Source organism: Camellia sinensis, chromosome 2, assembly GCF_055761805.1.
Source record: "Camellia sinensis isolate YWXY chromosome 2, ASM5576180v1, whole genome shotgun sequence".
NCBI lineage: Eukaryota > Viridiplantae > Streptophyta > Magnoliopsida > Ericales > Theaceae > Camellia > Camellia sinensis.
In genome coordinates, this window is record NC_138962.1 from 69,726,426 (window position 1) to 69,798,514 (window position 72,089).

At 38.0% G+C, this 72,089-nt stretch overlaps 1 protein-coding gene across 1 annotated transcript; it reads right to left on the bottom strand.

The window, feature by feature from the left end:
- Window positions 1–21,627: 21,627 nt before the first annotated feature.
- On the bottom strand, window positions 21,628–41,440 carry LOC114303344 (pleiotropic drug resistance protein 3). Its single transcript, XM_082914791.1, is given in 26 exon segments — window positions 21,628–21,908; window positions 21,910–21,932; window positions 23,435–23,689; window positions 23,807–23,978; window positions 24,281–24,444; window positions 24,447–24,522; window positions 24,630–24,763; window positions 24,891–24,974; window positions 25,691–25,981; window positions 26,078–26,410; window positions 26,518–26,591; window positions 26,729–26,860; window positions 26,943–27,096; window positions 28,082–28,185; window positions 28,269–28,429; window positions 28,783–29,096; window positions 29,249–29,530; window positions 33,503–33,804; window positions 34,083–34,173; window positions 34,275–34,328; window positions 35,445–35,521; window positions 35,624–35,783; window positions 36,695–36,779; window positions 37,704–37,789; window positions 38,561–38,684; window positions 40,957–41,440. Coding segments are annotated over 26 exon segments (4,362 nt in total). The 5' UTR covers window positions 41,337–41,440; the 3' UTR covers window positions 21,628–21,658.
- Between the last annotated feature and the right edge of the window lie 30,649 nt (window positions 41,441–72,089).

Consider the following 72,089-nt stretch of genomic DNA (forward strand, 5'->3'; position numbering starts at 1 on the left):
CTATATGCCATATCTATATAAATTAGTGATGAGTGCCTTGCCTAGTGTTGAATTCAAGTGTGGATTAAGCTTGATTTCCTCAATTCTCTAGCAATTCCTTTCCAATTCTTCTTCCCCTCTCTCTAAAGTGCTGCACTCACTTCTTTCCATCTCTCAAACCTCAGCCAAAAGAGTATATAATGAGCTCATGGGTTATATTGAGTCTTATATAAGATGTAATTAGCTTAGCCTAATAAAAGTTGATTAAGGTTAATTAACTAGGCCTAATTTTATTTAATCCAATCAGTTTATTCTAATTATTTTGATCCAAATCAAATTTCAATTGAAGTCACCATAAAATTCTAAATATTCCAATTGGCCTATTGGGTTAGTCAATTTCAGCTTCTGAAATCATCTAGGCTTTCAATTTCTGACTATAAGTTATCAATTTAAATAGATATTCCACATATGAATAGATAATTATAGAATTAAGCATGTAATCACACAATAAAGCACATAATCATGCAATTAAACTCATTTAAATCACATAATATACTAGTTTGGAGGTCAAGGTCGTCACACTCATGGCAAGCATGCTAGACATGACAATCACCCACACTTATGCATATATGCTAAAGAACTAAAAACTCACCTAGTACTCCAAGTTAAGATAAAACAAAAGAGTTAGAAAAATATGCATGATTTCTAACCATGCAAGATGGCTAATGCAACGCATGCAATAATATACTAAAACAAGCTGTTATTTGCAACAATTTCATAGCATGCGTTTAAACACGTATTCAACGAAGTATTGAAATGACGATGCAGTTAGAATGATGAACCGAGCCTCAATGCATGCAAGACAAATGAATGGATACAAACATGCGATATGCTAATTGAAACGTGATGTCCCTAATCTAACCATCAAAAGCGGATAAATAAAAGGGAGAAAGACGCGGGGTTGGAAAACATACACATTATTACATCATTGATGCCCTCACGCAGGAGGATCCAAATGAATAAACTAGCTAACTAGCAACTAATTAGAGTTAAAGCTAATTAATCAAACTATTACAAACCGAAATGAATAACTAGCTAAACTATTTAACTAATTATTACATCACTTGAATTAACTAACTGGTTAACTAACTAATTAAATAATTACAGCATAATTAGTTAACTAACTAATTAAAGAATTACAGCGCAATTGCAATTAATAATTAAACGAAGCAATTAACTACTTCGCCTCAGGAAATGAGAGGTGTTCATGTGCATGCACGGCTTTCACCCGAAACACTGTTGTTTTGCATTCGAATGCCGCTGTTTGCATAGTTGAACATTTCCAGAACAACTTTGCTCCACTTTACCAAGACTCTGTTGAGTTTTACATCAATGGCCAGCCGACCAAAGATGAAGGTTGTCGGCCACCAACCGACCATGGAGGTGGTCTGCCGGCCACTGATGCCTAGGTTCATCTTGCTGCAACAAAGGTCAAACAGAGAATATTCAAGGTATTTTCAAGGATTGTGTACATAATTCATCCCCCCTTTTCATGAGCAAATCCAAGAAGTGGTGAACCTAAGCCACAAACCACCAATTCAAGCAATTTCATTGCATGATGGCTTGTGAACCCAAGAGTGCAAGTTCAATAAATGCAAAAAAAAAAGACACAAACCTCCTCCATTTCATGAATGATCAAGGGAAGTGGTTAACGTTGGAGACCTGGATTATTTCATCACTAGCAAGTATGAAATGGTCCAAGTTCCATGTGTACAATTAACGTCCGATTGAACACACCAAGACACAATCAAATTCTTATGTTTGCACAATTTTAGTTTCAAGTTTTAGTTACTCCTTTTAATTACCCTTCCATTCTTTAACCAAGTAAGTCCATTGGTGAGTTGAGTCCTCTAAAAGAGAAGGGAGTGTCAAACAACGGGTAGTTTAGTCAAGAGAGGTGTCATGCCGTTGATAATGAGCCCCCAAAAGAGGATTAAACCATTTAGCATAGACCTCAATCTCAAGCTTAAACAATCCCAAGGTTGAAACAACCCTCAAAGCAAACAAAGAGTGAAGAAATGAGGGAGGTTGCAGAGATTATGTTTGCTGAAATTAAGTGAGAAAAACACTAGAACAATGCAATCAACTCAAAAAAGTAATGTCTAAAGGCATAAAACACCAAGCTTGTGAGTACATTTATACTAGAAGCATGCAAAACAAGACTAAAATGACTTAACCAACCCAAAAAATAGTTAAAAAAAAAGTCTAAATCAGAGATTAAAACATGCTGGATTTAAGCTACAAAAGGCTAGAAAAATAAGCTAACACATAGAGCTATCTAGGTTAACAAACAAGACACAAGAGGGGAGGCTAAACCCTTCAAATTTGGACTTCAAAACATGATTTTGGCCACTGAAAATTAGTATTTAAAAGCTTGGAAAAAGATAGTAAAACGGTGGGAAACACAAGGGTAAAGGCCTCCAAAACAAGGTACAAAGAAGGGTTATCAACCCCTCAACCTTTAATGGCCTTAAACCTAAGCTTTAGCACAAAAAACACAGAGTTTTGATAGCCCAAAAACGGTGAAAAAATAGTAGGAATAAAAGCAAAGCAAGCAAACAAATAGGTGGAGCCTTATACCTCTTGAAGAGAAGAAGCAAACAACACCCTCTAGAGCTCAAACCAAGCTCAAAAGTACCTCAACTCAAAGATGAAAAGAATTGGTTAAGGGTGTATAGGCAAAGGTTAAGGAATTTGAGGCTAAAGTGTAGAGATTTGTTAGAGAGAGAGAGGGAGAATTGTAGAGAGAGAAGCAAATTTTTGAGTTCAAAATTTTCTAACTTTTAAAACAATATGAGTGGTCTTCTATATGTAGAGAACCAAGTAATTCCCTCAAAAAGATCCTACCCTACATGTGGGTGAAGATGCATGCATCTGTGCAAACAGCTGGCACAGTTGACATAAAATATCTGCAAAACACACTGGTGGCCGGCCGACTATCACTGGTTGTCGGCAAGCCACATCAGTTGCCAACACTAGTTTGGCAAGAAAAAAGTGATGGCCATAAAATCTCTATTAGTGGCCAGCAGGTCACCAGAGGTTGCAGACTGAAAAAGATAGCTTTGGTCCAAAACTAGGTTTGAAAGTCTATCAAGGTTTGCAAGGCTCAAAGTTGTGACATTCCACTGAGGACTTCCAGCACTTGACGAGCAAACAGACTCATCATCGGGTGTGCATGTGAGGACATCCAAGTTGTAAGGGCCGTAAAAAATAGGGTGTCTACAGTTGCCCCTCTTTGACAGAACTCGGAGTCTTGAAATAACGTGAGTGAATGTTAAAGCCTAGAGACGACCCATTTTGACAAGGCCGTAAGACTTGGATAAACAATCCGGACATAAATAAATGGTTGCGCCTGTAGGCTGTATACGTATCTCTTTGCAAGGAATCAAACAAGCGTAGTTCTGGGACAAGATGCAAATGATACACAATGTAATGCAATAATACAATGATATACAATGTAACAAAAAAATCAAACCACAAGCAGTGCAAAACCACACAAATACCATAAAGAGATGGAGATGCAAAATCAAACTACGTTTTATATAGAAAAGAAATGGGCACAGCCAAACGACGCCTAACACAGGCTAAGTGCCTACATCCTCAATATTAGCCTCAACGTAGCATGGATGCTTACACATAACAGAACCATGTTTCAACATGAAAGGGGTGCGAGCACATGCAAAACTGTGTTTTTCATAGAACGAGAAAGAGCACAAGTAATTGGGTGATATGATATAAGTGAGGAATGATCTGATAATGATCCTAAATGCTGAATGCAACAAGACAAAGTACAATGCAATGGATGAAGTAAATAAGGCGCAAGCCGAACCACATCTAGCCTAGAAAAGGCATGGACACAAAACAGACCACGTCTAACACAAAAAAGGTGTTAACACACTCAATACTGGCCTCAGCGCATCATAGGTATTGACATATGACAGAACCATGTTTCAACGAGGGAAAGGTATGACCACATGCCAAACTAAGCTTAACATGGAAAGGATACAGGTGATAAAATGGATAATGATGTACTAGATGTGATAGATAATGTAGTAGATAAATATAGGTGACATACTCCAACCTTGCTGGAATTGTGAGAGGAGGATGAACAAATCCCAAACATGCTGAAATTGTGTAAGCAATGATATACTGGATGCGATAGATAATGTAGTAGATAAATATGGGTGACATACTCCAACTTCTCTGGAATCGTAAGAAGAGGACGAACAAATCCCAAACACGCTGAAATTATGTAAGGCAGGGGACACTCAAATCACACTGAAATCGTGAGAAGAGGTCCTGAGAAAACTGCCCAGGGTCGCGTTCCACACGTCCTAAGATAAATTCCAAACACGCTAAAATAATGTGAGGAAAGAAAACACCCTAACCACGCTGAAATCGTGAGAAGAGGTCCTCAAAAAACCGCCTAGGGCCGCGTTCCACACGTTCTGAGATAAATTTTAAACACGCTGAAATAGTGTAAGGAAAGGAATACTCAAACCACGTTGAAATCGTGAGAAGAGGTCTTAAGAAAACCACTCAGGGCCGCGTTTCACGTGTCCTAAGATAAATTCTAAACACGTTGAAATCGTGTGAGGAAAAGAACACTCCAACCACGCTGAAATCGTGAGAAGAGGTACTAATAAAACCACTCAAGGGCGCATTCCACGCGTCCTGAGATAAATTCTAAACATGTTGAAATCGTGAGAAGATGTCTTGAGACGATGGGATGGATGCAAAGAGTATGATAAGATTGTGCGATAGATGCACTAGAAATACAGTAAACAAACAAAGCAGCACTTTAGAAAGTACCTCATGAGGTGAGTGGCAATGAACTGCTTTACTCTGATGAGGATCTCCCTCTTGTGTTCTTCGAACTCTTACCTTCAACTCACAGTACGAAGGTCTTCAAATGCTGACAATGGGTAACCTCTGCATGTAAAAGCCACGGATGCCACTTTTCTTTCTGATCATATTCACAACTTTCCCTATTCTCCAACGGGGTGACAGACTAGGTTGGTTCAGTATCTAGAATTGAGGCACACACACGCTATCTCAATCTATGGGGATGCCATACAGATTTCAAGCCGGGGATACACCCCTGGGTATTTAAACCAAACTTTAGTCTTGGAAATTCTAAACATTTGTGTTCTAAGCATCGCCATTCGAACTCTAGTTTCCACCGTCGCAGTTGGTCTCCTAGGAACTTATTGCAAACACAGCCAAGATGCCTCTGATAGGGAATGGTGTCCGGGGATAGCACTTTGATCACCATTCTGGTTTGAAGCAGGCTTGAGCTTGAGGTAAATGTACACTCATAATCCAGAGAAAAGACAAGGCTTGAGAAGGTGTATCCGGAATGCAATCTCGGAATTTTTTGAAGTCGAAATACACTAAGATGCTCTGAATTTTCCCTCTTTTATTTTGATTTGCAGTCCGGTACCTATGTAGCTTCAGATAGGTCCTTGTTCGATTGCTCTCTCCTTTGATCAAGTGTGGACCCTGCAGTTTATAAAAGAAGGAATTCTATTTTGTACATTATATTGGGAATGGCACAGCATTCTGAGCACATCACGATTTATTTTTTGCGATTGAAACCAAGAATGAGTTCTTAACCGGATATTGAGCCTTAAACAACTCAACAAAGGAAAAGCAAAGTAAAATAACCTAAACACATCTATTTACACTTGAAACAACTCAAAACAAGAATCGAGACAAACAAAAACAACAAACACAACACTCGGATGTTTACCACTGGTAGGAAACCTCTCAATTCATGGGGAGCCCACTGCTTCTCCAGGTATTGTTTTCCACCCTTTCTCATTTATGATTCTCACATCACTTTGGCACTCAATATTTTTTCTCTGAAATGCCCTTTCTTCACTTTTTCTCTCATCTCACATCTCTCTATTCTTTAATCTCTTTGATTTTTATCCCTTCCCAGGTGTGGTTGCTGGATAAGCTGAAAGTTGTGGACCCTATGAGGGGTGGTCGAATATCCTGCTCCATTTCTAGTTCGTGCTTTGCACTTGGTTCGATACTTCACTGCTTGGAGGATGAGAGAGCCTTCGGTCCTTACTACTAGCTTCAGTTGTGCCCTTTTCTGGCGAGTGCATTGACAATGGGGAAAAGACAGAAAACCAGACTCAACTGTGCCCCTAATTCATCATTTTGACCATTTTTATTTTTTAGCTTTCTGTTAAAACAATTTTGACCAACATGAGAGTTAGATTAACATGCTTGTTCGACTTTTTGTTTTGAAATCATGTAAGTCAGGTTGTGAGCACTGAAAATTTTCCTTTTTGGGTCAAAGAAATGGTCCAGTTTTGAAAAAATGAAATAATTTTCAAGAGAATTAGTCAACTTCACTAAAAATCCTCAAAACTGTTGTAAATGGCCACTACCCGACCAACGAGGAATTAACTCTTGAGGTGCACAACCTCAGATCTGAACTTGATTTGCCTTATAGCTGAATCTTCTAATAGAATAGGACAACCAAATTTGAACAAAGATGAACATGAAGATGAGCCAATTTGCACATGGAGAGGATAACTGAGTTTGAATAAAGATAAGCCAATCAACATGGATAAGACCAGCAGGTTGAAAAATGGTTGGGGCCAAACTTCAGGATAAAGTTGTCTATGTATCCCAAAGATGGGAATCAGGCCGCACGTAGTTCCAGGTTTGAAGTTCACGCAGGTGTTGACACTCTCCTTTTGTGCTCTAACTTTTGCCAAGGTAGCCTTTTCAGGTTTTCAATCTTGCGAGCTCTATTTTTCCTCTTCATTTTTTCTTTTTTCTTTTCTCTTTCTTCTTCTTCTTTTGCTTTGTTTTCATTCATTCATTTTTTTATTTCTTTTTATTTTTTTCTTGCTCTAACTTTTATATGGGTTGCCCTTCCGGGTTTTTGGCCCAACAAGCCTCTCAAGGATAGAAAAGTTAACTTGTCCATGTTGATTGGCCGTAGGATCTCTAAGCCATCTGAATCCACATGAATGGCTGCTGTTATTTACTAAATAGTCTTAATGATGTAAGAGCCTATCCAATTGGGTTTGAATTTGCCCCTAGTGCCGCAGATAGGAACTTGACTGTCCTTCAGTAATAAATTTTCTTCTCTCAGATTCTGGGATTTAGCTTTCTTGTGGATCTCCACTGGCTTGGGAAATGACCCAATTTTGACTTTTTGAGCATTTTTTACCTTTTTGCCCCTAGTTCAAGGGCTGCTTCTGATCCCGCTATGCAAGCTTTCTTTGATCACATCTGACCTTATTGCCCCTAATTCAAGGGCTGTTTCGAATCCGGTCATGCAAGCCTCACATTGTGGTTGATTGTTGAATATTCTGAATCAAGGTTCAAGGTTTGTAAGCAAAGGGGTCGAGTCTTGAGGCTGAGAGTAATCCTATGCTATACAATCTTAAGATCAATTCAAGGCATGTCTTCGTAGAACCACGTAAAACATTTTTAAAATTCTTTTAACAAAGCGACTAGTTGCTCATGCTTTTCTGAAAACAATGTAGAACCAATCTGAATCAAGTCAGGATCCTTCTCAGTACTCACATTAACAGACATGATCTCATTTATTAAGGGCTTAGCACACCTCTTCCTCTCAATCGATCAAATTTTTGCAAATCCCAAGGAATTCCTTCCTCTCTTTTTTCACCACAGTTTCGGAAATAGTTTTGAAAAAAACTTTGGTCAATGTAATGATTTAAAGGCACAGTAGAAGTAAGTGGAAAAGTACTATCATTTTATTCAAATCTTCTGGCGCAACTGGCTAAATAGACTTAATGAGTGAAAAAGACAAACAAAACAAGACAGTGATGTGATGTCCGAGTTAACACGCCCGAAATCACTTGACTCTAACATAACAAGACTGACTCAATACCCAAGTCCGAAAGTAAAATAAACAGCATTTTCAAAGTGTTAAAAAGTACGCACCATCCACCACATCTGGAGTAAAATGAGTGCCATCAGCAGGTGGTTCATCTCTGATCACATAGTCACATTATCTCCCCTAGTTCATCAATCTAGTGCCAATAGACTTTGTAGGACCCAGTGGAGTGATGACCTTATTGTCAATCAGATCTTGAACTTCATGGCGAAGACGAAAACAACCGTTAGTGTCATAGCCAGTTTGTTGATGGAAGACATAGTACTTGGTAGCTTTATACCTGGATGGAAGGGGATCAAAGAGAGGTCAAGGGTCAAAGGGTTTGAGATGGCCTTGCCCTATGAGGATTTGAAGAGCTTTGGACAAGGCCCTGTAAAGGGGATTAAAGGTGCAGTTACTAGTCCTGACAGGATTGACAGAGGGGTTGGCAAGTGTTGACTGGGTTTGATGACCTCTAATGGGTGTAGGATTGGAGCTGAAAGGGATGTTTCTAGTCCGGCAATCCTTTTCATGGTTTATTCCTGGATTCAAAATGCTCCCAACCTGAGCGACAAAAATGTCATCCATAGTTTTTGCAACAACTACAAGCACTTGCTGCTTGTTCAGCCCTTTGCCCTTCAAAGCCTCAATAGCCCACTAAAGATGTTCATAGGGATCAATGCTTACCCCAGCCTTTTTCTTGCCCCTTGTATCTACTTTGCCAAGGGATTGGATCGTTATATCGAAGTAGAGCCCATTTGTTGTTGACATGCCATCACCCAGACTTGAGATAGATTCAAGTTGGCCATTTTCAATTGTAGCTTGCCCCAAGATTAGGGAGCCTTTGGGCGTGAAAATTCTGGCATGTGATGTGGTCGATGATGGAGCCAAAATCCCAAAGGCTAAATCTGCCATAGTTCTCTGAAGATCTTCAATCATGCTCATTAACTCAGAAGTAATGGGTTCATGGGTTTGAGATGATTGGGGTTCAAGTGCATCCATCATACACAAGTTCGTGCTTTCTGGAATGAACACCTCAGGCTTGGGTAAATAGATTGGGGTGATGCATATGCTGGGGTTATAGGTGGATGGTAATGTATGGATTAGGTTGAGTTGTGAAGATGATGGGTTAGTGGTGGCCTGAGGTCCTTTTGGTGGAACTATGATCTCTTCGTCAATAAGATCTTGAATCTTATAACGAAGGCGGATGCAACGGTTTGTATCATGACTGTGCTGCTGATGAGAGGCACAGTATTTAGCGGGGTCATATCTTAGTGGAAGAGGATTTGGGAGGGGTCGAGGTTCTAGGAGCTCTAGATACCCATTTTCTATCAGCATTTTCAAGGCTTGAGAGAGACTCATGTAAAGATGAACCCCTAAAAGAGGATTAAACCATTAAGCATGGACCTCAATCTTAAGCTTAAACAATCCCAAGGTTGAAACAACCCTCAAAGAAAACAAAGAGTGAAGAAATGAGGGAGGTTGTAGAGATTACGCTTGCTGAAATTAAGTGAGAAAAACACTAGAACAATGCAATCAACTCAAACAAGTGGTGTTTAAAGGCTTAAAACACTAAGCTTATGAGGACACTTACACTAGAAGCATGCAAAATAAGACTCAAATGACTTAACCAACCCAAAACAAAGTTAAAACAGTCCAAATCAAAGATTAAAACAAACTGGATTTAAGCTACAAAAGGCTAGAAAAATGAGCTAACACATAGAGCAATCTAGGCTAGCAAACAAGACACAAGGAGGAGAGGCTAACCCCTCTAAATTTGGACTTCAAAACATAATTTTGGACACTGAAAAAGCTCTGAAAATTAGTTTTTAAAAGCTTGGAAAAAGATAGTAAAATAGTGGGAAACACAAGGGTAAAGGCCTCCAAAACAAGGTATAAAGAAAGGTTATCAACCCCTTAACTTTTAATGGCCTTAAACCCAAGCTTTAGCTCAAAAAACATAGAGTTTTGACAGCCCAAAAATAGTGAAAAAACAGTAGGAATAAAAGCAAAGCAAGCAAACAAATAGGTGGAGCCTTATACTTCTTGAAGAGAAGAAGCAATTTCAAGCAACAACACAAGCAAACAATACCCTCTAGAGTTCAAACCAAGCTCAAAAGTACCTCAGCTCAAAGATGAGAAGAATTGGTTAAGGGTGTATAGGCAAAGGTTAAGGAATTTGATGCTAAAGTGTAGAGATTTGCTAGAGAGAGAGAGAGAGAGAATTGTAGAGGGAGAAAAAATTTTGAGTTCAAAATTTTCTAACCTTTAAAACAATATGAGTGGTCTTCTATATATAGAGAACCAAGCAATTCCCTCAAAAACATCCAGCCCTACACGTGGGTGAAGATGCATGCATTTGTGTAAACAGCTAGCATAAAATATCTGCAAAACACACTAGTGGCCGACCGACCATCAATGGTGGTTGGCACCAGGTCGACAAGCAAAAAGTGATGGCCAGCAAGTCTCTATCAATGGCCGGCAGGTCACTAGAGGTTGCAGACTGAAAAAGATAGCTTTGGTCCAAAACTTGGTTTGAAAGGCTATCAGGGTTTGTGAGGCTCAAAGTTGTGGCATTCTGCTAAGGACTTCGAGCACTTGACGAGCAAACAGACTTATCATCGAGTGTGCATGCGAGGACGTCCAAGTCATAAGGGCTGTCAAAAATGGGGGGTCTACACCATGACAACATAATTTAAGGCTTGATATCTTATTTGCCTATTACTCCCTTCAATAGGATTCGACAAGTGTTTTATTATAGGAAATCTCCAATCTTCCTCTGTTACATCCAAAGTAAGAATTGGCAAAAAAATTCTACACTTATTCCTAAGCGCAGAAAAGTTTCTTTTCTTAATTTGAACCACCCTTTCTTGAGCTCCTTTAGGAATTTTTAACCCAGAAGTTGCTTGAGCCATCTCATTGGTTTCTTTATTTTCCAACCTGTTTCTATGTGTGAATGTGATATGGTCAAAGAAACTCATTAACCAGTTAACTTTAGTCAAATATTCCTCTAGAGCACCACTTATACACTTGAACTCACCCAAGACTTGCTTAATGACCAATTGTGAATCCCCAAAAACTTGAAGACTCTTAATCTTGAATTCTATAGCCAACTCTAGGCCAATTATCAGGTCTTCATACTCAGCTTGATTACAAGATTGTATATACTGTTCTTCCAACTGATATGTAAACTAGTACATTTGCCTATCTAGTGCAATTAGCACAATACCTGCTTTAACTCCTGTATCTGTCTTTGAACAGTCAAACATCAACTTCCAAGGTTCATTCTCCACCATATTAATCTCATATGAATCTAAATCAACAGATGTACAAGGGTGTTTTGTCAAAAAATCAGACAAGGCTTGTCCTTTGACTGCTTTTTGTGGCATATATTAAGACAATATTCAATTAAAGCTAATATCCATTTGCCTTGTGTCCCTCTCAAGATGGGTTTGGACAACATATAATTAATCACATCTGTTTGTGTTACCACATACACCTCTGTAGGTAGCATATAATGCCTCAATTTAATAGCTGCAAAATAAAGTGCCAAACACAGCTTCTCAACAGAGTTATACCTGGTTTCAACATCATTTAACCTTCTACTTAGGTAATAAATGGCTTGTTCATGGCCCATATCATTTTCTTAAGCCAATAGACAACCAATCGACAAGTCAAAAGCTGAGATGTACAGTTTCAAAGGCTTACCTGTCACTGGGGGCATAAGCACTAAAGGGTTTACCAAGTACCTTTTGAGTAAATCAAAAGCTTCTTGATGGCATGTTTCTCATTTAAACTCATGGTCTAACTTGATTTTTATCAAGGGAGAAAATACTAAAGTTTTCTTAGCCAAATTGGCTATGAATCTCCTCAAAAAATTTATCTTTCCAAGAAAACTTTGTAACTCTTTTTTATTTGTTAAGGGCTTTGCCTCTAAAATTGCTTTGGCCTTATTAGCATCCACTTCTATCCCTCTATGGTGTACCGAGAAGCCAAGAAAATTTTCAGCAGATACCCCAAATGCACACTTTAACGGGTTCATCTTGAGTTTGTAGGTCCTCATTCTTTGAAATGTATGCTGCAAATGTTTCAAATGCTCATCAAAAATGTCATATTTGATGGCTATATCATCTATGTAGACTTCTAAGTATTTTCCAATCAAATCATGGAAAATGAAATTCATTGCCCTCTGGTATGTTGCTCCTGCATTCTTTAATTCAAAGGGCATGACTACCAATTCAAATGTCCCTAAAGCACTAGGACACCTAAATGATGTCTTATGTGTATCATCTAGGTTAATAAAAATCTAATTATACCTAGCACGACCATCCATAAAGGACAAAATCTTGCTCTTGGCTACTGAGTCTACTAACAAGCCAGCCACTAGCATAAGATATTCATCATTGGGAGTTGCTAGATTCAAGTTTCTAAAGTCTATGCACACTCTTAACTTTCCATTTTTTTCCATAACATGGAAAATATTAGATAGCCACTCAACATACCTGGCTGCTCTAATGAAACCTGCTTTGAGCAACCTTTCGATTTCCTTCTTGACCAATAGGGTGACTTTATTAGTCATCCTTCTTGGAGGTTGTTTATGGGGAAGGAAATTTCCTTTAATTGGGAGCCTATGCTCCACCAATGTTCTATCTAATCCAGGCATTTCTTCATAAGTCCATGCAAAGCAATCAACATACTCAGAAAGCAAACCAACTAGTTTGCTCTTACATTCATTAGATAGATTAGCATTTACATAAATGGTCCTCTTACAGGGCTACTGCACATCTGCTTTAACATACTCCCTAAGTTATATTCCTCTAAAAGTTAGCCTAGATGATACACCCTAAGTTATATTCCTCTAAAAGGTCTTGCACATCTGCTTTAAGGTCATCAAACTTGGCAGGAGCAGCCTTTAGATGTTCCAGTTGCACCTCTTTATAACTCAGAGGGCTACTGTCGATAACACATTCTGCCCAAGAACAATTGGGCAAACACTTAGGGCTAAACTTACTTTCTAAGAAGAAATAAAAAAAAGCCTAGTAAAAGTAGATCTAATTACATTAGCTGTCTCATCCAGCTTGTCTTTTTCTATCACATGTAACTGTATTATTCTTGATCTTCAATAACCTTCTCTATAACAGGCCTTTTCTGCTTCTGCATTAGGCTTGGTTTGGCCAATTGCTGGTATATCTTCATAAAACCTTCCTCAACAAAGACCTTGAACTCCTCATTAGTCAAACTCTTTCCCTAGGACTTAACCTCTTCCTCATCAATCACAACTGAACCCAAATCCTCATCACACAGCACAACTTCTATATTATTAACATCAGCAACAAAGGGATTTATATCTACCCTGTAAACTTTATTCCTCCTTTTTTACCTTGACCACCACTAGTTAAAAAGATCAATGCCCGGTGTAGACCATTAAGGTGTATCCAATCTCTACCTAATAGCACATTGTAGTTAGAGGTAGAATCTATTACAAAGAAAGTTGTAACCATTAACTTGGAACCAACCTGAAGCTGTAAAGCCATTACTCCTCTGGCCTCATATGATTCACTAGCGAAATTAAGTATATTCACATCAGTAGGAAGCAAGTCATCGATAGATTTCCCAAAGTTTTTAGTGTCCTAAAAGGAAGAATGTTGACAATAGCTCCATTATCAACCAACATTCTTTCTATTGGCACCCCATCTAGATGAGCTCTGACATATAAAGGCCTTAGATGCCTGATAAGTTTGTCTTCTAGCTTTTGTAGCACAACCTTTTCTTCATCGACAGACCTAACTACTTCAATTGATCTTAGGGGCTTGGCTTGTGTCTCAATCATTGCTATCTGAACTGCTAGTTCAGTCAAATCTTCAACATCACCTACCAATTTATCTAGCTAATTTGGATTGGCCTGAAACCTCTGAGGATGGCCATGATGGTAGATCATGTAAATGTTGAATTGTAATGTTTTGCATTACTTTTTTGGGGGTAAATTTCACTTTACCCTCTCGTGCTTTTGCGTATGTGCGGATTACCTCTTCACTTTTGAAAATAACCACATAAACCCCTTGTGGTTTGTGGACTGAAATGCACCGTTAAATATTTTGTCTAACTTAACAGTAAGTATAGAACATGTGCTAAACATAAGGGGGCTTATACACTCGTTTTCAAATTTCACGGGGATATATCACACATGGAATAAAACACAAGGGTTAAAGTGAATTTTGACTCCCAAAAAAATGACGAAAATATCTTTAGTTCATACACTTAGGTTACTTATTTACAGGGGTATATTTTAGTCTTTTTCATTAAATCGTTAACGGATCTAAAAGTGCACTTCAATTCACAAAATATAAGGGGGTTATGTGGTTATTTCCAAATGAGAAGGGGTAATCCACACATGGGTCAAAATCACAAGAGGGTAAAGTGAAATTTGTCTCTTTTTTTTTTTTTGTTCATGCATTCATTCAAGTCTTCGTACTCTCTACTTATTTACTTGAGATTTCATATCAAAATTTAGTTTAAGTTTAGCATATCAACCCATAAAAGCATTCGTGTCCAAACTTCAACATGCATTTAGACCATGTTAACTTTGTATTACTAAAGATTTTTTTTTTTTTTTTTTTGCATTGTAGTCTTCTTTATCTCTTTGTTTATGCTTTTCACTTAAACCTAGTACTGTTCAGATGAGAAAGCTCCAAAAAATGACTTTTTCAAGCCACAAAATCACCTATAGGTATATTTCATTCTTCTTATCCATTTAATTTACGGAAAACAAGGCCAACTTTAACGACACAAAGACAAAGTACTAACTCAAAACAAAATGCAAGATAGATTCAGTCTAAAATGGAAAATACTACACATACTAACAAATCTTTTTTAAATAACAAATGTGACACACAAATGAAACTTTAGAATTTTGAACAGAACCCACTTGAATAATGTGATAGGATCAACTCATGTGAGTAAAAAAAAGTTTGTAAAATTTATTAGTTTGTATAGAAGTACTTTTCTAAAATAAATAGAGAAAACCTCACAATTCAGTTACCAAATTTCTGGGTATTTCAAGTATATAAGGGAAAGGGTTGCGAGAATGTTTAACGCCGTTCGATTTGGTCGATTTGATGGAAAAGGGTTTTATAAAAATTTGTAGAATCCTACATTGGAAATAAATAAAGAAAAATGTGAAAGTTGTTCTATAAATGAGTCCCTCCCTAATTTTTATTACAAAATGTGTATTATTAGTCACTTATCTTCTAATGCTTTAAAAATTATAAAAAATAAATAAAACTATTTAAATATAATATTTCGGTCAGTCTTGAGCATACTTCCCAATATTTAAAATTGAGGCCTCGTTTGGCAAGTGACTTTTTTAATCAAAAAGTTAAAAAGTCACTAAAAAACCTAAAAAGCCAACAATTCATACCAAAAAGTCAAAGATTCTCTGTTCTTTCTACTTTTTGCAAATCTTTTTGTAAAAAGCTAAAAAGTCATCCCAAACATACTAATTTTTTTTAGCTCATATTTTAGCTAAATAGTCAAATAGTTACTAAATTAACCTGTTCCCAAACGAGGCCTGAGTATCTTCTAATGCTCCCTAATAATCGGTTCCATCAGTTTTTTTTTTTTACAGCCCTAGGTATATCTGGTAAATGCAATAACAAACCAAACAAAAATCGAAATCATTCGAAAGCAACATAAGGATGAAATTTAGTAAACTAGGGCAAAAACCTGGTAGAAAGAGAACGGCTCCAACTGACTCGCTTTACGGGGGCCAAACTCAACCTACTCTCATTACTGGAATTCGATAGCCCCTGCGAAATTGAAGAATTAGAAAATACAAATACAAAAAAAATAAAATTTTGATTATCAAAAACAAAAAATTCGAAATTCGAAAGGTTAAATATTTCTTTTGATACATCTTTGTGGGAATTCAGGGCATTTTTGCGGCAGTAGACAACAGCAATTTGTGGTGGTTGTGGGTGGTGATGATTTTCTTCTTGTTCAGCAGCTATGAGTTCTGCCCAGAGATCCACAGCTTTTCCACCTGAAACATTCACAATACATATGTACATGAGTTATGGATGAGAAAATTTGGGTTTTTCTCACTCTACCTGATCTGGTAGCCATTGAAATCCACTGACCAAGAGTTTGTGTGTGAAATTGGGATGATTGATGCGCGAGTAGGGATGGCAATTTGAAACCGGCCCGACGGGGATCCCCGATCCCGACCCCGATTTAAGCGGTTTTTCCCCGAAAAATATCCCTGACGGGGAGGTGACGGTATTTGAAAATCAATTCCCGATCTGTCACGGGCCGGGGACGGTGATCTGTGTTTGATCCCCGGCCCGGCCCGATCCCCGGCCCCGACCCCATCCCCGAAATTCCCCAAAGTGAAATTATTTTTATACCCCTTATAATAATAATAATAATAATAATAATAATAATAATAATAATAATAATAAACCAAACCTAACCTAACCTGTGTATTAAATTTCCCCGAAGCTTCCCCCGTACTACCTGTGTATTAAAAAACCAAACCAAACCTCTTTCCTTCGTCTCTCTCTCACTCTCTCAACTCTGTCTCTCCTTCTCTCCATTACTCTCTCTCAACTCTCCTCCTCTCTGATCTGTCAACTCTCTCACTCTCAACACCACACCGCTGTCCCCGATCTCTTCTTCTCACCGAACCAGTGTCGATCCCTCACCTCTTCCTCACCTCTAATCTCTCTTTTCCTCACATCTAATCTCTCTCTCTTTTTCACCAAACCAGTGTCGATCTGACAGAGCACCGAACCAGAGCACCGACCAGAGCACCGGATCGATCTCTCTGTGCCGCGATGCCAAAGTCGATTGAGCAGATGAATCTCTCTCTCTACTTAGATCTGAGCAGATCGATCTCTCAATCTCTCTACTTAGATCTAATATAAATTGTTGTTGATGTTATTTATATAAACTGTTTGTAGATGATGTTGGTAGATGATGTTTGTTTGTTTTTATTTTTATTTTTTGGATTGGATGTTGATGATGTTGAATCTGCCGCTGCTGTTTGGGTTTTTTTTTTTTTTGGTCCGGGGAATTTTCGGGGTCGGGGAAACTCGATCCCCGATAGGGGGCGGGGATGGGGATGATGATTGGTTCCCCGTCGGGGATCGGGGCCGGGGCCGAGGAGATGTTTACCATCGGGGATCGGGGACGGGGAGTGCGATCCCCGGCCCCACCCCGCCCCGTTGCCATTCCTATGCGAGAGAGAGAGAGAGAGAGATTTGAACGCGATTGGGCGGGAAGGTGAACTGATGAGACAAAAAGGCCTGATCCACGTTATCGGCCCGTAACTGTCACCGCAAACGAACCTGACTTGTTATTCTGGATTGGGCCTGTCAAGAATGTGGGCCGATGTGTGAAAAATGTAAAAGAAATATGTTGAAGGCTTATCAAAATGACGTTTTTTTGAAAAAGTTTTCAAAAATTGATTATTGAATTTAGAATTTCTATTTTTTATTTTTAGTAATTTTTTTTATATTTTAATAACTTTTTAATTTTTAAATTAATTTAATTTAGACACACTTTAAAAATATAAAATTTACGTAAAAACAATTTCAAAAATTCATTGAATGCAATAAATATAAATAAAAAAATACAGGCCATGTTTGATTTGGTTTTCAGAAATTTGTTTTAGAATTTTTTTCTAAAAAATTAAAATTTAATTTGGTGAAAGAAATTAAAAATTAAAAACACTTATCATTTATATAATTTTTTTTTGGGAGACGAAAAATTATTTTAAAATTTTAAAAATATCTTTTTGATACAAACCAAACAAACCCACAAAAATTCTTCATATTTTATTTTATTCAGTGAATTTTTTTGAAATATTTTTGTTCAAATTTTTTACTCTTCAAGTGCATCTTTAAAGTAATAAAAATTGATTAAAATGTTTACAAAATTCACTAAAAAAAAAATACAAATTGAAAACTTAGCAAATTATTTTTGAAAACTCCAAAACAAACATATCGTCGCACTATGAAATCCATTTGGATTTGATAATCCAATTCTATGTGGGGTTGGAGAGAGAAAGAATTATTGCCCTTACTTTATAAATAAAAATCACATTTTTTTTATAATGAGGTTTTTAAGTAATTTTATAAATTTAATCTCAATCAATTAATACTATTATTTTAATTAATTCACTGTCCTTATAATCTCATCCAATTTAATTTGACAAATAAATATCATGTGAAATGAATATTGGGCCCACAAGTCCCAACACCCTCGTCCAATTAGGGATGACAATGGATAACCTACCCTGTGGGTATCCATGGAGACCCAACCCAAATACATGGGTTTTCTCCTATTTTTCTTATCCATTGGGTAGGGTAAGTGATATTCTTTAAATATCCATAGGGTATGAGTTGGGGATGGGTACCCACTAATTTCCCCAAATTTTTTTTTTTTTTTTTTTTTTTTTAAGATTCACAATCAAAACTAAATGTACATTTAATCTTTTTTTATTTATTTATTTATTTATTTTTTCAGGTTCACAACTATTTTTTACAATTGAAAATTATTAAAATTTTTACATTTCACATAACATATTTTCTTCAAAAATAACAAAGGGATCACATTGAAACGTAATTACAAGTGTGAGTTTACATTGATGAAATTGAGACTACGAGAATCGAAAAAAAGATGGACTAAAGGTATAATTTACCAGATAAGGCTTGTCTCTAGTTTGTATTATAAATTAGACCGCACTATTGTTTCATTTAACCTCACTATAGAGTTACTTACTTCATTTAATTTATTCATTTTCAAAAGATTAATAGTTACAAATCATTCATTTAAAAAAATTAATTAATTTAATAATTCTAACCCTGTGGTTTATTATCAAACAAATGGATTAATATTATGATTCAAGTAGATGAAATCATTGACTATGATTTTCAAATTAAACAAAAAAAAATTCATTGATAATTTACCAGATCATAAAAAGTGGATTCTACAGTGGACCTAGACCGGCAATACGGCCCTAGACCACGATTGGATTGGGAATGGGTAAACAAAATTATATATATATATATCAATATTTTATTTGAGTAGCAGCAGCTTGTAACTTTTCTTTCTTCTTCTTTTTTATTTTTATTTTTATAAACAATTTTTAACGTTGGATAACATCCCAAATATAGCTATTAGTTTATTGGATAACAATTTTTATTTGTTATTAGTATAGTGATCCTATTTAAGAAAAAAAATTGAAGGTATATTTAGTTTTTGTTGTGAATCTTAAAAAAAAAGAAAAAAAGTTTTTTTTTTGGGGGTGGATAAAAAGAAAAAAAGTTGTTAACATTAAATATATTAAAAAAGAAAGAAAAATGATTGAAGGTATATTTAGTTTTTGTTGTGAACCTTAAAAAAAAAAAAAAAAAGGTTGTTAACATTAAATATATTAAAAAAGAAAGAAAAAGGATTGAAGGTATATTTAGTTTTTGTTGTGAACCTTAAAAAAAAAAAAAAAAAAAAAAAAGGTTGTTAACATTAAATATATTAAAAAAGAAAGAAAAAGGATTGAAGGTATATTTAGTTTTTGTTGTGAACCTTAAAAAAAAAAAAAAAAAAAAAGGTTGTTAACATTAAATATATTAAAAAAGAAAGAAAAAAGATTGAAGGTATATTTAGCTTTTGTTGTGAACCTTAAAAAAAAAAAAAAAAAAAAAAAAAGAACTGTTAACATTAAATATATTAAAAAAGAAAGAAAAAAGATTGAAGGTATATTTAGCTTTTGTTGTGAACCTTAAAAAAAAATGATTGTTAACATTAAATATAAAAAATAAAAATAAAATAAAAATGGGGATTAAAGTGGATTGGGGAAAATCCAAACCCATTAGGAAATGGGGAGGGTGGTACCCATGGGGAATGGGGAATGGAGAATGGAGAAAATTTATTATAGGGAAATGGGGATGGAGAATTAATATCCCCCATTAACCCCCATTGCCATCCCTGCGTCCAATGCATAGACGGGAGAAAATCCTATGCTATTTATGTATGGAGTTTTATCTAGATCAGACATTTCTTAATATAATTCTGAACAATCATTGCGTTAATTAACAAAATAATTAAAAAAGACAAATTAGCCTTGGGTTTGATTTTTAGAATCTGTTTATAGAGAAAAAAAAAAAAAAAAACAAACCAAATCAAGTCTTAAGTCTCATCAAATGGGGTCAGCTACATTAATCATTCTTCTCCACACGGCCCTATCAAAGGTCATTTCGTTAGTCAAATTAAGTAGATTCATATCTCTATTTATAACGTTTGCCAATGTTAATCTAGGCCTACTCCGTCCCCTAACACTCCCCTCTACCGTTATAGCATCGCATCTCTCTATTGATCTCTGTTGAATGTGACCAAACCATTTCAATCGATTATCTCTCAACTTATCTTCTATCGGTGCTACTCCTACCCATTCCCGAATACACTTATTCCTAATTCTATTTTGTTTAGTCTTGTCACACATTCACCTTAGTATCATCATCTCAGCCACACTCACCTTATCTACATGTTGTTTCTTAGTTGCCCAACACTCCGTCCCATACAACATCGCTGGTCTAATGGTCATTCTACAAATTAAAAAAAAAAATTAATTTGATGAAAAAGCCAAAAAAAAATAAAAAACACGTATAATTTTTATATATTTAAGTCCTGAGAGGTTCAATTATAAAAGGATCTTAATTTCTCAAATTTAACACAATTCACAAACAAATAGAAATATGGAGAGGAGTTCATAGAAAAATATAAAGTGAGTTTCTTGTATATAAAGTTGAGTATATAAAATACTAAAGTATATTTATGAATGTATTGGCTTTAAGGGTGCGAGAGACGAATTGAATTCACTTGTAAACTTATTTTCCTCCGTAGTGAAGTACTCTTAGATCATATTTGATTCATAAGATTAATAATGAAATATTAATAATTCTATTAAATTAGTGTGATATTCACTATTCAATTAGATTAATAATCCCATCCCTACCCCATTATTAATAATTCTACAAATTTGTTGAATTAATTATCCATTGGATTAATAATCTTAAATTAAAATGTTAAAACAAATATAGGATAATTGGACCCACGGATTAATAATCACAATCCCATACTCTAATCCTTCCAATCAAACATACCCTTATTGTATTGTCCATGAACGTAACCTATAAGGCGAACCACGTAAATCATTTGTATTATGGTATGTAATTGTTTTATTTTCCATTGATTGTTTATGATTACTTTAATACCCAAATTGCCACAGTTTCAAAACAGTCACAGTACTATTATACATAAGCTAGATGAAACGAATTGGGATCCTCCCCTTGAGGCCCCTCCTTCATTCCCTCCTTGTAGGGGCCTTCGGGTCTACTTTGAGGCCCAGTTTTGATAATCCGAACCGTTCATATTTTTAGATTTATTCAGTATATCATACCTGTAAAAAATCAAGTTGATCGAATATCATAAAGTATGTGTTCGGAAAACTGTTTATTAAAAAATAGTTTGTAGTCCCAATTTTCTGAACGCATACTTTCTGATATCCGATCAACTTGATTTTTTACAGGTATAATATACTGAATAAATCTAAAAATATGAACGATTCAGATTATCAAAACTAGGCCTCAAAGTGGACCCGAAGGCCCATGCAAGGAGGGAATGAAGGAGGGGGCTCAAGGAGGGGATCTGGACTCAGATGAAACAATTACAATGTGACAAACAATCCATTCACTAAGATACAAACAAATAGATTTGCAAGATTCGTCTCCTCTGGAAGTTCAACTTCCCTATGCAGAATGCAAACAGAGAAGCAAAAACAATGGGGTAAATAAGGAGCATAACAGCTACAATGGGTAAGTGATCATGTCTGTATCCAAAATAATCTCTTAAAAACGCCGCGACAGTTGTGGTTTCTCCAAACACCTTAATGTTCTGGTCTATATCTCCATACTGCGATGTAAGCATACCGTTTAGCGTCCAACCAAATCCACCACTTGGGAATTTGCTGCAAGAAGCGAAACATAAAATACAACTAGATTAGTATCGCTAAAGTTTCTAAAAACAACCGTTCTTTTAGAAACTGTTTTCAAATTTTCAAAAATTGGTTTTTGCTCATAAAAATGAAAACAATGAGTGCTTTCAAACTTTCATCAATATCAACCAATCAGGCGATTGGCACAAAACCTTGGGACCCTTGAATTTTAATAAACTCCAAAAACCAACAAGTTCTAATAGATCTATAGCATCAATATCAATATTAATATTATAATTTTAAGCACTTAGTAAAAAAACATTTCATTTTTATTAAGTTATGATTAATTCTCTATGTATCATGTTCAATGCATAAGATTTCCTCATTCTAGATGGCAAAAAAGTTTCACCTGTAAGAAAAACCAACAGAATGCTTTGTGAATTCATACATTTTCAGACTTCTACTCAACAAATTGTGCTAGATGATTTCGCTCATGATCCAATCTCCAAATTGAAAATGGTTCATTTACTCAGACCCAACAGAATACTTGTTGCTAGGGATTGAAAACTCAAAATTTTCAAGCAAATTTCCAGACTCTGAGCTGAGAGTTTAAAAATAGGACCTATGGGTCTGAGTAAAGAATTCAAGTTATAAAATGTAGTTTAGGAATAGGACTTACGGGTTTTCTAGGGACTTATGTGTGAAAAGAAAGATTCAGGTTTTAGAGGAGAGAGTAAGAGATATCATTAAAATAAAGTTATAATTTAGGGTTGTACAAGTTGACTCCTAGCAAACTAGGTAAATGGTAGCAAGATAGCATAATGGCTTTTTCCATGTTCTATTATCACCATAACAAATAGTTTATTTGTAATTAATAATCTAAATTGCAACAAAATGTTAGTTAAAATCAATGCAAATACCACAATTATGAAGCATTGATATTTCAAAATAGGTGTTGTAGTAGTGTTAGACACGTATGGGACACGGACATGGCGGGGACACATGTCTGACATCCCACATGGTGCGCCCATTTTCTTATGCCACATTGGTGCGTCCTTTTTCGTAATATTTATATACACAATGAGATACACTTCAAGGCATAGTGAGGTCTTATTTTAATTTTTAAAAGCTAATTTTGAGTGTCATATTGAAATATTTGAAAATATAAGGGTTAAATTTTAAAAATAAAAATAAAACTATATCAAACCATCGCCGATGCAATGTAGATCTAACCTCTTGTGAAGTTGAGACACTGGCTTCCAATGATCCTGAAGCCCTAATGCAACACAAATCTAGTCTTTGACTGATTTAAATTTAGTTTGCTTTTATGTTAAATTAGTGTTAATTTTCATTATTTTTGTTTGTTTATAGATGTAATAGTTATATACATAGCAAATATAATTTATATATATATTTTTTCTTTATTCTTGTGGTGTTCATGTCCTAATTTTTTTAAAATCACCGCGTCCCATGTCCTCATTCGTATCCATATCCATGCTTCGTAGTACCACAATAACTATAGGTTATTAGATTACCGGTTGAGGTATCAGAAATCCAGCGAACAGGTTGAAAATTGTGTAGAAGGCGGACTGTAAAATTGCAGCCACTGGAAAGCTCGGTATTATTGCAATAAGCAGCATTCCCAGATAACTGAAGTACAGTAATGTACAAAACATGGCATAAAAGTACCAGAAAACCTTATAAGCTGACCAATAATACCCAATCATTGGATATGTAGTAACCACAAATGCAATTGATGTTGCTAGGAGATTGGGAATCTCAATCGTGACCTACAAAATTAGCAGTCGCATTTAAGTATGTAGGAAGTGCTATTAACAAAAAGCTCATTAAAAAATTACTAGATAATAAAATTTCATAACAAAATCAAATATTTAAGAAATTTATACCTGAGCAAGTGCATAAGCCCACGAACCATACATCCCGGCAAACCTTTCCCGAAACAAAACAGATCGCTCCGTTGAGATATATGGTAAAATTGATGAGCAATTATTTATGCCCAAGAAGATCGTAGAGGAGAACATTGAACCAAATACATTGAAAAGGCTCTGCTGGTTCTTTCTATCAAATAAAAGGATTATTTATGTTAAGGCATGCTCAGAAGTCTATCCAATAAAACAATAATGGAATCCCAGATCCAATAAATATAGTCATCCGAGTTCAAAGGAATCAGAGAACTGCATTTGGTGGTATTTTTTGTCTATGAAATACATAATGCATACTTGAAAAGAAGAAAACAAAAAAAGTTTTAACAACGATTTTTTTTTTGGGATCAAAATATCCAATGATCCCAAAACAATTTGTTTCTGATATCTTCTAATCTATCAAACCATTGACAATCTAGTTCAATTTGATTTACTTACAATTTCTTTCCTTGATCCCAAAACAGTACCCTGAAAAGAAAAGATGCAACAATCATGTACACGAAACGCTGCAAGTTGTATGCAGGACTTCTCCAATAAGACAGGTGTTGCTTCCAGAGGCAGCATTTGAACTGTCCCCAACCATTTTGTGCAAAGCGGGTTGCGGGTTGCGGGTTGCGAAATACAACTCTTTTGAATCAGGAGGTGGAGTACTCCACCTATTTACAAGTTCTCTATTGTTCCTACAATCACAATGACTCTTTTGAATCAGGAGGCGAAATACACCAAGCAAGTTTGTAATGACCATCCTAACTCCAAAGAGAAAGAAGTAGTGAGCAGTTGAACTTACAGATACAAGACAGAGTTCTTATAAACTTGGGCGAAATCAACACCAAGTTCAGCTTTTGCCGATGTAGAAGTGACATCCAATATCCATGTTGCTGGATTGTAATTATTTTTTATCTTTGGCACCCCTGAGATATCCTGTTAGAGAGATGCTTGAAATTAAGATGAAGCAATACTTAAATTCCTACTTTTAGAAGCATATCATGTACACAAATTAAAGGGAAAAAACATCTAAGAGGTTTATGTATTCCTGCAGCAAACTGACCTCAAAATATTCGATGACACTGCTTGAATGTTGACCGAGTGGTCCAGAGTAAATAATTTGTCCGCCGGATTTCAATAGAATTAACTGCAATCAATATCAAGGAGGCATTAGACCTAATTTATTTACATTGAATCACAAATATGAAATTGGATTAGAATTAGAAGACAATTTTTAAAGTGGATGTTCTATGTAAACATCAAACAGGTTTTGAATTGATTATGCTCAAGTGACCAAATTTCACTGTGATGCAATAGAGGGCAACACATAGAAGGTCTAGCTATTATCTGTGAAAGAAATAAATAATTTGAAAGATTTTGGTGGTAAGGCACATTCAACATCATCAAACAATAGGAAACCTGTTGCTGAGCTTATAGAAACTCAGTCGAACTTCTACATTTAAAATGGTTGAAATACACATGGATAGACATTAACCCAATACTTCTGAGAAGTAAAGCTTAGATACCATGTTAGGAAAGCAGTTGCAATAATAGGTCAAGCAGTTAAGAGAATTGGCCACAATACCAACTCGCACAAAGATAATAATAGTAATACTAAATATTTGAAAGGCTTCAAATCAAGAGGTAACACTAGTCTTGAAGCTTGGCCCTTCCATGTGTCATTTCTTCAGTAGAAGGCATTTGGGAATGTAATTTTCTGGGCCAAGCTTACACTATTGAGTTCAAAAATGCTTTAGTTACAATCAAACAGCGTTAAAACTTGCATAATTAATTCCATTTCAGTATCCAAATTGTCTTTATGTTCCAAGTTCTCTTAAAATAGTTCATTAATTGCTTTCCTACCTCATCAAATGCTTCAAATATGTCAATGCTTGGTTGGTGAATGGTGCAAACAATTGTTCTTCCTGTTTCAGCCACGTTCTTCACTGCTCGCACAACAATTGCAGCTGCTCTTGCATCCAATCCAGTTGTAGGTTCATCCATGAAAATAATAGAGGGGTTAGCAACAAGCTCCACTGATATCGTAAGCCGCTTTCTCTGCTCAGTTGATAAACCACTAACACTGGGCATGCCAACCAAGCAATCTTTGATTTCATCAAGCTCAATGATCTCAAGGACTTCTTTCACAAATTCCTGCAAAGACGTGCAGCAGCAACAAAAGTAAAATAATGTTTAAACTATTGTTGTAGATTAAAGAGTAAATTTAACTTCCTTATATATAGGTCATACAAATTTAGTTTTTGAATCAATTTCAGGATGCAGACGTAGCCAAGCAGAATAAACCACTGATTCTTCAACTGTAATTTGTGGAGAATGTATGTCGGTTTGCTCACAGTAACCCGAAATCCTAGCAAACGTCTCCTGAACCTTAGGAAACCCTCCAATTCTAATATCTCCTTCAATAGTGCCACTAGTTTTTCTTCCAGCAAGAACGTCCATAAGAGTTGTTTTCCCAGCTCCACTAACACCCATCAATGCTGTAAGAACACCAGGCCTAAATACACCTGTAATGTCACAAAGAAGTTGGAGTTTTTTCTGAGTGAACCCCCTTTCTCTCATTGCCTGAGATCAAAGAAAAATGACACAATCAACCAATGCAGTTTGATCCAATTAGTTCTAAATATTTAACAGGTACAAAAGATTTATAAGAGATTTGTTTATATGATTACCATAGGGGTGTCAACATAGTATTGCACATTTTGAAACACCAGAGTTAGGGGTTCAAAAGGTAAAACCACTCGACCTGTAAAACAAGATTACCCACCCTTATTAAGTGAAACAGGAATAAACTTATAAGAAGATAAATGAAGGAAAAGAATCATGTGAAGCAATGGTTTCAATAATTATAAGAGAATGAAGAAAAATCTAAAAATACACGACCTTCATGAGATTTTGTAGTATTGTTAGGAGAATCTGTAGTTTTTGCTTCTGCATTGGCAGCACTGGAGGAATCTTCAGATCCTTGAATTTGGGAAAGCTTTTCATTTGAAATAATAGCACGAGAACCAGGAGCTGAATTCATTATGAAATGAAATAAGCACGTATCACTCTGCAATTCTTATGTTGACTTCATGTAATCAAAAGACAAACTTACGGTTTAAGAAGGTTAAGGCCAAGGTAAATCCAATGTTGAAAATTATTATAAATCAAAGTAAGGCGCCAAATGATATCCAAAATAAGTATCCGTGAAAGTGCAATCCACGGCTTTCAAGTGTTTCTTGCCCTATGGTAGTATTCGCTGTCAATGTCTAGACAAAATAGTGAAGAGCATAGAATGAATAAGCAGACTATGGCCATCTATTTTACTTGATTACTAAATAAACAGTAACATTATTGGCCAAATAACAAGTAGTCCCAAAACCTTTGTTAAATATCATAGATCCAGAAGTCTGTGCACCGACTCATATATTAAACTTTAAGGCTGTGTTTAGATCATGGATTTTGGTAGGGATTTGGAAAGGAAAAAGGAAAAGGTGAGTGAAATGTCAATGAAATATAAGTTATATTTTTTCTCCATTTCCCTATCCTTTTTTAAATCATTGTCAAAATCCATGATCCAAACACAGCCTAAAAGATCATCACAAGCATCTAATCTACAAATTATGATTACCATAAAAGGGTAAAATATCATATTATTTGGAAAAAAGAGAAAAATGACAGAAAGAGACACGTAACTCCAACTAAAATAAACAGTAAGCAGCAATATTACCAACAAGGATTGACATATCAATAAGATGTGCAGCGCCCAAATGAAGACAATTTTATGGATGAAAAAGTACCGGACAACTTAATTAGAATTCTGAACATCCCATGATATCTGGAAGAGAAGGTACAGAGTACAGAGGTTATGCTTGGGCTAATAAAAAATGAGCAATGAGGTATTGGAAAAATGATAAGTTAATGGTAAAAATTCCAAGCATTAGAGCATTGGTGAAAATAGGTGGAGTTCATGCAAAAGAAATGTGGTTCTTGTGAGGATGATCAATTGGATGGGATTCATGTTGTCTACCCAATAAATTGAGAAATTTTGTTGCTAAAGGTAACTGATATAAAGAATGATATCCTATATAATTGGCCTTCCAACATTATTGTTTAGAAGTGGCCCTCATCTAGCCCTTGCTAATGGGCTGCTGTATCAGCATGAAACTCATAGAATCTGTACAGTGTCACAAAAAGCAACTTCAATATTGTGTGTGTTAGAGGAAGCAACAACTCTGGCTTTCAGATACTCACATTTTGCCATCTTGGAGCAAGAAATTCATTTAAAGCAAGGCCTATCTCACCATATGTCATTGGGGAAAGCCAAAATCCCCAACTCAACCAAGTTGGCATAGATGCTGCAATCAACAAGACGGTTTAAGTTCATCTTCCTAAACAACTATAAAAAAATCAAATTGGAAAAGAGTTATTGAAGCCTTACATTTTGGGATAAGGAAACCACTAAATAAAAAGACAAACAAGATCAACATACTCCCAGCTGTGTTAGAAGCGACCACAGTGCGGAAAATAGATGCTAAGAAACGAAACATGGATGTTGCTGCTAAGTGTACCGCAAAAGATAGAAGGAACTGGCGAAAGAACCTAAAATACGAGGCAATGATAGAAATTAATACAACATTAAGATGTTTATATTGGATAGCTTGATATACAATGTTGGGCCCATTTCTTATCAGCTTATGTTTTTGGCACTACTGGTGATCTAACAGTTTGTGTTGGGTATGCGTGTTTATTTGAAAGTACTAGTGAAGATTGCAGCTGCTGGATGACTAATCCATGAAAAAACTGAGTTAAATTGCTGAGTAGTTGATACAAATATTGGTACAAATGGTGACAACTTGTTCAAATCAAAGACATATTTGAAGGAAAACAATATATCTATATATATATAATATACAAGGAAGAATAAAATGTAAGCCTTGTCAAGTGAAACTAACCTTCCAGCCTCAGGACTGTATCCAATGACATAATAAGTCAGAGATGTCCAAACTAGAGCTACCAACATTGAAAGAGGAACCTTGAGAATGGTGGCTGGGATTGCATATGCCCAAGCTGGATAGAAGTACAAATCTCGCTGTTTGTAGAAAACTGCAAGTCTTCCAACAGTCATGGACAGCTCCGGGAATCCATCAAAAAAAAGTATGATGAGAGCATAGAACAAAGCACCCAGATAATAGTTTGCATGAATGGCATCAACAGCCAGTCGAGTTCTCAAAAATACAGTCATTGTGATAGATGCAATGATAACAAGCTGCAGTGAACAAGAATTGAAGCTTCTGTAAGTTATATGGGGGCTTAGATACAAAGATTAACAATTCAACACTGACACAAAATGCATGAATGGCTAAAAATTAAATTCCAAGAACAAAAAGTATGGTAGAATAAGAAAGTACTGATCAAAACCTGGACTGATTTGAATACATAAATAAAAGAATTCCTCCTCATGAGAAGAAGTTCCCTTGAGATGCAAGCTCTAAAGAGTGCCCATTTAGAAAGAGAATATATGCTAAAAGAAATTGCATTCTTGTGGCTCTGAGACTTCATAAACTGCTTTGATAATTCGTCGTCTAGCTTTTTCCCAAAGTTAGATTCCTTGAATTTCTTGGAGAACATATCAGCAGAAATGTAATTGCAAGGTCGTTCAGCTTGGTGCCAGTACTGAGCTTGATCTTTTTTTGACATAACCTGTGTTAATGTAAATTGTAAATTGTGTAAATTACCACACCACCAACTCCACCTACCATCTCCACTACCACCCACCACCTCCACTACCATCCACTACCACCACTCACCTACCTCACCTACTCCCAAATCCTCTCCTATATAATAGCTTGTAATATACAAAATATATACAACAATCTTGTAATCAATCAATATATCAATCAATATACATCAATCAATAATAATACATCAATTTATTTTTCATGGTATCAGAGCTAGGTTAACAACCTGTTCATTCTGCTTCACCGGCGGGCGGCAGTCTCGCCTTGGCCGCCCGCCGGACCTCTACACATACCTTCTCTCCCGCTGTTTTGATTCGGAGTTAGCAGAAGCGTCACATATTGATCCACACACTGCCATACACACAGACACCACAACACACACATGGGCTGAGGGCTCTGGCTCTCTTTCTCTTCAGAAGGAAGCTGTCACTCTCTCAGTTTCCAGATCTCATTTTGAAGGCAGTCGTTCAAAATCAAAGTTGTCTTCATGTTCATCCTCCAACCAAGAAATAACTGTGTCGTCTCTGTTTGTAAAATTGAGAGAGAGAGATATCCACACAGTTGGGCAAGCATGGAGCATCGATCGCCATCATGGGTCGACGCAAAAACGTCCTAGACTCTGCTGTCTCTGGTCTCCGATCTCTGGGCATCCAGGCTATTGGGCTTGAGGGAGATGTTCGCACGGCAGCGACCACACGGCCACGGCCACCACCGGCAACCCAACCCCCAGCAAGATCTTGATCAACGGACCATTGTCGTCTGAAAAGTACTCCACAGTCAAAGTACTCCCGAGACTCGATCTCCCTCTCTCTCTCACTGATTTCTTCCCTCTCACTACACACGGCAGCACACACACATAGAGACACCACACATGCAAACCCATCTATCTCTCTCTCTCTCGGCTTAGGGAGAGAAAGGTGAGAGAAAGGGGGAAGAGAGACCCAACACACACCCAGATACATGCATACACACATACACGGGTTATCTTTCTCTCTCTCTCTCTCTCTAGAAATTTATTCGGTGAGGATTAGTGTGCCTAACGTGGGGGGGGGGGGGGGCAAGTCTCATCAACATGTGAAACCCTAAAAAGAAGTTCCCACTATACCACTCTCTAATTATTTTTCTTTCTTTGCTTTTTCGTGGGCCAGAGAGTACACCACTTTCTTTGCTTTTTGCTTTTTCGTAGAATTCAACAAACCACACCACGTTCCCACCACACCATTTTACTTTTTTTATTTTATTTTATTTTATCTTCCATTTTACTAAAAAAAAAAAAAAAAAAAAAAAAAAAAAAAACAGACGAAGAAGACGAACTGGACGAACTGCACACCAAATTCATTTTATTCCTGTCGGGACTCACCCCGATCCATTTTACACAAAAAAAAAAAAAAAACACAAAAAAAAAACACAAAAACAAAACAAACACCACCCATACCCAACAACCTCATCCACAGGCGGGATTTTTCTTCTCTACTCTGCAGCCGGTCTCTTCTTTTTGCCTCCGTCCTGGGCGGCCTTTGCCGGTGTTGCCTCCGTGTTTCCCACTCCACTGGGCACGATCACTCCACCATACTCCTCCACTGCAGCATATGGTGGCCCTCCAAATCGGAACATCACGGTGGCCTTCCGCTTCAGCTCCTTGTTTTCTGCCCTTAGCACGCTTATCTCTGCTCGCGCATCCTTATACATGCGTTGGAGCAGAGCCAGCTGGGAGTTTAATTGCTGCACCTCATTTGTCCTACTCTGCAGCCGGTGCGACAAGTTTGTGACCGCCGTCATGGACTCCACACATGCCTTCAAAGTATACTGATTAGCCTCCACATCCGTTTGCACTGCCATTTTTTGCTCCACCGACTGCATCGGAAAGTTCAACGGAGCAAACCCAGTGGTGTTTGGTTGAGGTTCACGGGACACCGCACCAGTTTTCTCTCTTGTTGACTCGTTGAGGTCTGGAAAGAGAGTGAGTAGACTCCGGGAAGACGAGGCCATTTTCTAGGCAACCGAGTCTTACAGACTATCTCTCGCAACAGAGTGTTACAGACTCTCTCTCTCAGCACAACGAAGAGTTTTTTAGAGAAATTCGCAGGTTTTTTGTCTCTGTCTCAGCCTCTGCCTCAGCCTCAGGTTCAGTCTTGGTTATATAGCCGAGGCAGCCACGCGCATCGCGCGCCTCTTGACGCCAGACACCCCGGGCACGCCAGCCAAAGCACTCACGTGCCTCGCCATCATCTCTGGCACGCCTTTTGATGGCTCGCCGCTCGATGATTTTTGTCGGGCACATCTTTTGATAAAGTGGGCACGCCTTTTGAGGGCACGACTTTTGAGGGCTCGATATCTACATCCATGTATATCTTTTGGGCAGCCTATATACACACTCATACAGTGTCTTCTACACCGGCCAGCTTTATCAATCCCTTTGTTTCAACCTCAAATAGGTTTCTCTCTTCACACCTATTTGAGTTTGAGGGGGGGTTATACACAGTATCATGTATAAGTCGCTCATGGCGCACTGTGCATCACTACAACCTCTGCTACAACGGTCCGACATGACCCCATAAACTGTCTTCTACAACGGTCTGACACGACCACACAGTGTCTGCTACAACGGTCCGACATGACCCCGTAAACTGTCTTCTACAACGGTCCAACATGACCCCGTAAACTGTCCTTCTATAACGGTCCGACATGACCCCATAAACTGTCTTCTACAACGGTCTGACACGACCACACAGTGTCTGCTACAACGGTCCGACATGACCCCGTAAACTATCTTCTACAACGGTCCAACATGACCCCGTAAACTGTCCTTCTATAACGGTCCGACATGACCCCATAAACTGTCTTCTACATCGGTCCGACATGACCCCGTAAACTGTCCTGCTACAACGGTCCGACATGACCCCGTAAACTGTCTTCTACAACGGTCCGACATGACCCCATAAACTGTCTTCTACATCGATCAGACATGACCCCATAAACTGTCTTCTACATCGGTCTGACACGACCACACAGTGTCTGCTACAACGGTCCGACATGACCCCATAAACTGTCTTCTACATCGGTCCGACATGACCCCGTAAACTGTCCTGCTACAACGGTCCGACATGACCCCGTAAACTGTCTTCTACATCGGTCCGACATGACCCCATAAACTGTCTTCTACATCGGTCTGACACGACCACACAGTGTCTGCTACAACGGTCCGACATGACCCCGTAAACTGTCTGCTACAACGGTCCGACATGACCCCGTAAACTGTCTGCTACAACGGTCCGACACGACCATACCGTGTCTTCTACAACGGTCTGACACGACCATACCGTGTCTCCTATCCTGTTTTATTTTATTTATCAGTTTATTTTTCTGTTTTGTTACTCTCTCCAAACTCAAGTTGGCTAGTACCTATCCTCCTTGAGTTTGAGGGGGGTTGTTAATGTAAATTGTAAATTGTGTAAATTACCACACCACCAACTCCACCTACCATCTCCACTACCACCCACCACCTCCACTACCATCCACTACCACCACTCACCTACCTCACCTACTCCCAAATCCTCTCCTATATAATAGCTTGTAATATACAAAATATATACAACAATCTTGTAATCAATCAATATATCAATCAATATACATCAATCAATAATAATACATCAATTTATTTTACAACCTGCAATGTAGTAGTTAAATTGTTAACCACTAACTCATATGAAAGTAAGCTTCATGTGTGGCCAAACGTGCAAGTATTATAATTATTAAATCGGTAGTGAAGTTTGAATACAGGATCTACTTAGTCACCAACTCATTAAAACTGCAATTGTCAGAGAGGGACAACTTTATTATTTATATTATCAATATGGCAGATAAAAGTTTAAGGTACCCCTTGAAGAAAATAAGAGTGTGAGTAAGAATTCAATATAAACCACTATAAACTTACCTCTTGGAGGAAGTCGGCTACCCCTTTCCTTTCAGGACACCTAAACCCACAATCCTCAAAAAATTCTAGAATATGACTACGGGGTCCATGATACACAATCTTCCCTTCCGTCATCAAGATGATGTCATCAAAGAGATCAAAGGTTTCTGGTGCAGGCTGAAGAAGTGCCACGAGTATAGTAGCATCTGCAATATGTGCTAGCTGTTGAAGACAAGCAACAATCTGATATGTGGTGGAACTGTCTAAGCCATTTGATATTTCATCCATAAACAGAGCTTTTGTGGGACCTACAATCATCTCGCCTGTGACATACCAATACAAATTATTGTTCAAGAAAAAAAAAGCATGCACATAGTAACAACATTCAAGGACATGAGTTGAATGTTGCTCTTTTCTTGATAATGGTAATGTATTTTTTCCAAAGACTAACACCAATGCCAAATATGATGTAGTCATGAGTTGAATTTTACTTTTGTTTTTTGTTATCCTAGTTGTGAGTTGAATTATCTGCTGAAGCTGTCAAACTCAAGCATTCAAACTACATATACGCCAGACCAGAAAAGAAAATCAGAAAGACTACCTGTGGTCAATCTCTTGTTTTGACCCCCTGAGATACCTCTTCTCATGGCATCTCCAGCCAGTGTGTCAGCACAGATATCAAGTCCCAGAATCTGATTAACAAATGGAAGTGATGGCCAAATCATCAACAGGTAAAAACATTTGTATGAAGTATAAAGAGGAAGATCAATGAAAGCTCTGTTAAAAGTGTTACTTTTATGATGTAGTCAGTCTGGAGGGTTGTCTTTTGTCCTTCAACAGAAATTGCCTGTTAAAAGAAGATATAGTTAAAAATTACAGTAGATAAGCTCATCAACTTACTAAGATTATCATAAATGTAATAAATGACCTTAGCATTTTGTCAATTGATGTCAGCTTGCATTTTAAGATGAATTCTGTTTTTAAGTAAAATGATTTTGAGGTGTCCTTAGCCTATCAAACCAATTATTATGCCAGCATCAATCGAATGACAGAGATTTAAGCGCAGCATCGCTACCAATGCAACAAATCATACTTAGCAAGCAGTCACCTAAATGGGCTATGTTGTTAAATTGAAAACTGAGAGTAAGTGTGTCAATATGTAATTGTTTAGTAGATTAAGGATAACCACATCCAATTACCAGTATGCATGCCATCCAAATTAGGGAATGGCTCTTGTGTCAGATATCGCAACCAAGTATCTCACAAGGTCTTATCACATACATAAAATACAACTAAGAATTTGGGCCAAGCGTCTGTGTTTTGTGGAAAGATTCCTCCAAATTAGAGATTAGAATTTTGTTTTTAAAGTACGTAACAAATTTTTTTACCTGCATCAATTAAATGAGTTGCCATCTCATAGTATAAGGCAGATATCTCATAACACTGTCATTCACACCACTACTATTGTGCTTGTAAGCTGATTTTCTTACTAATCCAGAATAAGCTCCTAATATTATAAATTTATGCTGACTATTGTTGCACTTCTGTTTGTTTTGATAGAAGTATTATCAATACACAATTCTTTTGCAAAAGATTAAGCTTGCAAGTTTCTATCAACCATTTTTTTCTCTTTATCACTAAAGTTGGAAAATGTAATTAGGAAACCTGAGAGAAAGTTGTTTGAAGCCTCCAATAATTAAAAAAATGAAAAATAAAGATAAATGAGAGAGAGAGAGAGAGAGAGAGAGAGACACACACACACACACACACTCAGACCATCACCATTCCATATGCACAGAAAAAATAACATCCGTGTATTCCTACAAAACCGACAAAAGCCTGTACACAGACTCTGGTTTCTCATGGGGTAACATTCCAGTTTCCGCAGATTCCATCCCTCAAGAAACATAGTGGAAACCCCTGAAACATGGGAAAAAAAGAAGACCAGAGAAACCAAAATTACCTTCATGTAAGTATCTATGTCTGGGTCTGGAACAATTCCTGCTTGTTTCTCCCTTTCACTGACCTCAATCATAATATCTGGCAAGCAAGAAACAATTTAATTCAATTACCATTAGTACCATTAGTTGATAAGGAATCTACAAATAATATGATCCTTGTTGCTGTTTGATGCACCCATACCTGCTCGGCTTCCTACGCCCTGACAGCGAGCTGAAAAATCAAGCGTTTCCCTCACAGTCATTTCAGGGATGTGTAGGTCATTTTGACTTATATAAGCAGAAGTTTTCTGGGGAATAAACTCTTCCAATTTGTACCCATTATAAGAAACTTCTCCTGCAACCTGTTGCAGAAAAAGGATGAACATACGGAAATGTTATAATGTAGGAAATATGTATGAAAATAGCTCTTGAAGGCAACCAAAAAAGAGTTCAATGATTGTGTAAATGTTAACCTAAACACACCAGATACAATGAACTAAGTAATCAATCGAACAGTAGTTATATCCTATTTCTTATGGGTTGCAGAATTGTGGGTTTTTGTGGTAATTGAGCATATTTGGAATGCAATTCATTGTCCACTTTTTGCACAAGAAGTACAGGAGCCCAATTTTTTGAATTGTTTATCAACTCCAAGTTAACAGTTCTCCCAGTGTTGTAACCAAGACTAAATGATAGCTGGATCACTTCAATAAACTGAGTGGAGCTTAGAAGCGTATATCTGCTAGGCAAAAGACCAGCAGAATATAATTTTCTTGGAAGAGAATATTATTAACTTGTAACAAAGTTGAATAAGGCTATACAGTTTCTATTTGTTTCTACATATTTATGTGTTGAGCCAACTTTCAAGATTAAACGACAGTGCTTGGGAGTATATGAAAAGGGCATTGCTATTCTAGCCCAAAAATTAGACCTACTTTTCAAACTCAATGACGTGGTAGCAAATTAAAATATGTAAGGCAACTCTCTCTCTCCTATCTTCTCTAATCATCAACCAATCATCTCACTTTACACATTATTGGGTCTAGCAAATGAACTTGTATATCATTTTCCATATGAAAAACATAAGAATCAGCTGAAACCAACCTTTCTTTAGAGGACAATATTACCAATTAGAACCCAAAACACTTTAATTTGTAAAGTCCAAGCAGGTTCTAATTATACTTAAGATCATTATTGTTCATTCTAATGTTGATCAAGTATCTACCAACATTTCTGTTATTAAGAATATTAATCATTTAAAAAAGCTAGAGACCTTGAGAGATTTGTTTAGATTTCCAGAAAGTGCTTTCAATAAAGTAGTCTTTCCACATCCTGGAGGACCAAGCAGCAAAGTCATCCTGCAGCAAAAATCAGCCTACTTGAGTAGAATATTAAAATATGCAAATTTTCAAAGAAAAAAAAATGATGAAATGGGATTTCTTTTCATGATTTTGAAACTATAGAAAGATATCTTTCCACAAACAGCATAACATAGGAAACAGATAATCAAAGATATGGATAACAGAAGTTCACTAAGCATGTAAAACACTGAGATGAATCCACAATAAAATTGTTTACCCAAGTTAAACTCACTTTCAATGTCAACGGTGGTAATTCAACCTTAAAACTTGGCATGCTTGTCAAATTTTATTATATTAAACCAAATATTAAACAGCTCAACCTCCAAATACTAACTGCAATTTTTCAACTGTATTCAATTTCAGTTACAACTGAAAGGATGGACCAGTGCAGTGGACCTTCCAAAGTGAAGATACAAACCACTATAGCAACACTGAAAACGCATATATAGTTTGAGTTGTTTAACTCAACAAATTTAAAGAGTCAAATTGATTCAATTACCACACAAGCTCTAAATTTCTTGAGTCTGTTATCAATATATACATTCCTATTGATTTCAAAGGGATAATAATACTTGCCGTAAGGCAAGTCATGTTTTATGGAAAGCTGTCTGTGCTACCAACAATTTGAATACTGATAACAAGATAAGGAAATATGTCTGTGAGGGTGTGACCATATGCAATGAATATCAATAGTCAACCATTGCACTGGAGTAGAACAATTTGCCTCAAGCAACCACATCACTCTTTTTACTTTTCTGCATATCTTTTCATAAAAAGTCAAAAAGTCACTACAATAGCGTGTTCTCAAATGAGGCCTGACACTAATAAAAAATAGGGGGAAAAAAGGAAGGTACATATGGCTATCAGGAGAGACCCAAAAAAAAAAAAAGACAGATTATATCCCCTAAGCTTCAAACACACCTTCCAGGCTTAATGATTCCACTGATGTCATCAACGATGGTAATCCTGGCCTCTTGTGACTTCATACCAGGAAGCTTGACCAAATCCTGTTAAGCAAATTTCACCAATTAATCAATTTAGGCACTTGCATGGATAACAGCGGTTCTAATTTATTATAGGCTGCTTTTGGAAATGATAAACCCAAAACATGGATTCCCTGACCATTTGTTTTTGCAACTAAATAGTAAGTCAAACAATACATGGATCATTTTTTATTTTTACTGAGTTATACACTGATAAATGTTTGACTTATTCGGCTTAAGGGCTGGTCCTTCTACTCTTAAATGGATACATAAATGTGAATGCAGATTCAGAAACATATGCAACGAGTTGGATAAGATTGGATAATAATTAAAAATTAAAAATTAAAAAAAAAAAGAAAATTATCCAGATTAAAGCCTTGTTTGGCAATAGGCTATTTTAGTAATTTTTGGCTTTTTGGCTAAAATATAAGATAAAAAAAACTAGTATGTTTGGGATATTTTTTGATTTTTACGAAAAACGTGTTAAAAGTATAGAGAAAATAGAATCTAACTTTTTTGTTGTATAATTTGTTGGCTTTTTGAATTTTTTATAAAGAAAATAAAATCTTTGGCTATTTGACTTTTTATTAAAAATAAATCTTAACCATTAGAAATAATTAATTGAAATGAATTGGTTGAAATTTAGATGGCAGGTAGAGCACGGTTGTATTCATCTAGAATCAACTCATATCCATGAAAACCTTTACCCAGACAATATCCGCAGGTGGACAAAACCTACCCAAATGCATACCAACAATAAGCTATAATGTTGCTTCAAGAAAATTAGATACTTACAAAAAGAATGCTTTTGAAAGAATTCCATAGAGTTGGAAGGGGCTTGCCATGAACCACCTCACACTCTGCTTCCACTCGCAAATTGTTATATCTCACTTCCACTGTTGGCAATTTTACACCAACCCTACAAGAATCAATTTAAAGGTTAACCCAATAACCCATCCTTACATCCTTGCAAGGTAATGATGTAAGAGTATATCTACACATAAAATTAGAGATGAAATGGGTAACCACCAGCACGGATCAAGATTGAAAATTTTGGTAAGAACAATCAATAGTGCTAAGGCACTATAACAAGTTAAAATTTAAGACTACCGACTTCATTTCTTGACACACAGACCTTGTAGCATTAATGCCGTTGAATGGTATAAAGATGTGAAAACACATACAATGCATACAAGTATATGCAGGTGCATATTTATATGTATGTCTAGGTGCGTTTGCGCCATGTATGTGCACCTTCTGTCCTGCCAAGCTGTGTCTGATAGAAAACTTTGCCAAACATAAACTAAAAAAATCATTAAGGATTGAATTTTATACATGAAAATTATAGGAATTTCTACTATACAAAATGTGTATACGTATCTTGATCCATAATAATATGAATATCCCTTTTGAAAAAGAGAAATCTTGAATAGAAGACATTGATTTTCAAACCACTTCACTCGAAATCTTGAATAGAAGACATTGATTTTCAAACCACTTCACTCTCTCTAACCGATGGAAGTCTTCTTGCGGTGACAACTTAAATTTTGGAATAGAGAGCGATTTGAGACCTTATCCTATTTATACTAGTAATCTTTCCATCAATGAATCCATTTATTCAATGAACCTCATTAGATAGATTAGTGTATCTTCTGCATTTATAATAGATACATAATGCATCTCTAAGATTTATTCATAATGAATCTATCACATTCAATACATTGACACTATCTCAATCATTAGATAGATTAGTATATCTTCTACATTCATAATAAATACATAATGCATCTCTAAGATTCCTTTATAATGAATCTATCACATTCAATGCATTGACACTATCTCAATTTTGATGCATGAAACGTATAAGTATGAATTTCATTTTATGATGATGTTTCGCGTAACTAGTGCATAGCCTTGATTTATACTTGTCCAATTTTATCTTTGTTTTTGGTAAATCTTTTATTCTATTGATATTAAAATAAAAAATTGTAAATTATTGAACAAGTAGTAATTAAGATAATACCTTATGCACTTATAATGTTTTGTTACACACTTTATGAGAATGTTTTGTTGCACACCTTATGAGTTGAAACATTGTTGATTAGCTCAACTGAAGTTCAACACTATGTATGTTTGAACAACTGAGATGATTAGTATAATAAATATAGCAATGAGTTTTTCTGCCCAACGGTGATAAACTTCTCACGTGCTTTAGTTAATAAAATAATATAAGACATTGAGTTTTTCTGTTGAACGGTGATAAACTCGTTACGGTCTTAATAATTATTTTATTCATTTTATGTTGTTTATTTTTATTAGTTATCTCATTTACTTTTATGAAATTGCTAAAATTTATTGTTATTCTGCCTAATGGAAAGATAACTTGATTTCATATCTAACTAATTATGTTTTCTAGTTAGATATATTTAACTTGTGGTGTTATTTTTATTCATGACATGGAAAAGTAATTTTCTTGATTATATTAAGTTATATAATGGATATTATGTGTTTGCAACATTAAATCCTACTGTAATTAATAGTTACTTGTCTCGTATTGAAACTTTGAGTGGAACTAATTTTAAGAAATGGAATAAAAAAATTGGAATTGTTTTGGAAATTATGGATTTAGACTATGCATTAAGAGTCAGCACCTACAAAAGTAAGAAGAAGAAGAATGCAAATGATTAAACTCACAAGGCTAATGAAGAAAATAAGATTCGATGCCATTTCTGTCGAAAAGACTGTCTATGTTTTAAAGGTTGGTTGGACAAGAAATGTATATAATATTCAATGCTTTGTGTCTTAATCCTTTTTGGTAGATGTTCCATCAAATTCTTGGTGGATTGACACTAGTGCAAGTGTTCACATAACAAATTTCATGCAGGGATACCTTACAAGTTAAAAATTAAATAAAGGAGAATAAACCATTATGGTCGGGAATAGAATAGAACTGGACGCTGCGGCTATTAGCACCCTCCGTTTAATTTTAGACCCTGGTTTCATTTTAGATTTAGTAAACATAGTTTATGTTCCCGTTTTTTACTAGAAACTTAATTTTTGTTTCACAACTTGATTCCCATGGTTATGAATTAAGTTTGGAAATAATGGAGTAACCTTTGTGCATGCCTATATAGGTATGTATAGCCATATATTTTGGAACACAAGGGAAAAAACAAACAACTAATACTTACTTGTCTATTCTTTTTCTCTGTTTATGCAACAAGCGAAGATTGTCATTCTCAATGTGTTTGATGAGCTTGTCAATAAACATATTTCGTTCTAGAGCATCAAGCTTAGTAACATCGACCACCCGTTTTCCTTGAGCATCAACTTTGCTTCCATCATTTTCATCAAACAAAGATGATCTCAACCTCTCAAATGTAGGCAGTCTCTCAATTGCAGCCCACTGTAAGGCGCATTCATCATCAACGTCATCCTTTACATAACTCAAAGCTGAAATGCTCCTGAAACTAGAGGTATGGCGCTGAAACGATGACCTCAAACTTCTTCCTATCTCTGCCAGTTCAATTCTCAGTGATTCTATCTCATCATCACCAACCAATTGAGCCATACTGGATAGCCCAGGAGAGACTCAAGTAGGAAATGATAGGACAAGATACAAAAGGGCAGATGCATATATATATATATGCAGTCTTCTCGTTGGCTTTAGACTAAAGATTGATGAGGTAAGGGCACGTCATGCTTGTTTGTATGTTTTACAAAGAATGATGAGATAAGGCAATGCATCATGCTTCTCTGAACAACAGAGTTGAAGATATTCTTCTGTAGATAATATGATCCATGTATTACAAGAAGTCCTTCTGAGAGAGAGAGAGAGAGAGAATTACTTATATAAGTTGGCTCATGCCCAGGCCCCAAGAAAAAAAAAATGGTATTCCACCAACACAAGTTACAATGACAAGGTAGTTGACTTTCTATTAAACCGATGCTTAATCCATCAGAGTTCAAACTTTTTAGTACATAAATAATTTAGCAGTATTTTGGGTTAATGCCTTATATGCTCTATTGCCTTTATTAATAAATTTTTATTTATTTTTTGGGTTAATGCGTGTTGCAGAGAGGAGTGATTAAGTGCGCAGTCTGATAATTCTGCAGGCATCCCTAAAAAGAATAATATATTCCTCAGTTGTTAGAGCATGACTAAGTATATTCTATGTTTCTTCCTCCAAATGAAACAAGGACAATCATATAGGCCCAAGGAAAACAATAGGGGGGAGGGGAAAAGCAGTAATTATCTATGATAATGTTTGGTAAAAGTCAGAGAGAGAGAGAGGTACAGAGGGAGTTCAGTTGCTTACAGTCTGTTTGGTAACGTTTAAGTTTTCAATTTATATTTATAAAAATTTTATAAATTGATTTTTATTTATTTTTTGTTTATTTTTAGAAAGACATAAACTACAAACGCGCTTCGTAATTGACAAAATGTTTAAAAAAATTTAAAAATATAAAAAAGAGTGAGAAATGGCAAGTGGTGGCAAGTGGCGGTGGAAGACGGTCGTGGAAAGTGGTGACGGTAGGTGGTGGGTAGTGGGTGATGGTGGGTGGTGGCGGGAGGGTGGTGGATGGGTGGGTGACGGTAGCAGGTGGTGGGTGGTAGCGAGTGGGTGGTGGTGGCAGGTGGGTGGCGGATGGCGGGTGGTGGCGGGTGGGTGGCAGGTGGTGGTGGTGGGTGGGTGGGTGACGGTAGCTGGTGGTGGGTGGTAGCGAGTGAGTGGTGGTGGTGGCAAGTGGGTAGTGGCAGGTGGGTGGCGGGTGGTGGTAGGTGGTGGCGGGTGGTGGTAGTGGGTGACGGTGGCGGGTGGTGGGTGGTAGCGAGTGGGTGGTGGCGGGCGGGCGGGCGGGTGGGTGGGTTGGTGGGTGATGGTGGCGGGTGGTGGGTGGTAGCGAGTGGGTGGTGGTGGTGGTGGTGACAGGTAGTGGATGGCAGATGGCGGGTGGTGACGGGTAGGTGGGTGGGTAGGTGACGGTGGGGGGTGGTGGATAGTAGCGAATGGGTGGTGGTGGTGGGTGGTGGTGGCAGGTGGGTGGCGGGTGGGTGGTGGGTGATGGTGATGGTGGTGGTGGTGGTGGTGATGAGTGGTGGTGGGTGGTGGTGACAGATAGATGGCGGGTGGTGATGGGTGGTGGTGGCGGGTGGGTGGCAGGTAGGTGGTGGTGGTGGGTGGCTAGTGGTGGATAGTGGGTGGTGAGTGGTGGATAGTGGGTGGTGAGTGGTGGTTACGGGTGGTGGTGGCGGCGGCGGGCGGTGGATGGTAGTAGCGGGTGGATGATAGGTGGGTGGTGGGTGGTGGGTGGTGGTGGCAGGTGGTGGGTGGTGGTGGTAGATGGGTGGTGAGTGGTGGTGGCAGGTGGTGGTGAGGGGTGGGTGGTGGTGGCGGAAGACGGTGGTGGAAAATGGTGGTAAGTGGTGGCTAGTATTGGGTGGTAAAAAAAAAAAAAACTGAAAACTAAAAACGGAAACATATTTTTTAAGTTTATATTTTTTGGCCAAATTTATAAACTGAGACCACTGATTTATAAATCAACAATTTACCGAACAAGTTTTTATTTGAATTTTTAAAATTTTTGTAAATATAAATAGAAAACTGAAAACGTATATGTTACCAAACGACACCTTAATATTTAAGTTTCTTCCTTTGTTTCCAGGGGAGATAAAAAGAACAAAATTACGTCAGTATTTAACTAACTCTAGTTACAATGACAGAGATGGTTGACTTCTCTGTTCAACAAATTCTTTCTCCATTAGCAATCTTAGTTTTGCAAAAACCTGCATACTTCAAGGTGTTAGAGAAGAGAAGAGACAAAAGAAGAGATGTCTATATAGATTTGTAGGTTGTCTTTGGATTCAAAGTTCAAACTAGGGAAATTTGGTTATAAGCATCTCTTATCTTCCTTTTATTGTTAAAAGGATCAAGAAAAAAAATTACACTTTCAAAAATCTCTCATAATTATAAAGTCTTGTATAAAGAACAAAATTTATTATTTAAATATATTATCAGATTATTATACCTTCAACTAAATCTTTTCACATTTTTCACCCACTCTCTCCCCACCTTCTCCATCTCTCTCCTCATAATCAATCTTAGTGCACAATGAAGTTCAAAGCAAAATCATTAACTAAAATGCAAGCTAGGGCAAAGTAAAAGGAGAGAGACGATAGAATGAGCACGCAATTGAGGTTTAGGTAGTGATGTGTGTGTGTGTATATATATATATATATATGGATATATAATGTATATAAATTGATCAAATCAAAATTGTAGCACTGGAAATTGGAGAGGAGATCTGGAAAAAAGAAACAACTTTTTTTTTATCTGATGATAAGTATACACATGTCCTCAAATCCTTCAGCGGAGTAGATTTGGTTGACGGAGCAAATCTAGTCGGCAGAGATAGAGATCGAAGATGACGAAGCAAATCTGGTATGTGGAGCAGATCTATAGTCTGTGATCAAACCAAAGGTATCGGAGCTGCAGCGGCAGAAGAGGGGATTGAAGACGGCGGCGACGGATGGTCTTGCATATCTCCGCTACAGCTGGCGACAAGCGACAATGAGGACCGATCTGAATTCATGACCAGTGTCGAAAGAGAGAGATCGACAGGAGGAGATTGAGTGGAGAAACCGGTGACGGTGGCGTTGGCTAGCTTGGCGGTGGTGGAAGAGGCGATAGAGAGAGAGAGAGATTGTTGTTTTTAATTGGCTTATTTATTTATTTATTTGTTAATAGATGTAAGAGTAAAATTTGATTCTAGTTCGTTCACAGTATGTATTTTATTTGTTGTAACAGTAAAATTTTACTCTGGTTAAAAATATGTTGATTTGTTTAACGATATAAAATTTTACTTTGAATCATAGTAAACTTTACTCTGATTTTAGAGTAAAGTTTACTATGATTCAAAGTAAAATTTTACTCTAAAATACTATGAGGATGACTTAATAGGAGATTTGATAGATAAGAGGGTAGTATAGTAAAAGAAATAAATTTTAAAATATTATGAGTTTTTAAAGGTATCTATATAATTCTTGTCTTTTTGAAAGACAAATTAGACAATGAGCGTCTATCACCAAATCCATCTTTAAACTAAATGATTGATGAGGCAAGTTAATGCACCATCCTTATTTCTTTTGAACAAGGTGTGCAGATTGTTTTACTGGAGATAATATAATCTATGACATTGTGAGAAGTCAGAAAGGGTGAGAGAGGACGAAGGAATGGAGGGAGGTTCAGTTGTATAGGGCTTGTTTGGTAGTTTTTTATTTGTTTTTTTATTTTTTATTTTGATTTTCTTTTTCCTTGTTTTCAAAGAAATTTCGAAAACATTCATCCTTTTCATCTTTGTGCAGAAACTGTTTTGGAAATTTGGAAACAACTTTTTTTGTGTTTCCTAGAGAGTGGGTTGTTTTCATAACAGTTTTCCAAAAACTGTTTTCAGAAACAATCTGTTAAATAAATTATGTGTTTTCTGAAATATAAAAATAGAAAACAGAAAACTTCTCATTGTTTTTGTGCAAAAACTGTTTTGGAAAATTCAAAACAACTTTTTTGTGTGTTTCCTAAAGAGTGGGTTGTTTCATAACATTTCTCCGAAAACTGTTTTCGGAAACAATTTGTTACATAAGTTCTCTGCATTTTTCTGGAAAATGAAAATAGAAAATAGAAAACAAAACCACAACCAAATAGACCCTAGTAAAAATTTTCTAGTTCCTTCCTCCCCCAGAAGAGACAAAAATGATTTAATTACTTCTTTTGCAACTTCATAATCCCTTAGAATCAGGGCACAGCACATAAAAAAATAAATAAATAAAAAATGAAGAAGAAGAAGAAGCAATATGCCACATGTTTTAGAGCATCACAAAATATAATTTTCTTTTCAAAATGATGCCCAATCCAACCACTTATGAGTTAAGACCTTAATCATAAAAACCATAAAAATAAGACTGCAAGTCTTTAATTAGTTATTGTTATCATAATATATTAGATTAGATTATTGATTGAATCATTGCCATATATTCCATCACTTCTCTCTTGATAAATCAATTATTCGTTCAATAAACAACCAGCAATCAACGTCCTATATCGCAAGTCAGAAGGATCTCACAGATTGTGATTCCCATCTTTGTTGTTTCTGTGGTCAAAATGCAACCATCTTTACTGTAGTATCCAAATTGAGATGGAAGTAAGAAGAGAGAATGATTGATTGTGAAAGCAGGATTTAATAAGCCACAAAAACTTCTGACAATAACCCTACAATAACTTGTACAGCACATATGCCATGAGATGAAGTAAGAATAGGGTATGATTCTTTGACCATTATTTAATTGACAAGATAAATAAAATAAAGTAGACTAGTGATTATCTTAAAATGTTACATGGTTGGAAGGACAGTTATGATAATGTTTATTTATTTATTGTCTAGTTATCAATCACAGCATGTGCATGACACTGCATTGTGTGGAGAGGGCAGTTCTGACATTTACTTCAAGAAATAGAATATTGAACTTAATGTGCTTGCCTTTATTCAAATAACAAAAAATCTTTTCCAGTTGCCCAATCAAGAAGTGATTAGTGGAAGAAAAAAAGATCAAAGTGATACACCTCCATAAAATACTCGCATGATTCAAGAGACAAACATAAAGGGCAATCGTGATGACTAAATGAAGCCCACCAAATTGATCCTGGGGACCTCTGGTCATGTCTTATTCGATAATAAAAATTATTAAATATATGAAATTTTTTTTAATTTTTGTGAAAGATGTGTACCTAGACAAAGTCCTCACATAAAAATTCCAATCATCTCTGTTGGGTTTATTCTCTAGTGTGACTCAATAGCTTACATAGATCTACATATTTTAATTTATCTGACTCCACAATTTAGATAAAGCCAATATTTGATAGAAAGTTCAATAATTAGAATTTTAATATAATTACTATTCTAAGATAAGAGGGAAACCTTAATGGATGGGGATTCTTCTGATAGAGTTTATCTGGCCCTCTTCTCTCCTCCATATAAGGATGGGTGACTCCCTTTTCATATCCTGAGTATTTTTCCATCACTTATAATCATCCTAATTTGAGTATTTTTCCATCACTTATAATCATCCTAATTAAGAGAGACATAGAGAAGAAGGTGAGCCAAGAATTAAAGGTTAAACTATTAAGGGTATTTTCTCAACATTTCTATTTCAATGGCTGACAAGGGTATGTTCGTTTTATTCTTGAGTTGTACTGAATTCAAGATCCTGTAAAGTTTAATTCCGCATTATTATTATGGTTACATGTATTATTAAATCTTATATGTGGTATCAAAGCCTTAGTTTTGTGAATCAATACACCTTGAAATAATAATATATTTATGAATATTATTATTATAATTATTCAGAAAACTTATGAACCATGTAGTATCAGAATGGCAAGGACGTGGCTTGTATCACTCAATTCAATGTGTAATATGCATGTTTTGATTTATTATTAATTTTAGAAATAATAATTTTTATAATCATTATAATATGACATTGAATTGAGTGTAATATTTATATTACTTGTCGTTATGATAAAGTGCATAAACTAAAAGCAATTTTAGAATTTGTTGAATCGTTCGGTCTATTAAATAAATATACTTACTTGACTGTCTTATGTTAGATAATTATGTTTTCACCTTGTCTAATTATGTACCCTTATTGTTTATTATTGTTGATCTTTATATATTTTCATGATTTAAATTTGATATCATGATATAATTTTATGACATTAAATATTAAATATTGAAGTGGTTAATTCATATTAGGTGTAATTCTTATTGACCATTATATGAGATATTCATGATTGTCATATTGTATAATTTAATATATAGATATATTCTTGTTCATCCAGAGTTATTATTATTATCATATTGGTAATTGCAATCACATAAAAGAAATTCTAAAAATCATAGAAAATAGTGATTGAATTAATGATAATTAAATAACTCAAATTAATGAATAGAGAATATTGTTGGTGAGCTCCGTATTCATAAGGTTTACTAATTTATTAGCTGCCAAAGTAGCCTAGATTTGTAAAACTTATGAATATAGAACTACATAAAAGAATTGTTAAAAATGTAACATTAAGGTCGATAATATTCTCAATTGCAGTTATAATTAGGAGATTGAGACTAGCCCAAAGGAGAGTCACTTTCAAATAATTATGAACTGGGTAGGGTAATGTAACTTATCTAATTTGACAAATTAGAATTGAATACCCAAAGGTGATATAACTAGCTGAAAGTTGCATAAATTACTTTAGACCTACATAAGTGATTATTGACGAGTGGACAATAGATATACCTAAGTTTTGTCCAAAGGAAAGACTTATGTGATATCAATAGTTCATCATTATAATTCTCAAAGCTTTAATATGTACATTGTTTATGGTATATTGTTTATGCCTATTTCCGCGTTACTTATGAGACCTTGTCTTAATATCTCTTAAGAACTGTCAAAAAGACAGCTTGCTATCTAAGGTGGTTGGACTTAGAAGGGAGGCTATATTGACTCCTCTGATCTTCCTAGGATCTTACTTGGTTATTGACCAAAAGACTCTTTAGTGACGTTACCCTGACCCTTAGAGTAAATTTTGGGGCGTCATATGTTTTATCTTATTTCAATGACAGTTCCCACCTCTTGCACTCTCTTGCATCGGGTGTCTTTCTACTTACTGGCACTATTATGGTTGAATTGACAACAATGAAATATAATGGCAACCGAGGAGTTCAGGATCACATCCTCAATATGGCTGACAAAGCTGCAAAGCTTAAAATTTTAGGGATGCAAGTTGATAAAACTTTCCTTTTGCAGTTTATTCTCAACTCACTTCCATCATAGTTCGGCGCATTCAAAATTCACTATGACACCAATAAAGATGAGTGGAGTTTGAATAAGCTGACTAATATGTGTGTTCAGAACGAAGTGAGATTAAGGGAGGAAGGACGTCAAACTGCATTGGCTGTAACTCATGGAGCTATAAAGGAAAAGAAAGGTAGTTTTGTAAAATCAAAGAAAAATCCACCCAAGAAAAAGAATGGGCCTGGGGAAGAAAATCAGGCTTAGAATGGTTTTACTATCAAGTGCTACTTTTGTGGCAAGAAGGGACATGTGAAGAAAGACTGTAGCAAACGAAACGCTTGGTTTGAAAAGAAATGTAAGAAATTTTCTTTTGTTTGTTATGAATCAAATCTTACTGAAGTACCTTCTAATACTTGGTGGATTGACTCTGGAGCCATGACCCACATTACAAATTCCATGCAGGGATACACCTCAACTTGAAAACCGAAGAAAAGTGAAAGATTTGTCTATATGGGGAACCGTCTCAAAGCTAAAGTCATAGTTGTAGGAACCTATCGACTGATCTTAAAGACGGGTCATCAGATAGATCTAGAAGACACTTTTTATGTTTCTTCAATTTCTAGGAATTTAGTTTCGTTATCCAAATTAGATCGTGTTGGATATTCAGTTTTATTTAGTTGTGGAAAACTCAATTTAATGTTTAAATCAATAATGATTGGTGTTGGTAATTTTTGTGATAGTTTATATAAAATTGCCTTAAATCATGAGTTTGCACAATCATTAGTAACTCTGCATTCGAATATTGGTTTAAAATGTGGTTTAATTAATGAAAGATCCTCAATCTTGTGGCATAGACGGTTGGGGCATATCTCTAGAAATAGAATTGAAAAATTGGTAAAGAATGGGATTTTGGAAAACCTAGACTTCACTGATTTTGAAATGTGTGGATTGTATCCAAGGAAAGCAAACCAAACACACTAAGCAAGGTGCCACAAGAAGTAATGAGCTTCTTGAGATAATTCATACAGATATTTGCAGGCCACTTAACATCCCATGTCTTAGTGGTGAAAAATATTTCATCACATTTATAGATGATCTCTCACGTTATGGATATGTGTATCTAATTCATGAAAAGTCTCAGGCTGTTGACATTCTTAAGGTGTACATAACTGAAGTCGAGAGACAATTAGATAGAAAGGTTAAAACAATGAGATCAGATAGGGGTGGTGAATATTATGGTAAATATGATGAGTCAGGCCAAAATCCTGGCCCATTTGCCAAATTCTTAGAAAAGAAAGGCATTTGTGCTCAATATACAATGCTTAGTACGCCACAACAGAATGGAGTTGCTGAAAGGCGAAATCGTACACTTAAAGATATGGTTAGGAGTATGTTAAGTTACTCAGTTGTACCCATTTCACTGTGGGGTGAAGCTTTAAAGACTGCAATGTATATCTTAAATAGGGTTCCTAGTAAGGCGGTCCCAACAACTCCTTCTGAGTTATGGACTGGTAGGAAACCTAGTTTGAGACACTTACATATTTGGGGATGTCCAGCAGAGGCAAGACTCTTCAACCCACAAGCGAAAAAGTTGGACTCAAGAACAATATCTGGATATTTCATTGGTTATCCAAACAAGTCTAAAGGGTATAAATTTTATTGTTCTAATCACAGTACGAGGATAGTTGAGACTGGTAATGCTAGATTCCTAGAGAATGGTGAAATTAGTGGGAGTGAGAAAACACGAGTGGGTGAATTTCGAGAAAATTAGGGTGGATGTGCCAACATTCAACCCTTATCGAAAAATTGTTGTTCCTCAGACTATTCCACAGGCTGAGGGAAACGAACAACATAATGAAAATCCTTCACCACCTCATGTTTCACCACTTCATGAAGATACCACCAATGAAAATATTGTAGAACCACCACAACCAGCAGTTTTGAGAAGATCTCAGAGGGAAAGAAAGCCTGCCATTCTAGATGATTACATGGTGTATCTACAAGAATTTGATTTTGATATTGGGATTAACAAAGATCCAATCTCATTTTCACAGGCCATGAATAGGGATGATTCTACTAAATAGGTCAACGTTATAAATGAAGAGTTAAAATCCATGGAACAGAATGGTGTTTGGGACCTCATCGAATTGCCTAATAATTGTAAAAAGGTCAGGTAAATGGGTCTTCAAGACCAAGTGCAATGCAAAATGCAATATCGAACAATTTAAAGCTAGACTTGTTGCTAAGGGTTTTACTAAAAAACAAGGCATAGACTACACAGAGACCTTCTCTCCAATATCTAAGAAGGACTCGCTTAGAATCATTCTACATTGGTAGCTCATTATGACTTACAGATGCATCAAATGGATGTGAAAACTGCTTTTCTGAATGAGAATTTGGATGAAGAAATTTATATGGAGCAGCTAGAAGGATTTGCAAAGAGAGGTAAAGAATATTTAGCTTGCAAATTAAAGATCTCCATATATGGCCTTAAACAAGCTTCCAGGCAATGGTATTTAAGGTTTAATGATACCATTACCTCTTTCGGATTTAAGGAAAATACAGTTGATCAGTGCATATATCTGAAGGTTTGTGGGAGTAAGTTCATTATTTTGGTGCTATATGTGGATGCCATTTTGTTAGCTAGTAATAACCTTGGCTTATTGCATGAAACCAAGGAATATCTCTCCAAGAACTTTAAATGGTCAATATGGGTGAGGCAAACTATGTTATTGGCATAGAGATCTTTAGAGATCGATCTCGAGGATTGCTAGGACTATCTCAGAAAGGATATATTGATCATTTTTTGGAGAGATTCAATATGCAGTTTTGTTCAGCCAGTGATGCACCCATCATGAAGGGTGATAAATTAAGTGAAAAACAGTGTCCAAGGAATGACTTGGAAAGAAAACAAATGAAGGACATTCCATATGCATCAGCAGTAGAGAGCTTGATGTATGCCCATACATGTGCCATGCCAGATATTAGTTTTGCAGTGGGAATGTTGGGAAGATTCCAAAGTAATCCTGGAATGGAACATTGGAAATCAGCGAAGAAGGTTATGAGATATCTTCAGGGAACAAAGGACTATATGCTCACCTATAGGAGATCAGAACAGTTGGAAGTGATCGGATACTCAGACTCAGATTTTGCTGGTTGCTTTGATAGTAGAAAATCTATATCAGGTTTTGTTTTTCTACTAGCTAGTGGAGCAATTTCATGGAAGAGTGTGAAACAGTCCATTATTGCTTCATCTACTATGGAGGCTGAGTTTGTGGCATGTTTTGAGGCTACAAATCATGCTTTATGGTTGTGAAATTTCATCTCAGGACTTGGTGTTGTTGACTCAATTGCCAGGCCGCTGAAGATATATTGTGACAATATCGCAGCAGTTTTCTTCTCTAAGAATGGAAAGTACTCGGTGGTTCCAAACACATGGAAGTAAAGTACTTAGTTGTTAGAGAAAGAGTCCAGAAACAACAAGTGTTAATTGAAAACTTAAGCACATCTCTTATGATTGCTGATCCATTCACAAAAGGATTGCCACCAAAGACATACAAAGAGTATGTTATCAGGATGGGTCTTTTAAGCAACCCTTGATGTGTATGGTTAATCGTGAGTGCTTATTTTTATCTGACACTATTTGCACAATAATAATTTTGTTTCTATTTTTCCTATTTCTAAAAGTGTGTGTACACATTAATTTGAATATTGATAAACAAGAAATGTCTTAACAAGATAAATTACAAGGGCCTTTCAGGCAAATAATTACATATTCCAATAATGGACTGGGTTGGTGAAGGTTATTGATGGTGTAGTGCATAGAAGGAAATATGACATAAATGTTATATAATCACTATGACTCACATTAGTGATATGAAGTAATCACAATATTATAGTTTCTAATATATTTGAACTTATTGGCTATTTTTAAAATTTGTGATCATGTGTCAAAGTTTTTAGTGTGGAATCCAATGAGTCAAAATTTTTATACATTGCATATTTTTTGAAAAAACTCATAATTGCATCATAATCGGCTTAATGGGCCAAGTGGGAGAATGTTGGATTTATTCTCTAGTGTGGCTCAATAGCCTACATATATCTACATGTTTTAATTTATTTGGACTCCACAATTTAGATAAAGCCAATATTTGATATAAAGTTCAGTACTTAGAATTTTAATATAATTACTCTTCTAAGATAAGAAGGAAACCTTGATGGATAGGAATTCTTCTGATAGAGTTTATCTGGCCCTCTTCTCTCCTCTATATGTAATAACCCCGACCTCCGATTAATGCTAAATCATGATTAGTTATGCCTAACAGTAATTTAGAAGAAATCCGGAATTAATTTGCATATGTATTGCATTATCTTTGCGTTTTTATCTGTTTGCCATAGAATGACTTGTTCATGTTTTGACTTTGAACTGCGAATTGAAAGCCTTATCGGCGCCCGATTCTGAAATTGATTAGTGTTATGTATTAATTAGAATTTATGCGATTTCATGGTAGATTTAATTTAAATTTGATTGGGTATGATTAATTAAAGTTAAATTACATTAGTTGGACTTATCTGTCATTTTGCCACTTAGTGGGCCATTACCTAAGACTATGTTGAAGCCTTATTACACTTGATCAAACAACTATTCCTCAGCCATTTTGAAGACAAAACCGATTGAGAGAGAGAGAGTAGGAGGATAGACTTGAGTTCATCAAACTTAACTTGGAGACTTGGAGAAATTGAAGGTTGATTTCTATTTGAGCTTCCATTCTTGTAATTGAGGAACCTAGGTAAGGAATTCATCCTTCTAATTGTGAATTAAGTTAGCCTTTGCATGGTTCATGGAAGATTTTTTAAAGTCTAGAATTGGTTCAAAGAGTTGGATTTGAGAGTGAATTCATGCATGCATGCACATATTCTTGGATTTTGGAATTGTTCATCATGAATTTCCACATGCATGTCCACATTTTTATTATAGTCCATGAATTCATCCTATTCTTGAGCTTAATCTTGTTTTGGATCATGTTTTGGAGCATTAGAAGTCATGAGAATTCATGCATGTTACATTTAAGTTATGTTCTTGATATTTTATTTGAAATTGTGTTTAATTAAACTCACCTTTGGGCCATGATTTCTTGAATTGAAGCTTTAAACATGTTGTTTTATGGGTTACTAAGTGTTTTCCAAAGATTTGGCCCAGAAAAATGAATTTTGGAGGGTTGAAGGTCAAGTTTCAAGCTTGGAGGTCAATCTGGATTTTCCAGAATTTTGACCCACGCTCGAGCGGGGACTTTCACGCTCGAGCGTGAAGCCTGAGTACATGCACTTCTGCTCGAGCGGCGAGAGTCACGCTCGAGCGTGAAATGCATATACCCAGAATTTTGTGTGTCTTGCAGTCCGCTCGAGCGGGGGAAACCACGCTCGAGCGAGGGTCTGTGTCACACGCTCGAGCGGGGGTCGAGCGCCCGTCGAGCGTGAATTGAATGCATCCAACACTTTTTCATAAATTTACAGTTTGCTCGAGCGGGGCTTCTTTTTCTGCATGTCCGCTCGAGCGGGGAAAGCCATGCTCGAGCGTGGACCTTATCTTCAGCAAAATTTGAGAAATGTTTTCCAAGGCATCTTTGCATCCTCATTCCATCCTAGGCCATGTTTAAGACTCTATAGTGAGGATTTAAGGTTAGAAACACACTAAGAATCATTAACGTAAGTTTTGTGCAATTAGAATGTGTGTTTCAAGTGTGTGTCCGTTATATGTTATGTAGGTCACGTGCCGCGTGTCGTGTGATCAATCTACTCCGTCTGTCTGTTTCAAGGCCAACTGTGAGTAATAATTTAGTAAAGTTATGTTCAAACTGTATCTACTTTCTGTGTGATAAAACAAGATCTGTTTTCCGAAATGATATGTTCTGTACAATTAATGATTGTTCAATTTCTGATATGTATTCGTGACATCCTTAGCATCATGTGATATCTGTTAGCTGTTACCCAGTATCGGAGGTTCCTTTACGGAACTTATTTCTGTCTGCACTCTGTTATCCATACCGGAGGCCCTGTCACGGGGGCTCAGCTTCTGTTCCGTTCTGTTACCCGGATCCAGAGGTTCCTTTATGGAACTGGTTATTCGTAACCTCACGTGTATACGTTCTGTTCTAATTATGCTAATGGATGTATCACGTAAACTTAATCATGACTTATGATTTCTGTCTATATATGATCTGGACAAACTATGATTTCGATATGAACTGAATTATGATTTCTGAATCTGTGCGAACTCATTCATTGAAACGCTTTACTCTCTTATTATTCACTGGGCTTTCGCTCACAGTTTATATTATGTATGTAGGTGAGCCAGCGTGTGACTAGGGCCAGCGTTGATGGCCTTCTGTTCTGTTTTGTCAGCCAACTGTTGTGCCTCCCGAGGAGGTTCTGGTCGAAGTCTAATGTTATGGCTGTTTTTGTATTCATGCTAGTCTCTGTATGTGTTTTGTAAGGACAGGTCTTGGGATGTAATACTTTGTAAATATTGGTATCCTTGACTGGCATACTTATGTATATATATAAGTTTTGAAATGTTCTGTCCCATGTACGTTATCACAGCTCATTGGACTTTGTTTATTTTGTATTATTACTTCCGCAGCCCCTTATTATTTGCTAATCTGTTCAGAGGCCTTTGGTAATCTACGGATTACTGGCCGGTTACGGTGCCAAACCTATAGGGGCGGGTTTGGGTCGTGACACTATATAAGGATGGGGACTCCCCTTTCATATCATGAGTATTTTTTCACCACTCTAAGTTTTATAGTCATCCTAATTAAGAGAGACAAGAGAGAAGAAGGTGAGCCAAGAATTAAAGGTTCAACTATTAGGGGTATTTTCTCAACTTCTCTAATTCAATGGCTGACAAAGGTATGTTCGTTTTATTCTTGAGTTGTATTGAAGTTAGGATCATTTTATTCTTGAGTTGTATTGAAGTTAGGATCCTGTAAAGTTTAATTTCGTATTATTATTATGGTTACATGTATTATTAAATCTTACAATCTCAATGTGGGATAGATCTCCAGATAAAGTCCATGTCGCCAAGGCTTTTGCTAATCACCAGAAAGGCATAACCAGACTGCCCTATATTAGCTTCTTGGCTATCTAGACTGAATACTCATTGGATCTGATTAGGAAGAAACAAAACTATTATGATCCTCATGTCTAAACACCTCAAGAAACAATTCAGATCATGAAACTATTAAACCCCTAACAATGTGACGATAATCTAATACTGTCCAGAATTCTAGTTGACACCTTCACAGTTTAGCTCAAGCAATTTAATTCAGAACAACATCAAACAATTTCCTTGGTCAACTCTCGTCAGAGTGGAGCATGCTTAGGCTACAATTCACAGAATGCACATTTTGAACTGCCATACTAACATGAAAATAGGTGTGCCACATCTTGACATTATAGCCTACAGTTTTAATAAATAAATAAATAAGGCATAGCTGTTTTTACCCAGTAGGAAGCCAAGTAGTTTGAGTGAGCCAAGTTCCGGGGAAATATGCACACGAAGTACTCATCTGCATAACCAAAGAAGGGAGATTCTACAATACACACCCTAAAATAAAGATGTAACATATGCAAGTTATGACATTTTGTGGTGTTGATACCATTTTGTGTCATAATCAAACCAATTTCAATCATAACCAAAAAGACCACAATGAATCATTAAAAAAAAGTGGTAAATTACACTTACCTCCTTTGAATTTTAAAAAAAATACAGTAAGTCTCACAATTGTAGCATAATTATATCAACCTCTTTATTAGCAAGGCTAAAGGGACATGAACTAATGTAGATAGTATGAAAATACAAGAATGAACACAAAAAAATATACATTTAAGAATAAAAGATATGTCAATATTATTTTTTCATTCATATGACAAACGAATTATTAATGAAAAGAATGCTAAATATTATGTGAATTAAAATCTTAAAAGAACTTACTATAATTATGCTAAAATTGATGTGCATATTGTACTTTCTTCAAACTCGGTGCAATTTACACCACACACCCCCCCCCCCAAAAAAAAAAAAAAACTAAGGCATAACTAAGGACCTCTTTGGTAATAACTACAATAAAAATAACAATAAATCGTAAGTGATAAACAACAACATAATGGATCATAATCAAATACCACAAATGATTGTAACTGGACATACAGTACACTTTTTACTTTTTTGAGGATGTGTATTATAGAATTTTCAAACTGCCCAAAATGTTGTAGATGCACAAACATATGTTTCAGACCAATTTTAGGCTTTAGATATAGATTCAAGAGAACAATGTGGAACAAAAAGATAAGGTTAACATATAAAAGATGGTGAACCCCCATGCCTTACACATCTGTTGTAGTCATGATATGAATGCTTTGGAAGGACAATGTGCAAAAATCCACTGAATGATTACTCCATGATGAGCTTGTGCCCACTACACCTCTCTATTATTATGAATGCTTCAAATTTGCTGTGTTCTTAGCAATACCCACAACTGATAGACTCGTAAATTATAATGACATATCTCTGATCATCAAAACCCAAAATTTTGATTCTGAAAAATTAACAGCATGGTAAATTGGTAATAGTGTGATCTTCATATAGGAATTTAAAATACTCCCAAATGATTGGATTTGAACACAGTCAACCAGACATTTCTTCATACAGAGAGTCCACCAAACACAATGATGAGGTTGGCACAAGTCCAGGTAGGGATATGGGGAGGTTCAAGATTATGAAGGTGATTAGAGAGGCAAAACTATGCTAATAGTCCAATAATGGCGGAAGTGGCTGGAAAATGAGTAGCAGCAACTGTATGGGAGTTGGAGAGTGTATAGCTGGGTGAGGGTGAAGCAAGCGGCTCAAGAAGAAGACAATGGCAGTGCCAAAATGGGCAGCATCTCCCCAAAATCCCCAAAATTCTTCTTTTTTGAACCTTGTGAAATGGGTCCTATTTATAGGCTTTTCCTTGATACTAAGAGGACACTAAGTGGCCAAATAGAGAGAAGACATGTCTCCCAGAGGATCACATAGAATATTCTGCCTTGAGCCACCAGGCTGAAGGTGCCACGTGTCCCTTTGCATGTACTGTGTACTATTTGTTTACCTCCGCAACTACCTTTTTGAGCCTCAGCAAATGTAGTTGCGACGGGAGTGTTTGGCGCAGCGACTCCTTTTTGGGCTTCAGCAAGTGTAGTTGCAGCGGGAGTGTTTACCTCTACACTTGCCTTCTCAGCCTGAACCTCAGTATGTGCACTTACAGCGGTGAACCTTGCCGTTGCACTTGCTTTCTTAGTTCTATTTGGCCAGTACGTGCATTCCATAGCCTGCCATCAGCCATGTTCGTGTTCACCTCAGCGAAACCTCCACCCTTAGCCACATAACCACAAACTCCCCAGCTTCCCAGGGCAAAGGCCACTGTCAAACCTGCTATCAGCCATGATGTGCCTTAATACCAAGCCCAAGGGGGCCTCCTTAGTCCTACATGTGCGACTAAGGCAGGTCCATGACCTGGGTAATGGAAATGGAGTTCTTATATTCGGGCTACCCTGCTCCCATCTTTGCAGGGATCGTCGTGGTAAACTTTTTTTTCTGGGCCTGCTATTAGCTCCAACCAGTAAGTCTTGGGGCCTACTATCAACACCAAGTTAAATGAACTTTGGGGCCTGTTATTAGCCCTAGGCTAGTAATGCCTTGGGGCCTGCTATCAGCGCCAAGCATTAGCCTCTACTTGCAGAAAGAGACCTCTCTCAAAGGCTGCTATCACCTTGGCAGGATGTTTCCTCTACAACTTAGTTGCTGCAGTCGTAGTGCTACGGTAGTAGTTCTTGCGGTAGTTATTTCCCGCGGTAGGTTCAGATGGCAGGACTGAAGATATTAGAGATAGCGGCGCCGATAGAATGCCTCCGCAACTTGGGCGCTGCAAGTATTGCCTCTGCAACTTAGTTGCTTCAGTTTTCTCCTTTCCTTAGCAACTCCAAATGGTTGTGGTATCAACATTACTTGAAATGGCGGCAACACTGACATTACTTGGGATGGCGGCATTAGGACAAAGTGCCTCTGCAACTTGGCTGTCGTAAGTGTTACCTCTACAACTTAGTTACGTCAGCTTTCTCTTTCCCTCAGCAACTTCAGATTGCGACGAAACCGAAGATATTAGGAATAGCGGCGCTAATGCAAAGTGCCTCAACAACTTTCCCGCTGCACATGTTCCCTCCGCAACTTCACTGTTGCAGGTGTTGCCTCCGCAACTTAACTTAGGCATTTTCCTTCATGGAGTCTGCTTGGACCCTTGGTGGGTCGGACCTACTTCGGCTTACTGTTGGCCCACTTCTTTTGAGCTTTGGTCCATGCTCCCTTTTCATTCCTGGTCACCTCTGTGGGGCGACCTCAGTGCTTAGGCTCATACTTAGTTTGGGGCTTAATTTTTGACCCTCTACATTTGCCCCCGGCGCGCGTGGGGGACATGCTCCTAGCTTCCCGCGCCTGCATGGCGTTAGCAAGTAGCCCAAGGGTTGCGTCGGTTGGGTCAGAAGTTGCATAGGCTCTGAAAAGATGCCTCCCCTTGACTGACAGGTCATAATGGACCTTGGAAGGCATGTTGGCGCCCTTTCGCTGCTTCCTTTATAAATAGTGCCTTTAGGTCCATTGGCCCCCCACTTTTGCCCAATACACCTTTTGTCTTCTTGTCTTCTTTTTCTTTCTTGTCCCCCATTTCCAAAGTCTTCTTTACCTTTCTTTATTCTTCCTCCTGGCCAGCACAAGGTTTCTACTCGACAGGGCTGCTCCACCCCCTACTGAATAGAGGAGGGCCCCATACTTTGGAGGGTTGGCTGACCCCTTTTCGAAGGCAGTTGACTCCTTCATTCCTGATGCCCTTCCTCTAGAGGAGCCTCTGCTCCCTTTTGGGGAGGCTACTTTGGATGATGCTGACATGGTGAATCCAGTCTTCACGCTGTGGTTTCGCGTGGAGTATGGCGACTTTCCCCATTCATACATCTACTATCACACTCACTCAGGCCCCCCCAGTAGATTGGTCCCTCTGGGTTGATGACATCATTGTAGATGGCGGCTTTGAGCAGCGTTTGCACGATGTTCATCTTTTCAATGCCATTTTGATTTTGAGGGAGTTATCAGTATGCAAGGTACAAACCAACACTGATATGGTTGTCTCCCGCTGAAGTCGCAACACTCACACTTTTGCCTTGACATGGGAGGAGATAACCCCAACCCTAGAAGATGCTGCTGTCCTTCTGCGCTTGAGCACCCGTGTGGATCACCCCTTTGATCCAGCATCCCTGACTTTTACAGAACAAGTTGCCGTCACTGCCCTCCAAAGTGCCTTTTGGGAGGCGCGAAAGTTTGGCTCCTGGTATGACCTTAGAACTGGGGAACTGCTCCAGGAGAGGCCTAAGAGGGACAAAACCACCTATCTTTCCTTGCTGAAGCATTTCTTCAAAGACCTGTAACTAATTGTGGGCGAAATCACAAAAGAGAGCCGCGACTCCATAGTTGGACTAAACTACCGCGACGACTTGTACCTAGCCGCCTTCGTCAGTTATTTCATCTCCTTTTTTGTTCTCCTTAGCGACCCTGTTGAGAGCATCAATCCCCTGGTGTTTTCTTTGGCTGTCAAGCTCTGAAGTGGTAATCAGATTCCTCTAGCCCCCCTCTTCTTGGAGAACTTATACTTCTGCCTTGACCTCATCCATTCGGACATGGAGCGATCCACGGGCCGCTATGATGTGTGGAGCTTTGTACACATTCAGTTCCTGACTGCTTTTTTCTATGAGAGATACCCTACCATGGGCCCCATCCCTAAAGAGCATGAGCCCTTCTTCACCGATGAAGTCTTTGATGCAGAGGGTCGTCCTGTTCTTGATGTAGAGGGTTGACTTGTTACGAGGCAAGTGCGCCAATCCCTCCCTTGCATCTCTCGGTGGTCTGGTCTTGGCACCAACAGACCCTTTGTAGACCATGTCGACCGCATAGAGGAGTGTGTGTTTCGGCCTTTCATTCAGCTTCTTCCAGGCATTTTTGTGGTTTCATTTTATTTTTTTGAGAATCATCATGTTGATTTCTCTGTCGACAGTGTCTAGGCTAACTCCCTTCTTATTGCTACTATGATACGCTCCGGCTTTCTACCCGTGTGGAACGAGGAAGGCGTGTCCAGCGTTGTCTATCGACCGGACAGGGTTCTTAAGCAGTTCGGAATAGATCAGGGCGTCCCACATGTCCTTCCACCTCAGACTGATTTCCACCAGAGCTTTCAACTTTTTGCCTGTGATTATACCACTCTACTTGTGGAGGGCTTAGGCTTCATGGAGCTTCCCTCACTTGGGAGAGAAGGCGCCTTTACTCCCAGTAACAGGCTGTTCTGGCACCGCAACCTTAATTCTTTCTTCAATTTTTGCAACAGTGCTCCCGTTATCCCTGCGATAGAACCCATCTCGCAGCTTGATTTATCCCTTCGTCTGCCCTCTGGTCGAGGGAAACAGACCAGTATATTCTATAGATTTAAGCTTCTATCCCGGCTGCCGTGGAAGAGCCTCACTCGCCTGGGGCAATGTCTGTTCAATCGTTGCAAATTGCTCTCCCTCAAGTTGGCATAACAGCACGCATGACCCGCTCCAGATTGAGGGCAGCCCAAGTAGCAGTGGCATCAGTTGTTGAGGCACATGTCTTACCAAGTAGGAAGAGACTCCGAAGGGTATCCATACTTAGAAAATATTTTTGTATTACTTCCTTGGGCATCTTATATTTACTTTAGTAATTACATAATCTTTTTTTTCCTTTTTCGGGCCCATCGACCATACCACCTTCGAGCCCTGGAGGTTCTTTTATCGCCATTGGAATTTCCTCAGATTCGGACGACGACAATAACCTTCCCATTGCTACAAGGGTCACAAGATTCAGGACCCGCAGGACGGTATTTCCAAGTGTTGAAGAGGAACCAAGTATTAGAGCCAAAACAACTACTAAGGTTGAGCCAGTTGTGGAGGCTGTAGAAAATGAAAAAGTTCCCCCTGTTGTGGAAGTTACAGTGGGTGGTATAGTTGCTGATGGTGTAGAGCCTCCAAACCCCGCTGATTCTGTACACTCCGACCGTTCCTCTGTCGGCGGAGATGATTTTGTCCCTGTGACCCCAAGGGAAGATCGTGGTGTGAGAGAGCCGCTAGAAGTTGCACCACCCTCCTTTGGGGTTGCATGTGGTGGTTCCTCCAAGTCCACTGAGTCTCCATTGATTTAATAGACCCCACTTCCAAACGTCCAAGTGGCTAAGGGGAGTGCAAGTGTAGCGACTGTTTCCACTGTTCCTGCTGTGGCCCCTTTAAATTTGGACTGACTTGCAGAGGTAGCTGTCATTTTAGCCACCCACACTGTTACTGTCGTCGCTGGAACCTTTGACCTAGTTGCTTCGGCAACCTCTGAACAACTGGCAGACCTATACCCCACTCACTTTCCGGAAGTGCCCGCTGACCTTGGGGTGTTCCAAGTTTTTTATACCAGGATAGATGCCACTACTGTTCCAGATCTGAATGTTAGAGACTACCAGATGGATGACCTCTTTTCGGAGCGACATGATGGTGCAGGCAGCTTTGGTCTTTCTCGCAAGACCAGTTCACCCTGTCACCAGCCAGCATCTACCCACTCTAGTGCTGCTGGGCAGTCATCTTCAAGGGAAGTGCGCCGCCCACAGACCTTTGGTCACTCTACCAGTCTCCCTCTAGTGATTGAAGCTAACGGCGGCATGAGAGAGTTCCCTCATTCCTCAGAGAAAGTTTCATTTCTAAGTTATTGGGTCTCCTCTGAAGCTGCTCCCACTCTTGCTCATATTCAGGCACTGCATCCGGGTACCTTTACCGCCTTTAATGTTCTTAGATCTATGGTGCAGATAGCGTTGCTGGAGTCACTTGCCAGTTTCATTCGTGACCTTGTTACCAAGAAGATCCTGACAACCCCCAGCAAGTTTGTGGAAAGTGTTGAAGCAAACTTGAGTGGCTTTGAGAGGAACGGTTTAGACCTATCGTGATGAGAGAAAGACTTCAGGTAGTCGATGGTTTCCTTGAGCATGCAGACAACGTGGTGATGATTGCGTCCTTGGAGGAGACTATCAAGGAGTGTGAGGGTGCCTTGGAGCAGCATCGGCAGAACTTGGCTCGGTTCAAAGAGAAAGATTCTGCATTGGTTGCCCAGCTGCCTCGAGATGTGACCCTAATGGACTCCCTCTTGAAGGGTTTGAATTAATGTGCCTGTGACTTTGTTATGATTTCCTCCATTTTCTTTTCTTTATTTTTTTGTTTCATTGTGCCTGCGGCGTCTTTTCTTTTCTTTTCCTCTGTCACAACTTCTTTTCAAACATTGTAATCATGTTCTGGAAGTTTGACTTTAATGAAAAGTGTGGATGTTTTGTATTACTTTGAATTTCATTTCTTTTCCCTCCTTACATTGCTTTTATACAGCTTCTAAAGATAGGAAAAATTTTTGCAGTGAACAAAGCTTCATAATGACTAAGCTTTTACAAGGATAAAATTTCACTAAGTATGGAAAACTTTCCTCACACTAAGTCTATATGAGAGTTAAAGGTTTACTAAGTGTATGACACTTTCTTTACACTTTGCTTTGGAAGTATTAACAAAGAAACTTACAACTCTTTTCAAAAGAAGTTATGAAAAATATTCTTTGACATACTTGGCGTAGATAGGGCCAGTTCTGAACCCATCATCTACTCTTGTCAACTTATAGTACCTGCTGCTGCTTGCCTCAGTAACTTTGTAAGGGCCTTCCCATCTGGGTGAGAACTTGGGAATTGGTTGCCCCTGCATGATTGCTTCCACTATTTTTCATACCAAGTCTCCCCCATTGAACTTTTTGTGTTAAATAGATTGATTATAGGCATGAACTATGGATTGATGATACTTTTCCATTGCTCGCAAGGCCCGATCTCTTCTTTCTTCGGCTGCCTCTATGCCATTCTTCCTGCTGTCTGGAACTAAGTGTGCTGACATAGCCATTCTTGGTGAGGATATTGCCAACTCAACTAGTAACACAACTTTGGACCCATATACTAGGGAAAATGGGGTTGCCTGAGTTGGTTTCCTCTTTGACGTTCTATATGCCTAGAGTGCCACGGGGAGTTGTTCAGACCATGTGCCCCCTGCTTCATCCATTATTTTACTCAGTATTTGGATGAGGGTTTTGTTGGTTGCCTCAGCTTGTCCATTCCCTTGGGGGTAGTATGGGCTAGACTTATGGTGCTTGATCTGGTAGGCGTCCAGCAGTCTTCCCACATGGTGATTTACAAAGGGAGTTCCGTTGTCAGGCAACATTACTTTGGGTATGCCAAACCTACAGATTATGTTCTCTCCGATGAAGTTGGCTACTCCTGCTCCATCTGCATTCCTCATTGGTATAGCCTCTACCCACTTGGTGCTAACTTCAGTCGTTGCAAGTATCCATTTGTAGCCTTTGGATTGCTACGCTATAGGACCCACTAGGTCGAATGCCCAAGTATGAAACAGGTAAGGAGTCTTGATGTTGTGTAGTTCAACCGCCGGTGCATGTATCAAGTTTCCAAACTTCTGGCAGGATTGGCATCTCCTTACAAAGTTTTTAGTATCTTCTTCCATTGTCGGTCAGTAGTAGCAGAGGTGAATGAGGTGTCCATATAATCGCTGCCCTCCTTGATGTTCTGTCTTGTGGGCTTCCTTCAACACCTCATTTGTCTCCTCTTTTGATAAACACGTCAAAGGTTCCCCTTCAAAGCTTCTTCGGTATAGCTTGCCTTAGTTAAGGAAGAAGCGGAGGGCTCGCCTCTTAACTCTAATTGCATCGGCTTTGCTCTCAGGTAGCGTGCCATTTCCAAGGTAGTCTATATGGCTGCCTCCATTCTTCACTGCTTAAGAAATGGGCTTCCTCTTCCTTAGGATGGGACTGACACTTCATACATTGCCTCTGCAACTCAGTACTTTCTTTTTCCATCTTTGGCCAGTAATACTCTTGCCTCTGTATTCGTCAGTATAAACTAATATCTCCATCTCCACAGGACTTAGCATAGATCTGCTTAAGTCTGTAAGTTACTTCTTGTCTACCGACGCACCTTGCCAACTGGTTGTTGGAACCTCGAAAATACAACTCTCCTCTGAGGAGCAGAAATGATGCAAGTTTTGCTGGTTTGATTGTTTCCTGACTTGTTTTCAGCTGTTGGATTATATCTTTTTTCCACCCCTCAGCATCTTGCTCTGTATGTTCTTCGGCTAGCCCTGCTAGTGTTATTCTTTTCTCGATGATGATGGCTATACTATCATCTGGTATATCCACATTTGCCCCCATTGTAGCCAAGGCATCGGGGAAACGATTGTGTGTTCAAGGAGTACGCTGGATTTGGACATCATCAAACTGAGTGAGCAACCTTTGAACCACGGAGCAGTATGGGGCCAACAGAGGCTCCTTCAAGGCGAAATCACCCATTGTTTGCTTGACAACTAACTTGAAGTTGCCCCAAATTTTTAACTTGCGAAGGCCTTTCTTTTGGGCAACAATTAGACCCAGTATAAACGCCTCATATTCAATCTTGTTGTTTGAACATTTGAAATCAAGCTTATATGATAGATGAAACTTCTCTCCTTCTTAACTGGTTAGTGTTATGCCAGCTCCACCTTTCCCAGCTCCGAAAGCTCCATCAAATTTTAAGTCCCAATAAGTCTCAACTGCAACTATTGAGACATGGACCTCACCTGGTAGAGGTACCTCTGCAGGTTCATGTTCACTAGATGAGAATTAGACCAGTAAGTCTGCAAGTGCTTGACTCTTAATAGCCTTGGGAGTAACACAAGTAATGTCATATTCTGCTAGAGCCAAAAGCTATCTTGCCATTTTTCCAGTCAGGGCGGGCTTACTTAGCAAGTAACGAACTAGATCACTCCGGGTCACAACCTGGATCAGATGTGCCAAAACATAGTGGCACAACTTTTGCGCTGTAAAGATTAAGGCTAAACAATTCCTCTCAATTGGGGTATATCGCGACTCGGCACCATTGGCTTTGCAATTGATGTAATAGACTGACTTCTCAATGCCATCTCTGTCTTGGACAAGTAGAGCAGCAATAGATCGAGGTGTAGAAGTCAGGTATAGTAGCAGAGGCTTTTTGGGTTGTAGGGCAATAATTGTAAGCGGAGAGGTAAGTGCTTTCTTTACCATATCAAATGTCTGTTGGTGTTCTTGCAACCATTCAAACTTGTGATTCCCTTTCAGCAGTGTCCCAAAGGAAAAGGTTATCTCAGCAAGGGTTGGAATAAACCTCCTAAGGTATGACACTTTGCCTAGGAATTTCTTCAAGGCCTTTTGAGAGTGTGGTGGTGGCATCTCCGTGATTGACTTGATCTTATCCCCATCTACTTCGATCCCCCGCTGGTGTACAAGAAAGCCAAGGAACTTGCTAGCGATAACCCTGAAGGCACACTTGAGAGGGTTCATCTTTAGGCAAAATTTGCGACAACACTGAAAAACTTTTTCCAAGTCGCAGAGGTGCTGGTTTGCCTCAGTAGACTTGACCACTAGATCATCCACATATACTTCCACTTCATGATACAACATGTCATGGAACACTGCAGTCATAGCCCGTTGGTAGGTTTTCAAACCGAAGGGCATCATCGTATAGAAAAAATTCCCCAAGGGCGTTTTGAAAGCTATCTTTTCTACATCTTCTGGTGCCATTTTGATTTGGTTATAACCATTGAACCTATCCATGAAGGAAAACATCTGATGGCCTGCAGTAGAATCGACAAGTGTGTCAACATGGGGCAATGGAAACTCATCTTTCGAGTAGGCCTTATTCAGGTCATGAAAGTCTACGCAAACCTTGATCTGACTATTCTTCTTCTGTATAAGCACAATATTCACTAGCCATGTTGGGTACTGTATAGGCTCAATGAACTTGACCCTCTATTACTTTTCTACCTTCGCTTTAATCTTTGCTTCAAGATTAGGGTGATACTTTCGAACATGCTGCTTGATTGGTTTAGAGTTGGAAAAAGTGTCCAGATAGTAAATGACAAGTGATAAGTCAAGACCAGGTATCTCGTCATATGTCCAAGCAAAGACATCATTGTATTGCTTTAGTAGTGTTATCAATTCTGCCTTAGCTGCTGAAGCCATTGTATCGCTGATAAACACGAGCTTGCTCTGTCTTGGTAAGTCACTGAGGTTGACTTCAACAAGTACCTCCTGCTGTGGTTTGGGTCTATCTTGCATGCATTCAGAGGCGGGCTCAGGCGTCTCCACCAGCCCTTCTTGGGACTCATCACCGTCACATTTATTCGTCTCGAGGCCATCCTCCCAAGGTATGAAGTCTGGCCCCCAAGACCGTCATAAGTAATAAACTGTCTTACCGCCCTCGCGCACCTTAACAATTTTGGATGGAGGACTTGTGGATTTGCTGTTCCTTTTCTATCCACTGCTTTCTGGAGCAGCCTCTACATCTCGAATGTCTTCCCACTTCGGTAACTTTACCCGTGCAATTTTACCGGTCCTTGGAGTTTCATCCATTGATAGCTCAGTAAAGAAAACTGCATCAGAATAGTGTGCCTCTTTTACTCCAAATGGCTTTTCAGACGTATTTATGGTTACTGTGTGCTTTCCCAAGTTTGCCTTCACGCATTGGTGATAACTTGATAGGATAGCCCCATATCGGTGCATCCAAGCTCTGCCAAGTATCATATGGTAATTTGTGTCCGCTTCAATCACATGGAACTTAGTGGCGAAATGGATCTCGCCAACTACTAAGTCCATGACAACATGGCCCCTAGTAACTTTTTTCTCACCACTAAAACCCGTTACAGTGATGGGTTAGCGAACCATCCTGGACTCTGGGATGCCAGGCTTTACAAAGGTGTCAGTAGTGATGATGTTTATGGACGCCCCACCATCAAGGAAAACACATTTGAACTCTACATCATTGATATAAGCTGTGACAAAAAGAGGACAGTTATGGGGAAATGGGTATGCTCTGTCTGCTTCTGAAAAAGTAATGGCTCCATAATCTTCCTGGATGCGCCGAGGCACATACTCCTTAGCCTCAGCAACTTCATCATGGTGCACTTCGAGGATGTTAATGAGGGCCTTTATCACTTCCAACCTAGTGGCTTGGCTCAGCCCCAGTTGGTCAAAGAAAGTGCGAAATTTAACAGAGTTTTGCAAGGCTTGAGCATGAGTATCCTCTGCGAATTTTGCTTCTGCAGGTACTATTTCAGGGAGCTGGCCAGTTGCGATTTCTTCTAACTCATCATAGCAGGACGCCAGTGCACTTGATCGCACACAAGCCCAAGATAGCCAATCATGTGTACATTCTTCCCCTTCTCCTTGTGATTAGTATAAGGGTCCTTCTTTACATCGCGATTATTGGCATCTTTGAACTTCAGCTCATTTGCGTCAACTTATTTCTTGAAGATACTTTTCAAATTCCAACAGTCCCTAGTAGGGTGTCTAGTGGTTCTGTGATAGACACAATAATCTGGGCTTTCTTTGTCCTTTTTGGTTGGAGGGACATCAACTGGAGGCAAAGTAAGTTCACCACCAGCTACCTATTCTTTAACCAAGGCCTTAACATTCTCAAGGTTGGAAGGATATGGATTTCTATCCTCATAACTCTTTCTCTTTCGAGAGGATGAGGCCTCTGCTTGTGAGCTGCTCCCTCTTATAGAGGTTACCATAGTAACTCTGCTACTGCGAGGGTAGCGGTGGCTGTCACGAGATCTGTGCAAGGGACCAGTGGTACTAAGGTTCCTAGCTGCCTTAATCAAGGCTGAAAAGGTAGGCAGATTATGGTTCACCAAGAAAATTTTGTAGTCGTGTATGGCATCTTCCACATATATGTGACTAAATAGGCCTCATCCACTGGTTCATGACAGTCAATAGCCTTATCTTGGAACTGCTTAACATAGTCCAGTATATCTTCGCCTTCTTTTTGGACATCTCGCCCAAGTGTGAGGGTTGTAACTTTCTCTTGGACTTGGAAGAACTTTGTATAGAACTTGTTCACCATCTCCTCCCAATTCTTGATCGAGTTGGGAGCCAAGTTCACATACCAGCTGTAAGCCTTTCTGTAAGTGATTTGCAGAACTCCCAAAAGCGCAGAGAGTGGTCACTGCCATGGATACCAAGAGTTTCAATGAATCTGACCACGTGTTCTCTGGCATTGCCTTGTTTTCCATCAAACATAATAAACTTGGGTACTGTATACCCAGTTGGGTAGGGCATAGTCAATATCTCCTGAAAGTATGGGGGTTTCACATCTGGGTCAGGGAGAGATGGTAGTTGCTTCTTGTTACGCTCTTGCTCGAGCATAGCTTGTACATTTGTTAGAGTAACAAAGTGAGTGGGCTGGAATGGACCACTCTGTTCCTGGGTAGCTGAACCAGCGGCCGTACCGTTCATCTGAGGTTTCACCGGAGGCACCTGGATCGGAGCTCGAATCTTAGGGAACAAGTTAGGCACTAGGTTTGGGACTGCTACAGGCAGAGGTGCTTGAACTGGAGCTAGTCGAGAAGCCATGGCCATAATAGCCTCAGTGAGGGTTTGCAAAGCTGCCAAGATCTCCCTCTACGTACCCTGGAGTCACTGAACTGCCTCAACCACAACATTGTGGTCACAGTCCCCCACATGTGCTGCTCCGCCATTAGAAAAGCCTTGCTGCCGTGGGGGTTGCTGAACTTCATCATCTGTCATCTTTTCTAGTGAAGTGTGTAAGCTACTGCGGGTATGAACCATCAACAAAGCAGCCTCCCCAGCGAAGTCGCTAGAAATATAGGGTGGTTCAAGGTTATGAAGGTGATTAGAGAGGTAAAACTATGCTAATGGTCCAATAATGACGGAACTGACTGGAGAATGAGTAGCAGTAACTGTATGGGAGTTGGAGACTGTATAGCTGGGTGAGGGTGAAGCAAGTGGCTCAAGAAGAAGACAATGATAGTGCCAAAATGGGAAGCATCTTCTTCAAATCTCCAAAATTCCTCTTCTTTAAACCTTGGGAAATGGGTCCTATTTATAGGCTTTTCCTTGGTACCAAGAGGACACCAAGTGGCCAAATAGAAAGAAGACATGTGTCCCAAAAGATCACATAGAATATTCTGCCTTGAGCCAGCAGACTGAAGGTGCCACGCGTTTCTATGTATGTATTGTGTACTATCCGTTTGCCTCCGCAACTACCTTTTTGATCCTCAGCAAGTGTAGTTGCGACGGGAGTGTTTGACGCAACGACTGCCTTTTGGGCCTCAGCAAGTGTAGTTACAGCGGGAGTGTTTGCCTCTACACTTGCCTTCTTAGCCTGAACCTCAGCAAGTGCACTTGCAGCGATGAACCTTGCCGCTGCACTTGCTTTCTCAGTTCTATTTAGCCAGTACATGCATTCTTAAGACTCCATAGCCTGCTATCAACCATGTTTGTGTTGACTTCAGCGAAGTCTCCACCCTTAGCCACCTAACCAAAAACTCCCCAACTTCCCAAGGCGAAGGCCACAGCTAAGCCTACTATCAGCCATGCTGTGCCTTAGTACCAAGCCCAAGGGGGCCTCCTTAGTCCTGCCTGTACGACTAAGGCAGGTCCATGACTTGGGTAATGGAAAAGGAGTTCTTATGTTCGGGCTACCTTGCTCCCATTTTCGTGGGATCGCCACAGTAGACTGGTATCTCTAGGCCTACTATTAGCTCCAACCAGTAAGTCTTGGGGCCTGCTATCAACGCTAAGTTAAATGAACTTTGGGGCCTGCTATCAGCCCTAGGCTAATAATGCCTTGGGGCCTGCTATCAGTGCCAAGCATTAGCCTGTACTTGCAGAGGGAGGCCTCTCTCATAGGCTGCTATCACCTTGACAGGATATTCCTTCTGCAACTTAGTTGTTACGGTTGTAGTTGCTACGGTAGTCATTTCCCGCGGCAAATTCAAATGGCAGGACTGAAGATATTAGAGATAGCAGCGCCAACAGAATGCCTCCGTAACTTAGGCGCTGCAAATACTGCCTCTGCAACTTAGTTGCTTCAGTTTTCTCCTTTCCTTAGCAACTCCAGATAGCTGTGGTACCGACATTACTTGGAATGGCGGCAGCAGCAACATTACTTGGGATGACGACGCTGGGACGAAGTGCCTCTGCAACTTGGCTGTCGCAAGTGTTGCCTCAGCAACTTAGTTGCGTCGGCTTTCTCTTTCCCTCAGCAACTTCAGATGGCGGCAGAACCGAAGATATTAGGAATGACGGTGTTGAGGCAAAGCGCCTCAGCAACTTTCCCGCTATACATGTTCCCTCCGCAACTTCACCGCTGTGGGTGTTGCCTCCGCAACTTGACTTAGGCATTTTCCTTCGTGGAGTCTGCTTAGACCCTTGGCGGGTCGGACCTACTTCGGCTCATTGTTGGCCCGCTTTCCTTGAGCTTTGACCCATGCTCCTTTTTCATTTCTGGTCGCTTCTTTGGGGTGACCTCAGTGCTTAGGCCCATACTTAGCTTGTGGCTTAATTTCTGACCCTTTACAAGGGGTCATATGGAGAACACATTTGATTACGGCTCAAACAATCGCACAATTCTTAGGCCCGCGATAAATTTTTTTAAGAAAAAAGTCAAAAAGTTATTAAAAAAAGTTAAAAAGTCTATACTATTTAAGGGTAACTTGTGTGGAAAGTCACTAAGGCAAAATTATTATTTTGCCCTTTGAATTCAACTACACAAAAAGTCAAAAATTCAAAAAGGGTAAAATAATCATTTTAATTTTACTATAATATTTTATTACATATCTTTTTGAAAAAAGTTAAAAAAATATCCCAAATATATATATTTTTTTCTCTACTTTTTTAATTAAAAAAATTAAAAAATATACTTATATAACACATCCAAACAACCACTTAGAAAGAAAACCGAGCAAGCTGCGTTCAAATTAAGATTCATGAGGGAACCAACAAAACTCTGTCTGTTTCCGCCGAAAAAAAAAAATAAATAAATAAAAAATTTCCTCCTACTTATCCCCGAAAATTGTTTTCTGACCTCTTCTCTAGCATTTGATATTGGAAAATCTAAATGTGTTATTAATATTTTTATAAATGTCCCGCATAAGTGTCGGTATCATGTGACTTTCACACTTATATAACACATTTAACAAAAATATTAATAAAATATTTAGAGTATTATCTTGACATTTGTGTGTGTAAATATTATTATTATTAATTTTTTTTTGTCTTTGTTGTTTTTCTAAAAAAGCAAATAGTAATAAAAATAAAAGTAAATTACATTAAACTGCTTAATCTATGATTTATTTGTAACTTTTTTGTTGTTGTTGTTATTGCTGAACTTCAAAACTTAATAGTTAATCTTTTTACAGTATATTTTCTTATAGTTAACCTTTTTTTTTTTCTTTTTTTTTGTTAGAATCTTATTAGAAATTTATAAAAAATCAAAT